General features: G+C 40.9%; 1 protein-coding gene and 1 long non-coding RNA gene across 2 annotated transcripts; one reads left to right on the top strand and one right to left on the bottom strand.

The window, feature by feature from the left end:
- The first annotated feature begins 1,319 nt into the window (after window positions 1-1,319).
- LOC105012073 lies at window positions 1,320-18,945 on the top strand. The gene is made up of 13 exons (XM_029120410.2): window positions 1,320-1,362; window positions 1,443-1,475; window positions 2,371-2,428; window positions 7,670-7,812; window positions 8,013-8,147; window positions 9,085-9,275; window positions 9,366-9,394; window positions 11,208-11,317; window positions 12,640-12,734; window positions 15,090-15,313; window positions 16,311-16,639; window positions 16,819-16,872; window positions 17,022-18,945. Exons 1-13 carry the CDS (start codon window positions 1,338-1,340, stop codon window positions 17,300-17,302), a joined length of 1,707 nt encoding a protein of 568 aa, XP_028976243.2. The 5' UTR covers window positions 1,320-1,337; the 3' UTR covers window positions 17,303-18,945.
- Window positions 16,565-29,517, bottom strand: LOC114839423. Its single transcript, XR_003781884.1, has 3 exons — window positions 29,440-29,517; window positions 16,800-16,898; window positions 16,565-16,655 (listed from the first exon to the last, which is right to left on the bottom strand). It is a non-coding gene; the product is annotated as an uncharacterized LOC114839423 (long non-coding RNA).
- Window positions 29,518-60,948: the final 31,431 nt, after the last annotated feature.

Genomic DNA, 60,948 nt, shown 5'->3' with positions numbered 1-60,948 from the left:
AGAAACATTGTACATGACCCTTTCAAGACAGCCGGCCACATACCTGAAGAACAAAGAACAGACACACTGACGGTTTAGGCAGATTAACAAATTGTCAGTGTACCCAACTTGTAAGAATGAGTGCCACAACAATTGAAAAAAGACCTCTCCTCACACCTGGCATTCCAAATCTAGTCTAAATACAGAGCGTGTACTTTCAAACCAGCTTAATACTTAAAATAGCAATGCCTTAGAATTCACTAATACACCAGTTCAACAAATTTCTGTAACAGTTACCAATCCATTCCCAAGGAATTCCATGTGCATTATTTTGCTGTCTGGCAATTTACATTGGACAGGTCATCCCACAGAACTTAGGACACAAGCTGAGTGTAAGCGGCTGACAGAAGTCTCCAAAAAAAAAAAATACAGGGTAACAGGTAAACAATTATGGGAAAATGCATTAGATCCTAAGTAAAATTGTAGGCATGAGCAAGAATGATGTCATAAATGTTTGTGGGATTGTATGCATGTATCTATTTAGAGTCTAATGTTTGTCAATGTTTGTTGAAATTGATATTTTGGATGTAAGTGTAATGTTAAGTTGATGTTTGCCTTTACAATCCTAATAAAAGAAAGTAAACTGTCATAAACTTGACCTACAAGGGAGTTAAGGATGGAAGATATCTCTGCTTTCAAAATGTTCATATCAGGACACTAATTTTGTTTTCCAGACAACACCTTGGTAAAGGCTAGAACTAATACAACTATGAGCTCTGGACGGATGAGTCAATGGTGTAGTTGTTTGGTTGTAATTCTTGACGCCATGTTTGTCAAAATCCCATACGACAAACCCCATCCATTGTTCTAACCAAAACGTTATTCCCATTTTCCCCAACTTCTAACCTTAACTCCAAAAAGCCTAATCCTAGTTCCTCCCCCTAACCTGAATTGTAACATTTACCCCCAACATAGAAAATATACTTTTTCTTCATGGGAAGCAGTGAAGTTCACATTTTCCTTTTTCAAACTTTCCTTGACAGGATTTCTGGTCAAAACCAGCAGAGCAGAAAACAACAGCATGGTCCAAATCAAAGTAACCCAATCAGATCAGCCGATGTCAGGATGCCCAAAGTACTTTGTAACACGTTCACCAAACTGAAGCTGGAATGGCTTTTCCTGGAAAAACAATGACTCACACAAACTGGGATTGTTGTACTACAGGATCTTTTGAGATGGCTAGCCAATTGGATAGTTTTGTCAGGGGTGGAGCTTGTAGGTGTGGCTGAAATGTACTGGTACTTATCTGAGTGCATCCCAGTCTCTCATCTATGAATGATAATGCAAAAGACTTCACCATGATAACCACATTATTTATGTTTGGTAAGTGGGCATCACTATCAAACATGTTTCTAATTTGATTTGGACATCCTTTTTTACATTTCTTTGTTCTATTTGTGCAGTTTGGTTGTCTCTACCCAGTTACAGTGAACCTGGTAAGTAAAAAGCATTATCACCACTTGTTGTTTTAGAATGAATGAAAGTATGATGGGGATTCAGATTATGTTGTACAGCTGTATATGACTCATCGCCTCTTCGGTTAATTTGGGTGCAAACATGCTGAAGAAGCAGGGTTTTAATGTGAGCTCCTATTATTCATTTCTTGTGGTTTGGAATTTGAGCTTCATCTATTGTGTGCCTACTTAAAAAAAATATCACAGACGTTCTTGTATAGAAACAACAGTCCTGTTGGTGGAATTAGTTGAGTAAACTGTAAACAATAAAGCCTTTGCAAACATACTATTGGATATATGATGTATAGATTCGTAAAAATGTATAGCTGTTATTTCATTCAGTTAGATTCAGTTTGGTCCGAAGTGTACAATATTTGAATGTTTGTTACAGGATAGCAATTTTATTTTGAAGTTATGTTTTAATCAGAGGCTGACAGGATGAGTTTTTGCTAATCAGTCTGGCTTTTGAGTCTCCCATGTTCCAAATTTCATTAATCTACATGTATTGAGGTTTCACAGGTTTTCCTCTGTGCCATATTTGGTGCTTGTATCCAAAAAGGCACTATCAAGTCAACATTTTCAACAATGTAGAAATTATATATTCCTTTTCATTTCTATTTGTTAACACAGGAAAAATGTTGACTGGTTTTTTGTTGATCATTAGTTGCTTGATAGTCTTATAATGGATTGCTGTTAAGTTGTCCACTATGGCACAATATCTGCAGGATTCAATGCTTTAGTTTTACAGGTTTTCCCAGTTACATTTTCAAGATAAAATGCCACACCTGTTGAATAGCTAGACAATCAAAATATGTCCCAAAACACATAACCAGGAGAATGGTCTTGATATTGGAGTGTTCCTGTGATCCTGTTTCAGTGCAGATTATTCCTTCTGGACTGCCAGTCTCTGTCCATGCTAAGAGGTTCTATAACATGTGAGTACATCAAGTACTGTAATAGTAGAAGATGCCCCTAGGAAACAATCTTTAAGGCTATTACGTCAAAGTGAAATATAAATTTAGTTTTTTAATTTTGTTTTTTTAAAGTATAAAGTGACATCATGACTTATAGAAGCACTGCATGTCTAATATGTGCCAATCTATTGTAGTGTGTTAAAGAATTCTCCCGGGTGCTTACATTTAGAATCACTTTCTGGTCCTGACAAAAAATTATCACTGTTCAACCAGTTGACCAAACGTGGAGGATTTACAGTATAGTGAGTACACCCCTCACATTTTTGTAAATATTTGATTATATCTTTTCATGTGACAACACTGAAGAAATGACACTTTGCTACAATGTAAAGTAGTGAGTGTTCAGCTTGTATAACAGTCTAAACTGCTGGCAACAAACGTGAGTACACCCCTAAGTGAAAATTTCCAAATTGGGCCCAAAGTGTCAATATTTTGTGTGGCCACCATTATTTTCCACCACTGCCTTAATCCTCTTGGGCATGGAGTTCACCAGAGCTTCACAGGGTGCCACTGGAGTCCTCTTCCACTCCTCCATGACAACATCACAGAGCTGGTGGATGTTAGAGACCATTTGCTCCTCCATCTTCTGTTTGAGGATGCCCCACAGATGCTCAATAGCCCAGGCAATTTTTAGTGAGTTTGGTACACATCCGGAGGAAAGGGAGCGATTTATTATGGTCAGCATTGGCTGACCTAGCACAGGAAATACCTCCTGAAGTAATTTTGTTGGAATCGGGTCTAGCTGACAGTTTGTAGGTTTAGAACTCATTACACATTTTTTGAATGTGTCGAGCGATAAGGTATCAAAAAATGCAAGTGTCCCCATTGACACCTGGTCAGGGTGGTTCAGGACATTTTTAGGTACACTTACCTAACCACATTGCATTATGGGATTTTTGACGTGCTGTATGCTGCCTGCTGTTACCTACCTGGCTACCTGCCAAACTTTTGAGTATACTCTACAGGTGCTGGTCATAAAATTAGAATATCATCAAAAAGTTGATTTATTTCAGTAATTCCATTCAAAAAGTGGAACAAAAAGTGGAACTAGATTATATTCATTCATTACACACAAACTGATATATTTCAAATGTTTATTTCTTTTAATTGTGATGATTATAACTGACAACTAATGAAAATCCCAAAATCAGTATCTCAGAAAATTTTAATATTACTTAAGACCAATACAAAACATTTATTTTTTAAATGTTGGCCAACTGAAAAGTATGAACATGAAAAGTATGAGCACTCAATACTTAGTTGGGGCACCTTTTGCCTGAATTACTGCAGCAATGCGGCGTGGCATGGAGTCGATCAGTCTGTGGCACTGCTCAGGTAATATGAGAGCCCAGATTGCTCTGATAGTGGCCTTCAGCTCTACTGCATTGTTGGGTCTGGCGTATCGCATCTTCCTCTTCAAAATACCCCATAGATTTTCTATAGGGTTAAGGTCAGGCAAGTTTGCTGGCCAATTAAGAACAGGGATACCATGGTCCTTAAACCAGGTACTGGTAGCTTTAGCACTGTGTGCAGGTGCCAAGTCCTGTTGGAAAATGAAATCTGCATCTCCATAAAGTTGGTCAGTAGCAGGAAGCATGAAGTGCTCGAAAACTTCCTGGTAGATGGCTGCGTTGACCTTGGACCTCAGAAAACACAGTGGACCAACATCAGCAGATGACATGGCACCCCAAACCATCACTGACTGTGGAAACATTACACTGGACTTCAAGCAACGTGAATTCTGTGACTCTCTTCTCTTCCTCCAGACTCTGGGACATTGATTTCCAAAGGAAATGCAAAATGTACATTCATCAGAGAACATAACTCAGCAGCAGTCCAGTTCTTTTTGTCTTTAGCCCAGGCGAGACGCTTCTGACACTGTCTTGTACATGCGACAGCTGAAACCCATGTCTTGCATACGTCTGTGTGTGGTGGTTCTTAAAGCACTGACTCCAGCTGCAGCCCACTCTTTGTGAATCTCCACCACATTTTTTGAATGGGTTTTGTTTCACAATTCTCTCCAGGGTGCGGTTATCCCTATTGCTTGTACACTTTCTTCTACCACATCTTTTCCTTCCCTTCGCCTCTCTAATTATGTGCTTGGACACAGAGCTCTGTGAACAGCCAGCCTCTTTAGCAATGACCTTTTGTGTCTTGCCCTCCTTGTGCAAGGTGTCAATGGTCGTCTTTTGGACAGCTGTCAAGTCAGCAGTCTTCCCCATGATTATGTTGCCTACAGATCTAGACTGAGAGACCATTTAAAAGACCTTTGCAGGTGTTTTGGGTTAATTAGCTGATTAGAGTGTGGCACCAGGTGTCTTCAATATGGAACCTTTTCACAATATTCAAATTCTGAGATAGTGAATTTGGGGTTTTCATTAGTTGTCAGTTATATATCAGTCTGTGTGGAATTAATGTATACATTATACAAGTTTCACTTTTTGAATGGAATTACTGAAATAAATCAACTTTTTGATGATATTCACATTTTACTACCAGCACCTGTATATTAACTAATTGGTCCAAATTCTACTTTAAGAGTTTTACCAAGGCAATCTTTTTTATCTGTTGACCTCTAACCCAACTTTACTACATCTGGACTCTTTTTGGACATAATTTATGGAACTACTCACCCCTGAACACCCGACGCTATAAGTATCATTAAAATGCCTTACCACTGTAATTGTTGTAGCAACAACACGGAGGAGAACTATCGTCTTCAGTTAAAGATTGCAGAGTTAGAGCCTCGGCTTCTGACGCAAATGTCAGGTAAGGATAATGTTAGTGAAGAAATAGAAAAAACTACGTCAGTGGTAGAGCCACCGATATAGCCGCAAATCTGGGGCTGGTGCTAGCGAAGTCTAAAACTGGCAAGTATAGTACAGAGATATTGTTATTCACGTTGACACCAACGACATTAGGATGAAACAGTCAGAGGTTACGAAGCAGAACATAGCATCAGCGTGTAAACTAGATAGAAAGATGTGTCAGCATCGAGTAATTGTCTCCCAGCTAGGGGTAGTGACGAGCTCTACGGCAGACTTGCGCTACTCAATCGCTGGCTGAAAACAGAGTTCTGCCCGTCGCAGGAGGTAGAGTTTGTAGATAACTAGCTTTCTTTTCGGGACTCCCCCAGAAATAGGGCCAAGCCTGATCTGCTGTGGAGCGACGGACTCCATCCTAGCTGGGGTGGTGCTCTTCTTTTATCTAGGAACATTGACAGGAGTCTCACTCCTATAGCTTTAACATGAGATAGGGTGCAGGTCAGGCTGCAGGCTGTTAGGCAGCCTGCTAGCATAGTGGTGTCTGTCGATGGCATAGCCAGAGTAGTTAGTACAGCTTTACCTATTGCCACTGTGACTCGTTCCAGGCTGTGAAAAGTTAAACAAGGTAGTGCTAACAAAAACAACCTTATTAAGATAAAGCCTTCCTCCACCTCGGTCACAAATAAAAATGACTGTATCACCTCGCATCTCAAAATGGGACTCCTAAATGTTAGATCCCTTCCTCCAAAGGCAGTTGCAGTGAATGAATTCATCTCTGATCATAAACTAGATGTTATTGGTTTATGTGAAACGTGGCTAAAGCCTGATTAATTAGTTGCCTTAAATGAGGCATCTCCTCCTGGCTATAGTGATCATATCCCTCGTGCATCCCGAAAAGGAAGGGGTGTTGCTAATATTTATGACAGTAAATATAAATTTACTCTCAAACATATCACATTCATTCTTTGGAAGTTTTACTCATGAAAGTTAACCAGGCAGAATAAATAATTTTACATACCTACTATTTATAGGCCACCCGGGCCATACACAATGTTCCTCAATGAGTTTCCAGAATTCCTGTCTAACCTTGTAGTCATGGCAGATAGTATTCTAATTTTTGGCAATTTCAATATTCATATGGAAAAGTCCAATGATCCTCTTCAAAAAGCCTTTGAAGCCATAATTGACTCAATGGGTTTTATCCAACATGTCTCAGGTCCAACACACTGCCACAATCACACCGTAGATTTTGTCCTGTCACGAGAAATAGATATTGTAGATCTAATAATTTCCCCCCCAAAATCCTGGATTATCGGATCACTGTCTTATTACATTTACCGTTAAAACAAGAACTCCACTTTCTCTGCAAACAATGAGTTTCAAAAGCCGTACTATAAATTCTCAGACTACAAATAAATTCCTTGATATTCTTACAAGTTCGCTCATTAACGACAGAGTAAATAGATCTGTAAACTATCAAATTGAGGATCTAAACTCAACACTGCGAAATACATTAGACACAGTTGCACCACTAAAAACAAAAGAAATAAGCAACAAAAAACTTGCTCCCTGGTACACAGACAATACTAGAGCACTTAAGCAAGCCTTCAGAAAATTGGAGCGAAAGTGGCGCTCCACCAAGTTGGAAGTGTTCAGACTAGCCTGGATAGACAGTACACTACAATACCGAAAATCACTCATGTATGCAAAATGAGCTTATTTCTCCAACCTGATTGAGGTGAACAAAAACAATCCCAAATTTCTTAGATACAGTTGCAAAGTTAACAAAAAAGCAAAGCTCAACAAGTGAAGTGGGTCTTCACTTTAGTTGTAATGAATACATGAACTACTTTGATGAAAAGATCATCACCATTAGAAAACAAATAACTGACTCCTCCTTAAATAGTTATGGTCCTCAAAATCTTAGTTGTCCTACCAGCAATTCTTTTTTCCAGATCCTCAGAGAGTTATTTGCCATGAGGTGCCATGTTGAACTTCCAGTGACCAGTGTGAGGGCGATAACAACAAATTTAACACACCTGCTCCCCATTCACACCTGAGACTTTGCAACACTAACGAGGACATTGGCTAATTCGGCCCAATTTTGACATTTTTACTTAGGGGTGTACTCACTTTTATAGCCAGGGGTTTAGACATTAATGGCTGTGTGTTGAGTTATTTTGAGGGGACAGCAAATGTACACTATTGTACAAGCTGTACACTCACTACTTTACATTGTAGCAAAGTGTCATTTCTTCAGTGTTTGTCAAATGAAAAGATATAATCAAATATTTACAAAAATGTGAGGGGTGTACTCACTTTTGTGTGGTACTGTAAGTACTGGGGTCACATTCTTGATGTCAAAATCGGACGTTGTGTCAAAACCTCTCTTCCGCTGATAACCTACATGACATGAATACTAGCCTCTGCTTTGCAGCTCACACCCACGTGACGTCTGTGGAGTCACGGGATATGATGTTCTGCAGTTCACCTGTTGTGATGGAATACTACATGAAGGGGCGAGGCTGTCCTGCTGCGGAAGCAATGCCTTCAGCATCACCCAGGCATCTTGTTGTCAAGGTGAGATAGAAATCTGGGTTTCATTCTCTCTCCAGGACGCATCAGCTCTGTGATACACACTGAAGTTAAGTCAGGCGGGTGAAAGAACAGGACTGCCCTTGGAAATATCTGCGCAGGAAGCATTATTTTCTTAACATCTTTCAACTTTGACTTATCATGCAGTATATGTGTTTTTGTTTGAAATTCTGTCATGTGTTTAGGTCAGCTGACTGCTAATGTGAGCCAGCTTGTGTCAGATTGCTGCGGGTACAAAGCCTACGACCCACTCAACTATCTGTGCTGTAACAAACGGATACTTAAAAGGACCAAACCCTATTCCAAGTGTTGTGGAAAAGGTACGTGAGTTCAGATCTCTGGACTTCTGTTGACGTCTTTGTCGCTTATAATTAATTACGTAGTTGTAGTTTGTTTTAGTCTTTCCAAAAGCATAAAGAGAGGTCCACGCATTGTGACCTCACCTACAGGGATGTCACTAGAAATTATTGGACGGGGGGGCTAAGCCTTCATTTTGGGGGGTCTGGGCATACTTCCAAAAACATAACAACTGGTGTAAAATCTATGAACATTGTTATTTTTGGCTAAAAGTATACCTGTCTCATAGTTTGTGATAGACACTGTTCTAATGACTTATTCTATCCAAATAAAGAAATTCCAATTAAAGTCCACTCTGTCGTCATCCATCCAACACCAACAAATGGCACAACAACGACTGTACTATGTAGCCAAAATACTTTTGTCAACTATAGTTTATAGTAAATTAACATCTACATACAGTGCGTTTCTAAACAAGATTTCCCTGAATCTTTCTGAATCATTTCAAAACAGATTTAGTCATTAGCCCATTCATCTCGGAAAGAAGTCATTCAAAAATGTATCATCATTAAAAAAATAATAATTTATAATTTATAATAGGTTAACTTAACAAACATGAATCAGTGAAACATGCACAGTTTTGCAACTAAATTATGTTCCTTTGAAACTAACAACTAATCTGGAATCCGCTATTATCAGAATATCTAACTGCAATTTTGAAAAACATCTTCGCATACCGAGTAATCATTTGATCAAGTCATCAATGTTTATGATGATTATTAGTGACATACAAATGTTAGCTAGCATGTCATGGGAAATGCACCATGACATGCACCTCACAGCTTTTCTGCTCACTCACTGCCCTTCAAAGATGATAAAACCTGTACCATGCCACTTGAACGTTTGCATGCTTTTACTGTACAAAGCCAATTTCATCAGTTGTTGTATTCCCCCATGCAGAGCTTTTTGACAGTCACCAGCTTTGCTGTGGAGTGGAAAAGATAGTCCTGACCAAAATCTCCAGTAACCATAAGTGCTGTGGGAACCAACAGTACGACAACAGAAGCCAATGCTGCTGCAATTATACTGTAGTAACCACAAGGACTCTGGATGGAAAATGCTGTGTATCAAATGACACAGTGATAACAAAAGTTTGTGTTATTGACTCATTTCAAAATAGATTTGTATTATTGTAATGAAACTTCACATTATGACTATGTTTATTTTTTCTTTTATTTCAGCCGGCCCAGACACATAGATCTAACAACTGGTAATGTTGTGTTTAGCCATAGTAATCTGCACCATTTCATTATATATATATATATGTATATATGTATGTTTATATCCATTGGCTCAAGCTAAAGAAAAGTTAGTATGGATGACCTATAGGGAACACTTAAATCACATATCGGGTCAAAATATATTCAAGATCAAAATCTTTACTGTACATTGTGTAATTATTTGAGAACAAAATGACATAACAAGGGTCAATGGAAACCAAAATCACCAACCGAATGAGGGCTGGATTCAAACTCAAAAAAATAAGTACAAAATAAAGTAATTAATAGAAATCACAGCCTGTTCCAACTTGCGCGAATTTCACAGCAATTCACAATGTGCTTCAGTAGTGTGTATGGTCCCCACATGCCTCTATGCACTCGCAACAATGTCTGGGCGTGCTCCTAATCAGATGGCGGGTGGTGTCCTGGGGGATATCCTCCCAGATCCTTGATCAGGGCATCAGTGACCTCCTGGACAGTCTGTGGCGCTACTTGGCAGCATCGGATGCACTGATACATAACGTCCCAGTGCTTCTCAGTTGGATTCATGTCTGGGGAATGTGAGGGCCAGTCAATGGCATCAATGCCATCGTCATCCAGGAACTGCCTACACATTCTGGCCACATGAGGTCAGGCATTGTCCGGCACCAGGAGGAACCCAGCGCCCACCAGTGTAAGGTCTGACGATGGGTCTGAGGATTTCATCCTGCTAACTAACAGCAATCAGGGAACCATTAGTTAGTGCAACCTTCCAAGGATATGTCTTCCCAGACCATCACTGACCCACCGCCAAACCGGTCATGCTGGATGATGTTACAGGCAGCATAACGTTCACCACATCATCTCCAGACTCTTTCATGTCTTTGCCGAGTCCCACTAGAGGATGTCGGGCTCTCATGCAGCCTGTTTCTGACAGTTTGGTCAGAGACATGCACACCAGTAGCCCACTGGAGGTGGGGCTCTGGCAGTTTTGTAGGGCTCTGGCAGTGTTCCTCTTGTTTCTCATTGCACAAAGGAGCTGCTACCGGTTCTGCTGCTGGGTTGATGCCCTTCTACGGCCCTGTCCAGCACTCCTCGTGTAATGGCCATCTCCTGGTATCTCCTCCATGCTCTTGAGACTGTACTAGGAGAAACGGCAAACCTTCTTGCAACAGCATGTATGCAGCTGGACGACCTGTACAACCTGAATGGGCTGCAGGTACCGCCTCATGCTACCAGTAGTGACAAGGACATTAGCAAAACGCAAAACTAGAGAAGAATCAGTCAGGAAGGATAAGGAGAGCAATTGTCTGCGGCCACCACCTGCAAAACCATTACCTTTTTTGGGGTTGTCTTGCTATTGCCTCTCCAGTGCACCTGTTGTCACTTTCATTTGCACCAAAACAGGTGACACAATCACTTATGCTTCCTAACAGGCGAGACTGATAACCCTGATGTTTAATTGACTTGGTGTTATACTGTGATGATTACGTGTTCCCTTAATTTTTTTGAGATGTGTATTTGGGTTCAGGTTATATAGTCTATCATATTATAAGGGAATAATTACTGTAACTTCTGGAATGCTTGTTTTATTTTTTTCTCCGATGAAGGCTTTGCCAAAACATTTCATGCTGGCCCACTTTGGGAACTCCCCGCCCCCACTCATGCCAAGTCAAATACACAGGACCAACCCTTGGCAAAAAATTTGCCTATGTGTTTATTATTTGGTTAGGTATGTCTCTATTATTTGGTTAGGTATGTCTCTATGCTCATGCATCTTATTCTTTGTGTGTTTCTGTATGTGTGTTCTCCACATCCTTTCAGTCCTTCTGGGGAGAAGTTCTGTGGTGAAGCCTGTTATGACCCGACAACAGAGCAGTGCTGTAATACCTCTTTCCAGGGGCCATATCCCTCTGGCCAGAAATGCTATCAAGGTAGACCCAGACACACCATATTACCACTGTTGTGAACTGTGGAAAATATATTTACTCACTTTTTCAGACTTGGTGTGTCTTTGTGTGTTTGGGTGATTATGAAAGATTTATGTTCCACAATTATTTTTAAGCGAGATTGATTTCAAAATGGACTACTCATTGGGCCACCTTCAGTCTGTAACATTTTATGAAAACAAATGAAGCAAGGATTTGCATGTTTGTCACATTTCTCTTCTAACAGATCATTTAGCGAGGCATAAATCACAACAACTCTCAGGAATCCCAACATAGGAAATTCCCTCCAACTGTGTAGCAAGCACTCTGTCAACCCTACAGTTAACAGATATGGTCTATAAGTCCTCAAGGCCTTAATGCAAGACAGCCTTGCTCCTAGCCAGAGGGCGGGTGGAGTCCTGGGGGATCTCCTCCCTGTTTTGCAACACAGACATGGATAATATCATCTGTTTCATCTGGTTGTGTTTTTGCCCTCAATTTATTTTATTCTGATGCACGAGTGTTCACAAGGAGTGGCAATGTTTCCTCTAGGCTGTTGTGTTTATTGTAATATCTGTTTTGAATCTTGGCAAGGTCTCCCTTGCAATAGAGATTGTGTCTCAATAGACTTTTTAAATATTTAATGTGTAACAGTAAAACATAAAAAAAAAACATGGTAACATTTAACAAAAGGTTGCATCCCTTCATTGTATAGTTACTTAAAATACTAAGAAAGAAGGTAAGAGCTATTCTGAAAATGTAATAATTGTCAGTAACCACTACTGCACAGTTATCAGAATAAATAGCATTTTAGCTGTTACATTACACCTGTTTCATATCAAGGCAGATGTGTATTCAAAAGATACAGAATCACTGTCTTCAAAAACAATATCAGTCCTAAAAGAATAGACAACACAACTTAGTCTACCCTTTAAGCCTCATGTCTGTCACAAACATAAAAACTCACTCATTCTCTTAGTACAATTGTCTAATATCTCTACATCCACCTGAACCCTAGATTGTATCTGTAGTACAGGTCCTACTTTAATCCTTCCTGGACCGTAGTCTATTGTTTCGTTTTTTTTCCAACAGATAAAATGTTCGGACCGCAGAAAGCATCTACTCATCCGGAATAGGTTGATTTATCAAGCTGTGTGGACTAAATAGTAGTGACAAGAAGTTTGAGTGTCTTGAACATTTGTTTAATTCAATAATAGTATTAATGTGCTTATTCAAATGCACAGTATTCGCTTCCAGGTTAGACAAACAATGTTCCAGTCTTGTTTCTTGAGTTATTCACCAGTACCACTCTTCATCTCACTGTCCAGGTCAGACTGCTGACTGTGGATCCTCACCTTACAATCCAGAAAAAGAGACGTGTTGTGCTGGGAGTGTGAAAAACAGGGTGCATGGAAACAATCTGGTAAGTCTTTTAGCCAACAGGGCTAAGGCAGGCAACTAAAGCACCGATCTCTGTACCGCCTTCGATTCACTTATATGAATGCTCATATCAGTCATAGTCATTTGAAACAGCTAAATAATCCATCTGACTGTTTTGTAGTAGACTCTTTAACACAGACTGTTTAGTAGTAGTTCTGTGCACTACAGTACAGGCATGCATCTGTGTATTTTAACATGTTTTATATAGTCACAATAACGTAAAGTTCTGTAAGAAATGACAGAACATAGACATTGTGGGAAGGGGGGTCTCAGGGCCAATTTTCTAATGCTGCATTGCTTCATTTCAAAGTATTTCAGGGTGAACATGTCTCTTAAAGTTTTCTGGTGAAGTAAATAGTGCACAGTTGATTCTATAAGCCACACCCTGTAACATATTCTTAGTAGGGGCTCTCCTCTTCTGTTTGAGAGTCAGTGAGCCTGGCGTTGGGAGCGTAACATCTTCTTGCTTCTCTTCTCTATTGTTTGGCACTGTTTCTAGATGATGTGTGCCCTGGTGCCCCGGTAAGAAAGTCAGACTTTTATCAAGGATGTGGACGGTTTTGTGACTGTGGTTGAATTTGGCATATATGCTTGGTACAGTGGTTGGGTGCATAGAACTTTTTATTTGTATAACTGTTTGTGAATGTGTGTATGAAGTGTATGTATGTTATTTGTGTTGTTTGTATGTCTGTACTTCATGATGGATGCCACACAATTGCATGCTGAATAAATGTAAATGCTGTCTCGTAAATAGATAATTGTAAAGTAATTCCCACTGGGAATCCAGCCAAGATAGACTATCCAACAATTGAAACGTTAAATCATGCACAACTTTTATAATTTCTGCCTGGTTAGGTATCATAGGTTAAAAACACCTGAACTGTTTCCCAAAAAACAGTGATGAACATGCGTGAGACATCCTCATTTGAGAATCGGGTTGCAAGAGGAACTGGAAAAACATTGCACATGGAACATAGAACAGTTACCAGAAAATGTGGTTAAACAAAATAAATGAATTCGTTTTTTCTTGATTTAATTGTGTTTCTAATTGTTTAACGGTTTAGGTTATGCTATTATTAACACATTTTTGACTGTAAAAAATATCAAGAACAAATCAGTAAATCAGACTGAGGGAAAATATAGATGATCATGTTATTTTCTACACAGAAAACCGTCTTCCCACTAAGCAAAGTAATCTTTCCAATGTTGTTTACTCAGTGGTAAGATATATATGCAATTAAGTAAACAGTGTTCAATGAAAACATCACTTTACTTAGATGAGGGGGTTGCAATAATATTAAAATAAGGGAACACCATGCCTAATAAAAGTTAAATAATTTTAAAAGGCTAATTGCTGTAAGCAATGAACAGGCTAAAATACTATATTGGTGTTAAAACAAATAATATATCACAAAGTGAAATATAAAATGGCTGGGCATTGTTTGGAGTAATATTATTTAACAAGTAAAATTCAGTTCAAATTCAGATAGCATAGTGTGTTGATGTCATTTAGAATTTTAAAGCAACCAGCTCCAATAGGATTGTGAGTTTGTTCAACATGGGGTACATAGCTAAGCTAGTGAAGATGTTGTATGCAGGGGGACAGCCATGCTGGAAAGGGCCTTCCCCAAACTGTTGCCACAAAGTGGAAGCACCCAATTGCCTAAAAAGCATTTGTTTCCTGTTGCATTACGATGATCCTTCGCTGGAACTAAGGGGCCTAGCCCAAACCCTGAAACAGCACACGACCATTTCCCCTTCCCCACCAATCTTTACAGTAGCCACTATGCATTCTGGAAGGTAATGTTCTCCTGGCAGCCGCCACATCTGGTTTTGTCCATCAGACTGCCAGATAGAGAAGCGTGATTCATCTGTCCAGAGAACACTTTTCATTGTTTAGAGTCCAGTTGCGGTGTGCTTTACAACTCTCCAGCCAATGCATTGCTCATGTTGATTTGAGGCTTAGTTACAGCTGCTAGGCCATGGAAACCCATTTCATGAAGCTCCCAACAGACAGTTATTGCGCTGATGTTGCTTCCAGAGGCAGTTTGGAACTCGGTGGTGAGTGATGCAACAGATGATGGGCAATTTTTAAGCGCAACACGCTTCAGCACTTAGCAGCCCTGCTCTGTGAGTTTGCGTGGTCTACCACTTTGTGGCTGGGCTGTTGTTGCTCCTAGACACTGGATATGGCTGGATTTTATGCACCAGTGAGCAATGGGTGTGGCTGAAACACCTGAACTGTCCACATACTATTTGTCATGTAGTGTATGTACGTGTGTGTCTGTTTGTGTTGATACCATGGTTACTGGTGTGTGTGTGTGTGTGTGTGTCCTAGTGTTGCGGTACAAATCCCTATAGTGTAGTGGATGAAGACAGTTTCTGCTGCAACCAGAGCTTGTCCCACGAGCGTAAGGAGGGAAAGCGCTGCTCCCGGTGTGGCCACTTGTATCAGCCTGACAGTCAGTTGGTGTGTGAGTCATATGTCAACAGACCTGGGAACCACTGCTGTGGAAAGACGACCTACGACCCCCAGACTGAGATCTGCTGCAACGGGCACAAGTGAGTTTCTGTGTACTGTTCAATGGTAACAGGATGTGAATGAGACCTGGCAGCTTATGCCAAATATGTTCTAAACGTCTTGGACTGTTTTTCTAGACACAGTGTCAAATGGCAATGCATATTTTACTGTCTGCAGCCGAGGCGATCCGGCCTTTAGAAGTATGTGATGGAATGTGTTTGGAAGACATAAGAGAATTTTTCCAGTCAGTGCTATTCACTGTCTGACAACCAAATTCTTTTATGGGGTGGGGAGGTATGTCTGTCTGTTTTGGATATCTGTCTGTGTACGAGGAAACTGGTGGAATGTTTTTAATGACTTTGGGAATGTCTGTATTGTCCTGTTTATTGGCAATACATTTAACAGCTGAGGTCATACAGTCACCCCTAAAATGTTTAGAACCCTTGATAAGAATCAGCAAGAATGACTGTCAAAATAACCAAAAACTTTGTTTTGTAAAGATTATGGTAAAACTGGATTTGTTCATTCCAATAAAATTGGCATAATCTGCTTTATTAGACAGGAAAGTGTGATATCATAGAAAGGAAAGTGGGATATCATAGGACATGAGGCAGACGGAGGCAGAAGTGCAGACCTTCATTGCTTCCTTTTTCACTGGGTTATAAAATGAGGAAACAGACAAACAAATCAGACTAGGATAAATGAGACAAGAATCTGACTATACAATTTTACAGCTATATAATTATCATTGCAGTGTGGATTGTAACACATTGCTTCAACAAATGTCATGTTTCTTACTAACTAATTATAACTCTGGAAGTATATTGCTGTCCAATGTTTGTACAATTTAACAATGTAAATAATAGCAATGTGTTGTTGTGCTTGTCATATAACTGTCAGTTTTCTTCCTTCAGCCTCGTTAGAAAAGTTAAACAATGTGTTTATATATTCCCCTTTCGGGTTATGTCAGAAAGTCAGATGTGTGCGGTGATGTAAGATCTTCTGGTAAAAGGGGGTCATTTATTTTTCTCTGTCCAGACACGGCAGGTCTGTGAATGTTTCCTGCTGTGGGAAGAAGGCCTACAACCGGAGCAGTGGAGGGAAGAAGTGCTGTGCAGGTACCCTGTACGATCTGCCCGTTCAGGGCCGGCACACAAATGAGTCCCAGTGCTGTGGAAGTGTCCTGATGGAGGCTGGCTCCACTCAAACCTGCTGCTTCGGGCCGGGACTTGCCCTGGTCTACACTACCCAACCAGGCTTCAGCTGCTGTGGCCACCTCTACCCTAACGCCTCCCTCTGGTCCTGCTGCGCCGGGACACTGCAACCACGGACCGAGCTGCACACCAGGAACCCCAACAAGAATCCAGGTCAGTGGGTCCAGTCCTAAATGGTTTACCACACAGCCTGTTAGTTTGAAATGGCAACCTAGCAGTGACGTGAACTGAACAGCTTATCTGTACTATGAAGAGGGGGTGTCGTTGTATGGGCACCCCCAGATTTTGTCCCAATCTTATTCAGTTGAATTACCTTTGTCCGTTGTCCTCAGGTCCCAGTCTTCTTCAGCTGGAGGATCTGTATGAAGATGTGTGTCATAACAATGGTGAGTCTTCTGCAGTCGCAAACATGCTGTGAAAGGAAACATGACTTAACTCTCTGGCGGTTGAAAACAAAAGTGGGAAGTGTTTCTGTGTGGGGGGGGGGCAGTAGCCTCTGTCCAGAACATTAATAGTGTATTTATTGTGTGTCCAGTTTACATAGGGACTGTGGAGACTGTGTCTGTGATGAAAAACCAGATGTCCGTTGTGATGAAGAATGCCGTGTTCTTGATGCTCTTGAAGAACCAGGTCCGGGCCCTATCTAACCCTGAATATCTGAGGTTGTCTGACCATTGCGGTTCCCCTGAGCTGGTGCCAGGAAACACTTACATCTGGATGAAACCAAATTGTACCCTGAAGGACATACGCTTCATCTCTGACATCAGTGATCACCCGTCCCCTATATACTCTATTCTTTCCATGTGCAACATGTGAATATAACCAAAAGGTCAGAACAATGGTTACACGCTTTAAAACGCTATGTGAATTCGGGATAATTTTTTTCATATGCTATTTTAGAGAAACCTGGTATTTTTTATTCATTTTATTTGACCAGGTGAAGAGCTGATTCTCATTTATAATGACAAACGGGCCACTTCTCATATTTAATGCCGTCCTGGCCACAGGCATCACATTGCAAGTATGTTAACTAAGTTAAAAACCAGCATGCTTATTTTATCTCAGGAGCCATATCTCAGGAAAGGTTTGATGTTAAACTGTCACATTACTAAGATTACATGTATATTTCATTTAATTACATTTCATTGTCTACATTTTGTTGCCTGTCATACTTAAGCTATTTCTTTAAACAAGTGACAGTAAACACTGTAGGCATTAACCTGGTCACAAATCACATGTACGTAATTAACCCTTTTGAGCACAAAGAATGCACATAGAATGTTGTTTAGTGTTTCAGAACATTATGGGAAGTTCTCCTGAGTGATGATCTAATGCAATGTCTGCCAGTCAAGTTAATTTTGGCTGCATCAATGAGAAGAGAATGTTACTGTTGTTGAACTCTTGGTTACCCGCAACTGGCTCCAACTGGTAATGGAAAAGGGAGTGTCAGAAATGTATACAGACACTCCCTTAAGAACATTTTAAATTATCATACTTTTTTTATTTTAGAGGGTTTAGCATTATTTATTTTTTTATCTAGGCCAGGGGATGGTCGTATAATTAGTAATGGATGCCAGATTTCAATATTTGTGATTAGTGATTCAGAATGAAGTGCTTATTACATCGTTGTTCGTCCGATGTTGCCCGTTATCCTGTTTGCTCAGCTGGCTGCCTACAGTATACTGAGGTTATAATCCAATAATCTGCCGACATAGGCCTTGAGGTGTCAGGGTAACCAAGTGTTCAAGAGTGTTGTGTTCAATAAACAAAGGGTTGCTGATTTTAATCCCCATGCCAAGATGAAAAGCCCTGTGGTTCAGTCCCTGAGCCAGACAGTTAACCATGATTGCTCCTAGATCATGGCTGTAAATAATAATGTCTTCATAGCGTACATACCTGTTGACTTTCCATGTTTTTATAGAGAAAACAAAGTGTATGCTTGGAAAACTGAGGCAAATGTACTTGAAAGAAAAAATGAAAAATAACTTAATTCAGAAAACCAATATGCCTATCTTCGGGTGCTGTTGACAGGTTGAGCAAAAATATCATATTTTATAAAAAAAAACAAGCTATTTATCAATTATTCTTAATATATAATTATTATTGCTTCAGAATAAGCTAGAAGTAATGTCATTGTTGTGTGAGACATCTCACAGGAGTCTGCTCAGGATGGGCTGCAACAATGAAGACTCCAAATCAGAACTCACAGAACTAAAATGATAGAATGATATTCACAATACATTTTTATTTCCTTCTTTCCTCCATATTATATTATTAATGGCCACAATGCTAGACCATTGTAAATCCAGATCAAAGATTTTCAAAGAGCTGGAAAGATGATGTACTGTATGTAGAAATTATATCATGTCCCTGGATGGATGCGCAAAGTACTTAAAACATGGTTGCCAATAATTGTGAAATTGTATTATTTGAAAAGAAACATGTATAATCTGGTAAATGTGGCATTTTTATTCCTTTAAATAATTATATTCAAATTATATTAAAAATAAAAACTTATTACCAGTCTACATTTTTTTTTTTTACCATGTTTCATGTTCTTTCTGATCAAGGTGCCAATCATTTAGGAAGTGACAATCTCAGTAAGGAGAATGGGAAAATGAACAGGCCTCTGATTACAGACACACAGCACAAGATGACAGGTCTCAATGTTGAAAGTTGAGGTTACAGTGTATTGTCATCCTTTTAGAGAGCAGTGACAGATTGTTCCCAACACATTAGTTTGTAGCTGCACCGCATCACATGACTATTGCTTGGTCCGTGTGGCGCAACATTTCTATTTTCCTCACATTTTGGAGATATGAGCTATAAATATCACATATCCTGTCCTATTTATATCACATAACAATCACAAGCCATTACAGACCTGACCCCACCCCACGTATGGAAATCAAAACCTTTGTTCTAGTGCCAGACCAGGCGCTATGGGTATGTTCAGCATCAGAAGGGGACTGCATAAAAGGAAAACACCGGATACCCTCAGTACAATATGGGGGTGGATCATTTTTCCTTTGGGGTTGTTTTACTACTGGTGGTGCAGGGGTTTTTGTTAAGATCGATGTCATAGTGAATTCCGCTAAGTGTGTTGACTTTGATGTAAGATTTTGTAGCCCAAAACCATACATGGTCCTTTCAATAAGACAATGACCCTAACCATACTTCAAAGTCAACACATAAATGGTTACGGATTAGCAATTCAATGTTTCATAGTCTCATGAAACACTGGAACAATACTTAACGTGTGTTCATATTTTTGTGCCAGTGTAGATTGAATCCCAAAGCCGGCAAGGTAAAACTAATATTTGGTTCTGTCCCTGAGCGAGGCAGTTAGCTGTTTTTGCTTGCAGTCATAGTTATCCAAAATAAATGCACCTGAGCTATATGACAGATTTATCTCCCCCTGAGGTCTGACACCATCACATTCTGCTTGAGACAAGATGCTTTGGTATGGGAAAGGGAGGGAAACATATCTAAAATGCGATGACAGATTCTAAGATCCAAGACTTCCAATACATGATGAGCATATTGTGTTGCAATAGTTACCACAAAAGCCTGTAGAGCTTTATTATGCCGTGAGAACAAGTTGAAATGATAGGGAATTGGAAAGAGAAAGTAAGAGATTCATACACTGGGAAAAAGTCCTACTTTGCAAAAATAAACCAACATTCTGTGATTCTGGGGGGTAGAGACTCTTCTTGCATCCCAAAGATCAGGCCAGAGTAGGCCATGTGAGCCGCTACACAATGTTTTAGATTAAAATTTCCCCCATAGAAGGCCAGATCCAATAGACACAGTTCTCCCCTGATTTTAGACAGTAAAAAATAGAAAGATGCAAGTACAATGGCAATTCTAAATGTGCAATGAAGGCACACTGAAGGTGCAAGGTAGCATGTGCCACTGAGATGCAGGGACAGCAGCAAAGAGGTTTCAGAGGTAGACACGTACATGTAACAACTGAAACCTTGCAAGGCAGTGTTTGAGTCATGTAGTACAAAAAGAAAAGTGCAACAAGATCCCTGAGAGGCAGTATTAAGCGGTGGGTGGATGGGTATGGTTAGTGATATGTCGCCTAGTTCAGCAGGGTTACAGCCACACGGAAAACTCATGTAAAACATTAGTGCACATATATGTAGAAGAGTTCTCAACATTTACATGTGCCCTGAAAATGTTCATGACATTTCCGCTTCTCACAATATCATAATACTATCCGAGTCATGTTTTAATGGGTTAGGGTGAATATTATGTGTTAAAATAATGAAATATATGAATATGCAGTGCATTAAGCATCATGGAATTAACCTTCAAGACATTGGCTTCCAGAGAATCTCCTTATTAAAGTGAGTTTAACTAATTATCGTTGGCAAAATGGGGAGCAAACCAACATAACCACCAGTCTAGGCCATATTGCATTATATTAATTACTGTGAATAAGACAATCGTTATCTTTTACAAGCAAGAATCAATTTGTAAATTGTAAAGTATGTATTTACCATAATTTCTATGAAATACATTTGTGAGAAAACGTGCCTTTTTAGAGAAATTATGTGCTTTTTAGTTCTATACTTTTGTTAGAGAACCCAACACAGAGGAATGTTGCATTGCAATATGTTCTGTTTTCCTTCCGTTCTTGGAAACTGCAGAAAGGGCAATGCAATGCTCACTACCATATGTAGGTTTGGCACAATTAAATGTTAAAGATGCACAGAGAATGTGAAGGAGAGAAATACAGGCCAATCGTTAATTCTACACCTTGACCCAATTAAATGCACAGCCACAACATTTTATATTCAACTATATTTGAACAAGGCTGTGATGAATGCTGCCTCATTACAATTATGCAGCCTTTTGTTTAGGCTACTGGTTATTGTTAGTAGAATAAGTCTTGTCATTGGTGTCGAGGCACTGGCAGAAATATGTAGCTGGTTGGGCCTGCAGAAATTTGGTGGGCAGAAAGCCCTCAAATCATAGAAAGCCAAATAATTGTGAACATGTATTGCTCCTGCATTTCACAACCAACTGATGACAATTTAAGAAATATTTTGTTGATGTTACATATAGCTATATTCATGCTTAGACTATATTTAACTTGTCTTCAAATTGACACTATTTAATAGGGTGTTATCCCTATTAAAGAGGTTATTACTCTTAACAATTGGAGTTGGGACATAAAAACGTGTTTTGACAAAATCAGTAGCTTTTTACCAGTTTGCAACTAAGCAGTGACCAGAGTAAAAATATATAGGAGCTGTTGGAAATTTTGTAACATAGGGGATCTATAGCCCAGTGGCCACATGCCAGATTAGGCCCTGACTAATGCAATGTGTTTTTTTCCATCATGTTGTTAAGTAGGCTGCCATTACAAAGTTTAAATCCAATTTTAAAAATGTTTACAAATCAACTGAAATAGTTTGCTTAAGATTTTTTTTTTAACTAAACAACACAAACAATATGTCTTATGCCTAGAGGCACTCCAACCAGGACCTGAGTATAAAAATGAAATATTACCTTCCCTAGAAGACTGCTGTTTTTAAACCTGTGTTTTTTTTCTCATGTCTCGTTATATGCTAATCGCAACTGTCCACAATAAGATTTTTCTGTCTACAATCTCAGGATCTTAGACATGAGCCAACCATTGTTGTCTGTATTTCTTGTCTACATATTTTATAGGGAGACTGGTAGCAGTCATAACCAGACGTACCCAGTCATACCCAGATGAGTTTAACATAACCCATTACAGCAAGTGTTTCCTGTATAAAATGGCATAGGCATATATACATAGAAAAATAACTATTGTTTAATCATGAGACTCCTGAAGGATATTTTGCGGTATCATTTGGAGGTACAGCAGGTTTTGAAATGTATTATCACCTTATAATGTGATCAAGTTCTCTATGTTTTTTATTGTTGGTGACATAAAATGTTTGGTAGCTTACTGAAAGTCAAAGCCTATTCTGGATGTTCTAGGTACATTCATAACGTTCCCTTAAGGTCTTTCAGAGGTACTGAATGTCACAGCCTTTTCAGGACGTTACAGGTACATTCATAACATTCCCTTATGGTCTTTCAGAGGTACTGAATGTCACAGCCTTTTCAGGACGTTACAGGTACATTCATAACATTCCCCTAAGGTCTTTCAGAGGTACTGAATGTCACAGCCTTTTCAGGACGTTACAGGTACATTCATAACATTCCCTTATGGTCTTTCAGAGGTACTGAATGTCACAGCCTTTTCAGGACGTTACAGGTACATTCATAACATTCCCTTATGGTCTTTCAGAGGTACTGAATGTCACAGCCTTTTCAGGACGTTACAGGTACATTCATAACATTCCCTTATGGTCTTTCAGAGGTTCTGAATGTCACAGCCTTTTCAGGACGTTACAGGTACATTCATAACATTCCCCTAAGGTCTTTCAGAGGTACTGAATGTCACAGCCTTTTCAGGACGTTACAGGTACATTCATAACATTCCCCTAAGGTCTTTCAGAGATACTGAATGTCACAGCCTTTTCGGGATGAAAATGTAGAACAACGTAATTTTAGTGAGGGTACTCCCCTACAGATTTAGTTTTCTGAAGGGCAGTAGTTCCGCTATATTTGCTGTCAAAATGTCCGGCGTCATTGTAATTTGTCAGACATTTCAGTTCTGAACACGCAATGAATTAAATGCAAAATCATTGTTTTAATAGCAATAACTATATTGGATATCCACTCAGAATAGGCTTTGCCATGGTCGACCAAAGAAGTTGAGTGTACGTGCTCAGTGTCATATCCAGATGTTTTCTTTGGGAGTATGAGTGCTGCCAGCATGGCTGCAAATTGGTTGAAGGGTGGGGGGGTCAGCCTGTCAGTGCTCAGATCATACGCCGCACACTGCATCAGATTGGTCTGCATGGCTGTTGTCCCAGAAGGAAGCCTCTTCTAAAGATGATTCACAAGAAAGCGTGCAAAAAGTTTACTGGAAGATTACTGGAACCATGTCCTGTGGTCTGATGAGATCAAGATAAACTTATTTGGTTCAGATGGTATCAAGCGTGTGTGGCGGCAACCAGGTGAGGAGTACAAAGACAAGTGTGTCTTGCCTATAGTCAAGCATTGTGGTGGGAGTGTCAAGGTCTTGAGCTGCATCAGTGCTGCCGGCACTGGGGAGCTATAGTTCATTGAGGGAACCATGAATGCCATCATGTACTGTGACATACTGAAGCAGAGCATGATCCCCAACATGATAACAATCCCAAACACACCTCCAAGACAACCACTGCCTTGCTAAAGAAACTGAGGGTATAGGTGATGGACAGGCCAAGCATGTCTCCAGACCTAAACCCTTTTGAGCATATGTGGGGCATCCTCAAACAGAACATGGAGGAGCGCAAGGTCTCTAACATCCACCAGCTCTTTGATGTCGCCATGGATGCGTGGAAGAGGACTCTAGTGGCAACCTGTGAAGCCCTGGTGAAAATGATGGTAGCCACACAAAATATTGACAATTTGGGCCCCAATTTGGACATTTTCACTTAGGGGTGTACTCACTTTTGTTGCCAGCAGTTTAGACATTAATGGCTGTGTGTTGTGTTATTTTGAGGGGACAGCAAATATACACTGTTATACAACCTGTACTTAACATTGTAGCAAAGTGTCATTTCTTCAGTGATGTCACATGAAAACAATCAAATATTTATAAAAATGTGAGGGGTGTACTCACTTTTGTGAGATACTGTATATTAGGTTAATGTTCATCATGGGCTGTCAACCTCTATTAGGCTAAAGTATTTTGACATATTTATGGATATGTTGTTAGGCCCAATAAAGTTGTGGGTCCACCAGCCCCGCAAACATTGGGTGACATGCATTTTATATACAGGTGCTGGTCATATAATTAGCATATCATCAAAAAGTTGATTTATTTCAGTAATTCCATTCAAAAAGTGAAACTTGTATAATATATAAATTTATTCCACACAGACTGATATATTTCGAGTGTTTATTTCTTTTAATTTTGATGATTATAACTGACAACTAATGAAAACCCCAAATTCAGTATTTTAGAAAATTAGAATATTGTGAATAGGTTCAATATTGAAGACATCTGGTGCCACACTCTATTCAGCTAATTAACTCAAAACACCTGCAAAGGCCTTTAAATGGTCTCTCAGTCTAGTTCTGTAGGCTACACAATCATGGGGAAGACTGCTGACTTGACAGCTGTCCAAAAGACGACCATTGACACCTTGCACAAGGAGGGCAAGACAAAAGGTCATTGATAAAGAGGCTGGCTGTTCACGGAGCTCTGTGTCCAAGCACATTAAGAGAGAGGCGAAAGGAAGGAAAAGATGCAGTAGAAAAAAAGTGTACAAGCAAAAGGGATAACCACACCCTGGAGAGCATTGTGAAACAAAACCCATTCAAAATTAAAGCTGCGAGCAGCATTTCAGCATGCCCAAGCAGGGCACAGGAAGCATATTACAGCATGCTCTCACTAGAGAAATGTTTCGCTATTTAAAAATGCCCAATGCCGCTAGTAATCAGGATGTCCAATCGAAGGAGAGGAAATCAAAACAAAACGACCTTGAAACCAGAAATTCTCCTAAACATATGAGAATCATGGTATTACAGAGGGGATATATATTGTTGTGTGAAGGCTGAAAAGCACCAAGTGGAGTATGGGTACCATGAGGAGCGCCACCATGAGAAGTATGGGTACCATGGTATACTACACCATGGTACCCATATACTACAAGGCAAAGTTTGGAGCATTTTGAACCAGAGGGGACCGAGCTATGGACCTCTGAAAATGGCCCTAGAGAAGAATAATAAATATAGCTGCAAGCAGCGATTAAGGGGACCAAGTAATGACAAAAGGAAACTTTGAAGACCCCTTGGAATGTATATGTTACTGTAACTAAGCAATTGTCTTTACATTTGCAACATCAATTAAAGCTGCAAGCAGCATTTAGTGGGTTTCAGCATTTAGTTAGCATGAAAATTATGCAGTATGGTATGTAGGGTAAAAAACTGCACACGTGTACAAACATTAAGCCAGTGTTGGATGTTTTTTCCTGTCCAATTGTGATCCCATGTAGTTTTTTTACATACTGGTCTGGTTTATACAACACTTGAAGATATTTATACATAGATGCCAAATGTCAAACTACATCAAGATTGGTCATTTGCAGCCATATGAGTAGTGTTTTAAGTGTTTTTCAAAATAACAAAGATGGCTGAAAATCCTTTACGGCGATTTTTGGGTGTCAGGGGCAAACATTTTCATAGTGAGGAGATACACCTATGGACTGATTTCCAAGACCAGGTCAAAAGGGATGGGTGCGGTGAACTTTCAAAAAGTCAAACTTCACAGGCTTGTGCCACCATGAGGCTGATTGGCATGTCCACTGCACCAGAAGTTGTGTTTCTTGACGCTTTACTATATTAATTTGGGCATTTTAACTCACAGGAATTTGCAGAAAGGACAGTTTTTGCCAGAAGAATAACAGCGAACTGGAACAAACAGAATAGGATTTTGGCATACTGTTGAAACCCTAATAACACATCGTCAATTGACTTTGTTTGCAGAATAGCTTAGATTATAACAACAAAACATTCTCAGCATCAGTGTAATAAAAGATAGATGAATGTCACACTCACAGAAATCTTATATAGTGAAAAGCTTAATTTTTCTAAGCTACACATTGAAAATGGAAAATACCATTTGAAAGGTTACAAATAATATTAAGACTAGCCAAGCTAGATAATGTGTCCTAGGTCTTCCCCGGGGTCTCCTCCAGGTGGGACGGGACCGGAATGCCTTCCCAGGAAGGCGTTCCGGAGGCATCCGAAACAGATGCCCAAGCCACCTCAGCTGACCCCTCTCGATGTGGAGGAGCAGCGGCTCTACTCTGAGCTCCTCCCGGGTGACCGAGCTCACCCTATCTCTAAGGGATCGCCCGGCCACCCTGCGGAGAAAGCTCATTTCGGCCGCCTGTATCCGGGATCTTGTCCTTTCGGTCATGACCCAAAGCTCATGACCATAGGTGAGAGTAGGAACGTAGATTGACTGGTAAATCGAGAGCTTCGCCTTGCGGCTCAGCTCTTTCTTCACCAAGACAGGCCGATACATTGACTGCATTACTGCAGAAGCTGCACCGATCCGTCTGTCAATCTCCCGTTCCATCCTTCCCTCACTCGTGAACAAGACCCCTAGATACTTAAACTCCTCCACTTGAGGCAGGCACTCTCCACCCCTCCAAGAACTGCCACCTTAACGTGGTGGAGGGGTTTGAGTACCCGAGTGACCCTTGGAGCTATGTTGTCTGGGGCTATATGCCCCTGGTAGGGTCTCCCAAGGCAAACAGGTCTTAGGCGACGGGTCAGACTAAGAGCGGTTCAAAACCCCCTTAATGATGTATAGGCGACGTGGGGCTGCCTTCCCGTGGGCTCACCACCCACAGGAGGGACCATAAGGGGCCGGTGCGAAGAGGATCGGGCGGCAGTCGAAGGCAGGGGCCTAGACAACCCGATCTCTGGACACGGAAACTGGCTCTAGGGACGTGGAATGTCACCTTGCTGGCGGGGAAGGAGCCTGAGTTAGTGCGTGAGGTTGAGAGGTTCCGATTAGAGGTAGTCGGGATCACCTCTACGCACGGCTTGGGCTCTGGAACCACACTTCTAATAAAGGAATCAATTTCCATTTCAGTTTTACTCCACTTTGAAGATTGTAAATAAAATCAACAGTGTTTACACACAAATCAAATGCATTAATATAAAATGTACGTACAAGTATACATCCTAGTCATTTAGTAGACACTCTTATCCAGGTACATTATCCTGGAATAAATTAGGGGGGAGTGCCATGCCCTAGGACACAACATTTGGCTCAGTTGGGAATCAAACAGAACTTAATTACAAATTTCACTCTAACTATAGAGCCACTTGAACACACAAGGACAGCCAAAGACACACACAAAACACTGCATAAATCCAGGTTTGTGTGGCATCTATAAAACAAATAATATTGTTAGTCAATTTGAAATACATTTTATGGAAATATTTTAGCCATGGGACTGATCTGAAATCTACCAGGACAATAAAAGTTATACACTGTGGTTCAAAAGTTTGAAATAATTTACAAATGTTGCTGTTTTGAAAGGACATTTTTACTTTCATTCACCAACGTGGTATTCAACTGATCAAAGTATAGTCGGGATATAAATGATTAAAAAAACATGACTATTTAAGTATTTTTGATTAAATCTACACAGGCCTCATTTCCAACAACCATTACTCCAACACCTTATCATTGAGTGATCATGCCAAATTGCTAATGTGGTATTAGAACATCACTTAATTATATCAAAAAGCTAAAAGCTATTTTTTCTTTTGATAAATTAAGCTTTATATAGAGTTTTTGTATTGCCACAGTTTGCAGTAGACTGGGATGTGTTGAGGTCAATATTAGGTCAAAAAGTGCAAAAAAGGAACAGCTCACTGTAGAAACCAGCCAGTCAATCAATCAATGTTTTGAGGAATGAAAGATGTGGAAGGAGCAAATGTACAACTAAAAATAATAAGTACATCAGAATATCTAATTTCAGAAATAGACACTTCACATCTTTAGCTTCATTTAATTCCTTTCTGCCATTTGTAACCTAATACCTACCTTAACACATGCCAGTGCATTACATACTGTGACAACTCAATAACAGACAATGTTAAGTGTAATATAAATAAACCAAATAGTTTTCAGCTGGGTTTAATATAATGAAAACTTATTTTCTAATACCAAATAAGCATTTTAGAATTAAGGATGAATAACGTCCCTAGTGTCTTTCAGAATTCACCTAGCGAATGTACACATTGAAAAAGAAAACACTATTGCAATGATAATGTTAAAAATTATTTTAAAACTAGCCAAGCAACTTTGACATTTAAGTTAGTAAAATAACAGGATTGGAACTTTTTTTAAGTGATTTTTGTAAAGCTCCTTAATTCTAAAATTGTACACAACTGAACATCCTGCTGAGACATGGTGCACCAAGTCATGTAGGCTGAATTACCATGACAGTTAAACATGTAAAACATCATTACAGCGTGACAGAATGTTTTATTATTAAAGAATTTGGTAGATATCTGAAAGACCCTCTGATAACTCTCCTAATATCGGTCGTCAATCTCTTAGATTATTTAATCTTTACTGATGCTAGATGAGTGATATATAGCCGGTCTTAAAACAGCTTTGTTAGTTGTCTATAGCGTGGCTCTCCTGCACAGCACTAATCAACTAGCTAGCAAACTTCTTGTAGCTCAATTAGTAAATTAGCTATAGCTACAATAACGCATACAAAATAGTTAGATATTTGGTCGTTATCTGCCATCAGCCTTGTTTGAAACAGGAACTAGCTCGCTATATCAATGAGAGAGAGGGCAATGTATGCCTTAACTGCTTATGCACAACATTGTGAGAAATTAGGTTGCTAACTAGCTCAATCAAACGCACCTTACTATGCGATATAATGCTTCGCTTCAGGAAAACACACGCGCAAGCAGCTTCTGTCGGAAAGAAGTCTAGCTGCAAATACCAGAACCAGAAACGATTATGAAACAAAGAGCCGAGATGTCAGAGTTTGAGTATTTTTTTGTTCCCTTGGCCTGCTTGCCACTCTGAAATTACTGCAGGTGCTAAAGCACGTCGTCCTAATTTGGAAGAGGCGACAATAAAGTCCCTAGTGAAATGTCTGCCTTCGTAAGATACCACTTTCAAAAATGTGGCTTTCCAATAGCTTTCCAATAGCCATTTCCAGTGTACAGGCTACATTAGATCACTTTTGACAGGAAATATTGCAACAATTAAGTCTACTATATTTATAAACATTTCCAAAATATACAACAACAATTTACCAAATAGGCTAATATCCCCATTACAAGCTTCATTTTAAACTTACCCACAAATCCAACAGGCCTACTTACGATTTGAATACACAGTGTTGTGTACTCTTGGAACGCTCATAATCTTACGAAATACTACCACCTTGTACAAGGGAGCAGGTGTGACCTAACGAACAATTTAAGCTGTCAATGGGATTGGACGTGACAAGGTCATTGATTATTAATTGACAGGAAGTCACATGGCAAAAAACCAGACCGGCTGCAAAAGTGAAGTCTTACCCAGGGAAATTAGAAAAAAGATCTGCTAAAAACATATATCTACACTCACCTAAAGGATTATTAGGAACACCATACTAATACTGTGTTTGACCCCCTTTCACCTTCAGAACTGCCTTTATTCTACGTGGCATTGACTCAACAAGATGCTGAAAGCATTCTTAAGAAATATTGGCCCATATTGATAGGATAGTATCTTGCAGTTGATGGAAGCTCCCCAGGGCACGAAGCTCCCGTTCCACCACATCCCAAAGATGCTCTATTGGGTTGAGATCTGGTGACTGTGGGGGCCATTTCAGTACAGTGAACTCATTGTCATGTTCAAGAAACCAATTTGAAATGATTCGAGCTTTGTGACATGGTGCATTATCCTGCTGGAAGTAGCCATCAGAGGATGGGTACATGGTGGTCATAAAGGGATGGACATGGTCAGAAACAATGCTGTGGCATTTAAACGATGCCCAATTGGCACTAAGGGGCCTAAAGTGTGCCAAGAAAACATCCCCCACACCATTACACCACCACCACCAGCCTGCACAGTAATAACAAGGCATGATGGATCCATGTTCTCATTCTGTTTACGCCAAATTCTGACTCTACCATCTGAATGTCTCAACAGAAATCGAGACTCATCAGACCAGGCAACATTCTTCCAGTCTTCAACTGTCCAATTTTGGTGAGCTCGTGCAAATTATAGCCTCTTTTTCCTATTTGTAGTGGAGATGAGTGGTACCCGGTGGGGTCTTCTGCTGTTGTAGCCCATCCGCCTCAAGGTTGTGCGTGTTGTGGCTTCACAAATGCTTTGCTGCATACCTCGGTTGTAACAAGTGGTTATTTCAGTCAAAGTTGCTCTTCTATCAGCTTGAATCAGTCGGCCCATTCTCCTCTGACCTCTGGCATCAACAAGGCATTTTCGCCCACAGGACTGCCGCATACTGGATGTTTTTCCCTTTTCACACCATTCTTTGTAAACCCTAGAAATGGTTGTGCGTGAAAATCCCAGTAACTGAGCAGATTGTGAAATATTCAGATCGGCCCGTCTGGCACCAACAACCATGCCACGCTCAAAATTGCTTAAATCACCTTTCTTTCCCATTCTGACATTCAGTTTGGAGTTAAGGAGATTGTCTTGACCAGGACAACACCCCTAAATGCATTGAAGCAACTGCCATGTTATTGGTTGATTAGATAATTGCATTAATGAAAAATTGAACAGGTGTTCCTAATAATCCTTTAGGTGAGTGTATGTGTACAATAATATATGATTTGTGTAACATTTAACAAGAAACTAACCTCACTGGACACAGACCTTTTTTTTTTTAAACAGAAACAAATGCTTTTAGTCAAACATATTACCCCGAATACCCTCAAATATTAGTGTTTTATTTAACAAAATTGACAAATATTAAAATAAAGGTCTTCTTTACAAGGGGAAAATAAAATGAAAAAATTGACTTATTTTGAATAATAATTTCAATAGGGTTAGAATTTACACAGACATTTATCATCCATAGCCTAAACCTTAAGATGGTTTGCACTGGAATCTAGCTTATGGCAGCTGCAATTTCCACTGCCAAGACAAACTTACTGTTCAAGGAGATTTATGCTGTTCAACATTTAAATCATTGTCCAAAGAACCTTCACAAGCAAACAGCATGCTTGGATGCTCATCTGTTCAGTTATATCAGAGTAGGTGGTGTTAAGGTGATTTAACTTAATTCACTTATTGCGTTCAAATCAATTGAGATATCAAAATTCCAAAGAATTGAATTGAAGAGACTGGTCCCAGGGTCCATCTCAGCGAACGGTGTGCAAATCCGTTCAGAAGTTTCCGAGGAGATGTCGTTAACAAGTTTTTCACAAAAGTTAAAATGGAGGCCATATTGTTTGAGAAATCAACTTTTCTTATATAACTTTTAAAGACAATGATCCAGTGGCCCTTTACACTGATTGTCAACCAACTCTGTTCAGCGGTTTCGGAGGAGATGTTGTTTAAGTGTGTTTTTGTTAACAGCAAAATCGTGAGAAACATCGGTGATGGTTATAGCGCCCCCAAGAGGTATTTTCTGTCCATTCCGGACAGACACATTGACGAGAATATAACTTTTTTTTATATAACTTTTAAAGATAATGGTTCAAAGGTCCTTCACACCAAACGGCATGCAAATCCGTTAAGCGGGCTTGGAAGAGATGTTGTTAACGTGTTATTCACCAAATTCAAAATGGAGGAAAATCCAATGGGCAAATTTGAAAGACCCCAGAGACTTATTTGGTCAACATGAGAAGGGGCATGTATGGAACTTGGCTGCATGACTCTGCGACATACGGGTCATGAGATATGCATGCTCAAACCTTCAACAGTTGACTAAGTGCTACAGCGCCACCATGGGGTGTATAGGTATAGTAATGGCTGAGGCCCTTAGGACCTCTCATGGCAACAAGTATGCAAAGTTTCATGCAAATTGAGCCACATATGGCCGAGTTACGAGCCTCTGAAAATGGGCCCGGAGAAAAAGAATAATAATAATAATAAAACCAACAAAAACAATAGGGTACCGTACCTACGGTACTTGGTCCCCTAATAATAATAATAAAACGTACAAACATAAAAGGGTTCCAGCAACTTCGTTGCTTGGCCCCCTAAATATGGGGGAGATTCACAAAGAGTGGACTGCAGCTGGAGTCAGTGCTTCAAGAACAACCACTCACAGACGTATGCAAGACATGGGTTTCAGCTGTCGCATTCCTTGTGTCAAGCCACTCTTGAACAAGACACAGTGTCAGAAGCGTCTCGCCTGGGCTAAAGACAAAAAGGACTGGACTGCTGCTGAGTGGTCCAAAGTTATGTTCTCTGATGAAAGTAAATGTTGCATTTCCTTTGGAAATCAAGGTCCCAGAGTCTGGAGGAAGAGAAGAGAGGTACAGAATCCACGTTGCTTGAAGTCCAGTGTAAAGTTTCCACAGTCAGTGATGTTTGGGGTGCCATGTCATCTGCTGATGTTGGTCCACTGTGTTTTCTGAGGTCCGAGGTCAACGCAGCCGTCAACCAGGAAGTTTTAGAGCGCTTCATGCTTCTTGCTGCTGACCAACTTTATGGAGATGCAGATTTCATTTTCCAACAGGACTTGGCACCTGCACACAGTGCCAAAGCTGCCAGTACCTGGTTTAAGGACCATGGTATCCCTGTTCTTAATTGGCCAGCAAACTCGCCTGACCTTAACCCTATAGAAAATCTATGGGGTATTGTGAAGAGGAAGATGCGATACGCCAGACCCAACAATGCAGAAGAGCTGAAGGCCACTACCAGAGCAACCTGGACTCTCATATTACCTGAGCAGTGCCACAGACTGATCGACTCCATGCCACGCCGCATTGCTGCAGTAATTCAGGCATAAGGAGCCCCAACTAAGTATTGAGTGCTGTAAATGCTCATACTTTTCATGTTCATACTTTTCAGTTGGCCAACATTTCTAAAAATATTTTTTCGGTATTAGTCTTAAGTAATATTCACACTTTCTGAGATACTGAATTTGGGATTTTCATTAGTTGTCAGTTATAATCATCACAATTAAAATAAATAAACATTTGAAATATATCAGTCTGTGTGTAATGAATGAATATAATATACAAGTTTCAGTTTTTGAATAGAATAACTGAAATAAATCAACTTTTTGATGATATTCTAATTATATGACCAGCACCTGTATATATGTCTTTCTTTGAGTTGCCTTGTGTATGAAAATGTGCTATACAAATACATTTGACTTGAACTGACTAACTAAAATATTAACACCATGCAAGGGTTAAATATCACGTCACTATTCAGATATCCAGTGAACTTCTTTGAAACCTGCGTGGAAAATGTGGAAATAACTCCAAGCAGATGGTTAAGATATGAATACAACGACCCTGGACGTTTGTAGTAAAAGTAAGGTATTCTGAATTTATCCAGAAAGATCAAGAAGTGGGCGTGGCTAGAATGATTCTGCGCAGTAAAAATTTGTATGAATTATTTACGTGTCTAATAATTTGCAGAAGGTTCAGGCAAAGAAACAAATGTGGTTTAACCTGAAACAATTAACACAGTAAACGTAAGCTCTCAGGTAAAAAATATGTATTTAGGAGCGAAGGGCCAAACCCATAGTCTAGACTGTAGCTAACGCTACACTAGAGGTTGTTGAAGTCTAACACTTCCCCGCGTTGGTTTGTTGGAAAGGAGAATAAAACACCAGGAGTCAGGTCAATTACCGTACCGCATATTCCGTTTTATTACAAAAGCTTTTGGAGACAAGTGTCGCCGCACAATGTCTAAACATGTATCGTCATAACAGCATTATTTATACTTCAAACACGCCTAATAATGGGGAGGTTGAGGTAGCCTAAGCAAGTGTGCCATTGGTCCAATTTATGTTCTATACCTTATATGTGTACATGCAGCACAAGTGTCATATTTGCCCTTATGTCTTCAGGTTTGAAGTTCCTCAATATGTGTGTGCGTTGTCAATTTGTTTCCTGTTTGTCAAAGACACACAAGCTAAATCTACTTCCTCTTCCTAGCAACCGTCTAAATAAGATTTCCTATTTTCCTACTTGCAACTTTGGGTTTCAGCATTTTGCTACAGACATTCAACATTTGGCCTCAATGCTCACAACAGTTTAACAGCTTAAACATTCAGTGTATCCACAAGGTACAGTACACTATTCGTTCTAAGTTTAGCAGTAAGCCATGAGTAGTTAGCTATTTTTGAGTGGTCTGCATGTGTCGCTTTGCCAGTGTTGTCTACGTGTTAGAAGTGGAAACACGTGTTAGAAGTGGAAACACGTGTTAGAAGTGGAAACACGTGTTAGAAGTGGAAACACGTGTTAGAAGTGGAAACACGTGTTAGAAGTGGAAACACGTGTTAGAAGTGGAAACACGTGTTAGAAGTGGAAACACTTCTAACATGTGTCATTCAGATCTAGATAAACTATGACCCACAAACCACGATACACACCGAACCGTGGGCCCACTGTACCATTGCATCCATAATTCCCATATAACTATGTAACATTGAATGTATTTTTTTCAATTCATGGCTTTTTAAATAAGATTACCATTTTGAACAATATAGGTGCTGCCCTGAAAGCCTACCCAAAGGCCACCTACCTAGAGGTAGATGAAAAGATTGCAGACAGCCTCAAGCGTGCACCTGCTCAGCTGAAGAGTAAGAGAAAGGTATGACTGTAAATTGCAATCATTATTTTTGAATGGCTCATTGAGTGGTTTTACCAAAAGGTAGGTTCTAAAGCAGTGGTCAGAAACCTATATTATTGTCTTTTTTAAGAATTGCATTTCTCATGCTTAGTACTTGGTGCGCCTGTATAAACCATCAGAATCAGCCCGGAAGACTGCAATACGCAATAACCAAGTGCAACCAAGAGCAGATGGAGCAAGATGTTGAGGAGGGCACAGGTGAAGAACCAGCACCTGAATAAATTAGACATTTTAGTAGTACCTACTTTAGTGTGGTAAGATAAGGTACTTTAGGTATTGTTTAAATAAAATGCTCAAGCAGTACCAACAAGTTCAACGATTCAAGTCTTTATTCACTGAGGTCATGGGAGGTTCCAATACATTGTATACCAAACCATACATGCAGAGGACTCCAAATCACTAGCTATAGTTTAACATCCATTCTCATACCATTTCTAGACATTTGTTATAACATGATTGGATACAAATATTTTGTAAACTCCGATGATTGTGACACCAAAAGAAAAAAGATTAGTAATAGAATTTCCATCATCGCAGTACTAACTTTTAGTATGTTTAGCAATTAGCATTTGTCTCTGCTTATTTCTAAGATTTGTTTTAGGTTTACAGTTAAAGTATATTTGAACATGTAAAGATAGGTAACCGTGACTTCGCGTAGACTAAAATAACATTGAGGTCAGATTGAGGAACGTAATTGACAACATAACGTACAAACGACGTTTCACAAGTATGTAACCGTGACTTTGTGGAGACTAAAATAACGTCCATCACTTCATACTCCTTGAAAAAACAGGTGTCCGATTTGTTGTCTGATCACTGTACCTTATTCCATTCGTCTCAACATAAGCTGTACATCCTGAGCTTGAGCTATGAGCAGCCTTCTTGTGGGGGTCAGTGGGTTTTCTGAAACACTGAACTAACTCAGGAGTGGTTTTCTGAACAATGGGCCATTGTCAAAAACCTTCCATGCCCGTCCCAATGACCAGAATCTGAACATCACTGAACTTATACGGGAGGTTCTGGAGGGAGTTCTGAACCTCTCTCATCCCTGATGGAACTGGGGACTTTTCTTTGTGAAGAATGGTGGCAATATCCCACTCCACGCAGTTCAAGACTTGTATGATAGAGTTCTAAGAAGGAGTGTAGCTGTTCTGAATGCAAAGAGGTGGCCTTACTTCTTATTAGGTCCTTGATATTAATATATTATTAAGTGTTTCAATTATTTATTTCCACCCACAGTATATATTTATATACAGTATACAGTGAATACACCTCATCTCTTTGTATATAAGAATCACCACATTTGGTGTCATTTATCTCTGTATATGGTTATTTGTGAAACATTAGTTTGAAGCCATTTGTTTGAGCAGTGGGTGTTGAGGGGTTCATGAAAAAACACTATGTGAATAAAGAATGTATTCTGTGTGACCTCCCTTATAATGCAAAACTAAATAAATGTCCTTGGATAGACTCATCATTTCTAGTAGTCTGTATGCTGTAACTGGTCTGTAATTTATTTCTAAATTTGGCTGTTTTTGTTTCTTTTCCCAGTCCAAGGAATTTCAAACAGTTTCAGTTATGCTGAGGTTAGGGCCCTTATGGCATTATATCTGGGGTCTATAAACAGTTCAGTTGCCAATCACATGTTCTGGGCAACCAACCATTGTCTCCCGGATTTCTTGTGTGGTTATAAACACAGGTAATTACTTCCTATGCTAAGTCAAATGTAATGCATCACAACATAGTTATTTGCTTCAGTTTTTCTCTCCTTAAGGAAGATATGGCTGATGCATAACATACGTGCTACGAATGGATTAAGGGGTTAGATCTGAATTGCATCATATTAACCAAGCCTGTGAGTCTGAACAAAACATGTTTTGTTATTGTTTAAATTTTTTGAATGCCTGAGGTCTGTGATCCCTATTAAACTAGACTCTGAGTATACACTGATGAGCCAAAACATTATGACTGCCTGCCTAATAGGCTGCTATTCCTCCAGGTGCCAGCAAAACTGCACCGACCCACTGGGGGCATGGACTCTCCAAGACCCCTGAAGGTGTCCTGTGATATCTGGCCCCACAATATTAGCAGCAGATCCTTCAAGTCCTGTAAGTTGCGAGGTGGAGCCACCGTGGATCAGACTTGTTGGTCAAAAGCATCCCAAAGATGCTCAATAGGATTGAGATCTGGGGAATTTGGAGGCCAGGGCATCACCTTGAACTCTTCATCATGTTCCTCAAACCATTCCTGAACAATGTGTGCAGTGTAGCAGGGTGCATTCTCTTGCAGTAAGAGGCCACTGCCATCAGGGAATACCATTGCCATGATGGGGTGTACAATGTTTAGATAGGTGTCAAGTCTGAAACACAGTAACATCTTTTCCACGACCACAGGATGTGTCTTCTGACGTAGTTATTTAAGAAACGGGAAGCAACTCACTGCATCCGTTAGGGTAAAATAAATTGTTGCCAGTTGAAACATATTAATCACTGCAGTAATGATTATTATTATTGGCTCTTAGGTATTTGATTTTTTAAACCCAAATGTAAACTTTTTTTTGCTAGGAAGTGCACAATTAGAGACAATTATAGATAAGGATAAAGACTGAATGCACTGTGTTGAATCACCTCTTCTTTTAACAAAACTCTGTTATCTTTTGGGAACGGAAGAGACTAATTGCTGTAAATTTGAAAGTGAAAGTAAAATCTTCCTATTCTTGCTCGATATAGAATTTCAGCTGCTGAACAGTTCAGTGTTGTTATATTTTTCATAATGCGCCAAATGTTATCAATGGGTGACAGACCTGGACTGCAGACAGGCCAGATTAGCACTTGGACTATTTTACTATGGAGCCGTGCTGTTGAAATTCGTGCAGAATGTGGTTTGGCATTGTCTTGCTGAAATAAGCAAGGCCTTTCCCGAAAAAGATCTATCTGGATGGCAGCATATGTTACTCCAAACCTGTATATATTGTTCAGATGTGCAAGTCACCCATGCAATGTGCACTAACACACCCCCTTACCAACACGGATGCAGGCTTTTGTTCTGTGTGCTGATAAGAAGCCAGATTGTTCCACTCCTCTTTAGCCTGGAGGAAGCGGCATCCATGATTCCCAAAAATAATAAAACATTTTGATTAGACCACAATAGAATTTTCCACTTCGCCTCAGTCCATCTTAAATGAGCTCGGACCCAGAGAAGGCAGCAGTGTTTCTGGTTCTTGTTTTACACATGTTTTCTTCTTTGCATGGTAGAGTTTTAACTTGCATTTGTGGATGCAGTGATGAACTGTGTTCACAGACCAATGGCATTCGGAAGAGTTTGTGCCCATGCAGTGATTTCCCCTACAAAATCTTGTTTTTAATCAAGGCCATCTGTAACAGCTTCGTTTCTATGTTCTGTCTAGTTCCACATAGTTTATTGTCCAATGTGGTCTCAGGGGACTACGTAGACTATTTTTCGTAAATCCATGGCACCCAGTTTCGTATGATATGTTACGTTATGTTAGGTTACATTGCAATGCGCTACCAAAACGTATAATACATTATGAATTGGCTAAAACGTAACATCTTACAAACGCTACTACAACATATAATATGTCACGAATGCTGTTACAACATATAATATGATACAAACGCCCTACAAACATACACTCACCTAAAGGATTATTAGGAACACCATACTAATAATGTGTTTGACCCCCTTTTGCCTTCAGGACTGCCTTTATTCTACGTGGCATTGATTCAAGGTGCTGAAAGCATTCTTTAGAAATGTTGGCCCATATTGATAGGATAACATCTTACAGTTGATGGAGATTTGTGGGATGCACATCCAGGGCACGAAGCTCGCGTTCCACTACATCCCAAAGATGCTCTATTGGGTTGAGATCTGGTGACTGTGGGGGCCATTTCAGTACAGCGAACTCATTGTCATGTTCAAGAAACCAATTTGAAATGATTCGAGCTTTGTGACATGGTGCATTATCCTGCTGGAAGTAACCATCAGAGGATGGGTACATGGTGGTCATAAAGGGATGGACATGGTCAGAAACAATGCTCAGGTAGGCCGTGGCATTTAAACAATGCCCAATTGGCACTAAGGGGCTTAAAGTGTGCCAAGAAAACATCCCCCACACAATTACACCACCACCACCAGCCTGCACAGTGGTAACAAGGCATGATAGATACATGTTCTCATTCTGTTTACGCCAAATTCTGACTCTACCATTTGAATGTCTCAACAGAAATCGAGACTCATCAGACCAGGCAACATTCTTCCAGTCTTCAACGGTCCAATTTTGGTGAGCTCGTGCAAATTGTAGCCTCTTTTTCCTATTTGTAGTGGAGATGAGTGGTACCCGGTGGGGTCTTCTGCTGTTGTAGCCCATCCGCCTCAAGGTTGTGCGTGTTGTGGCTTCACAAATGCTTTGTTGCATACCTCGGTTGTAACGAGTGTTTATTTCAGTCAAAGTTGCTCTTCTATCAGCTTGAATCAGTCGGCCCATTCTCCTCTGACCTCTGGCATCAACAAGGCATTTTCGCCCACAGGACTGCCGCATACTGGATGCTTTATGATTATATCAATATGCATGCATAATCACTCACTTTATGAAATATATTAATGTGCAATCCAGACACACAGACAATGAGTTCTTGAATGATGTAATCCACACACACACACACACACACAGACAATGAGCTCTCAGAGAGTGTATGATCATCATGATGTGTGTATCTTGTCCTGAGAGCCATTTTGAGTGCATGATCAGCAGGGCTCCTTATCAGAGCATCATCCTGTGTCCAGACATTTATGACCCTGAAATTTATGGCCTTTTTTAATTCACTGGAAGTGTGACCTGAATATGAACAATGAGGTTGTCATGAGTTACTGCTCTGAACTAAGGACACTCAGGAAGAGACAGGGGGACAAGAGGTAAACCCCGCTTTAGGGGACTTCCAAAAAGGATGGTCAGATGGCGTGATGTGTGAAAGTTTTGTGCAAAAAGCCAGGGTCCGGGCTTAGAACTTGGGGGTGTATCTGCAGAAGGACCTGGCTTTGATGTCTGTCATTGTTTTATGATTTTCATTCAATTCTGTTGTATTCACCAGTTCCTGAGTCTTCTTCTGAATTCTTATCTTGATGGTCCCAGAGATATAGCAAAGCATAATTTTGTTTGATAAAATCTATTTTTATAATCGAAAATGATTCATGTTCTTCACAGCGTTGTAGAACAGAATCCAACTTGGAACAAACCTATTCATGATATTCAAAACCCTTACTAGGTTTTAACACAGCAATAATTGGTATTTCTGGAAAGAAGAGAGTCTCGAGCATGTAACCAGACATAGTTTATCCTTCTAGGTTATCTATATGCTTCGCACCACGTCAGCAAAGACATGCAGTCTGGCACCGGTTATGCACAACCTCATGTCTTTGATAGCCATTATCTTCCTCAAATGGCGACCAATGTATTTCAGACAAGCAAGGTTGAGAGCACACAAGCCACACTTTACGGCAATTGTTGAACTATCACCGTCTGACACACACACAGGACACACCAACAGTGCGCACCACCCCTACCAAATCTTCAACCAAACTTGACTACTGCGCAAGACGCATAGCTATTGCTGCTCACAAAACTATACTCTGCATTTACAGTTTAAATGGCTACTCCTAAGCGGACCAATTTGGACTAGATTTTTGGAAGAAATCATGGACTGTGAGTCAAGCAACTTGGTCAGTACAATAAGATAGATTACCCAAGACATACAATATAATAGCATTAGCATATTAGGCTATGTTAGGCTGTGTCATATAGTTACTGAGCGTCTTACTGCCAATTGGGTCACATCATTATAGTAGATTTCAGTTCATAATGTCCTTATATGTAACCAATTTCCAATGTGATTTGGCTATGACATTTTGTGGCTGTTTCTTATGGCCTATTCATCTCCATATTTATCCCTGAATCCCCAAAAGTGATTCAGGAGGTCCCTCTGGCCCTTGACACCCACCCCACTGTGACGTCATCATCTGGCTGGCCATTTCAAAGAATTCCCAGAACTCAATATGACTCCCCCTTCTTTCTGCTATTCCCTTCTACACTTTTCCTTTTTACTCCTGCCAACTGTTTGCTTACCACTGAGAAAAGACAGTACAGAAAGACACGGCTGTGTGACTTGGAATCATTAGAACAATCTAAATAATGTAAATGGTGTCTAAATAGCATTGTTTCCACTTTGTGTGTTGACTGTGGTGTTTGTACATATGATGTTAGATCAGTGTTGGCTGCTTATTATAAAACGTTTATCTATGTGTAAGGAGGCATAGATACCACATTTATCACATATGATGTTGGATCACCACATATGTTGTTAGATCTCCACATATGATGTTGGATCACATATGATGCAAACACCATGTGTTGTTAGATCACCACATATGATGCAAACACCACATATGATGTTAGATCACCACATATGATGCAAACACCACATATGATGTTTGATCATTGGATCCACCTCCTTGTCGCGCCTCCTGTTAGAACCTTTATGAAGGAAAGAAAATGTTCCATAATGTACACTCACCTAAAGGATTATTAGGAACACCTGTTCAATTTCTCATTAATGCAATTATCTAATCAACCAATTACATGGCAGTTGCTTCAATGCATTTAGGGGTGTGGTCCTGGTCAAGACAATCTCCTGAACTCCAAACTGAATGTCAGAATGGGAAAGAAAGGTGATTTAAGCAATTTTGAGCGTGGCATGGTTGTTGGTGCCAGACGGGCCGATCTGAATATTTCACAATCTGCTCAGTTACTGGGATTTTCACACACAACCATTTCTAGGGTTTACAAAGAATGGTGTGAAAAGGGAAAAACATCCAGTATGCGGCAGTCCTGTGGGCGAAAATGCCTTGTTGATGCTAGAGGTCAGAGGAGAATGGGCCGACTGATTCAAGCTGATAGAAGAGCAACTTTGACTGAAATAACCACTCGTTACAACCGAGGTATGCAGCAAAGCATTTGTGAAGCCACAACACGCACAACCTTGAGGCGGATGGGCTACAACAGCAGAAGACCCCACCGGGTACCACTCATCTCCACTACAAATAGGAAAAAGAGGCTACAATTTGCACAAGCTCACCAAAATTGGACCGTTGAAGACTGGAAGAATGCCTGGTCTGATGAGTCTTGAATTCTGTTGAGACATTCAGATGGTAGAGTCAGAATTTGGCATAAAAAGAATGAGAACATGGATCCATCATGCCTTGTTACCACTGTGCAGGCTGGTGGTGGTGGTGTAATGGTGTGGGGGATGTTTTCTTGGCACACTTTAGGCCCCTTAGTGCCAATTGGGCATTGTTTAAATGCCACGGCCTACCTGAGCATTGTTTCTGACCATGTCCATCCCTTTATGACCACCATGTACCCATCCTCTGATGGTTACTTCCAGCAGGATAATGCACCATGTCACAAAGCTCGAATTTTCAAATTGGTTTCTTGAACATGACAATGAGTTCACTGTCCTGAAATGGCCCCCACAGTCACCAGATCTCAACCCAATAGAGCATCTTTGGGATGTGGTGGAACGGGAGCTTCGTGCCCTGGATGTGCATCCCACAAATCTCCATCAACTGCAAGATGCTATCCTATCAATATGGGCCAACATTTCTAAAGAATGCTTTCAGCACCTTGTTGAATCAATGCCACGTAGAAATAAAGCAGTTCTGAAGGCGAAAGGGGGTCAAACACAGTATTAGTATGGGTTTAAATTTTATATAAAATGGCCTGAAACTTTACCCAGATCCTGCTGACATCTAGTAGATCAAGTGGAAAATTGCTCCAGATTCCTAACCCATGTTTGGCCTTCCCCAGTGCAATTCAAACATGATGAGGATTATTTTTTACAAAAAACCCATGTCTTTGTTTTTTTAAATCTTTTGCCAAATCTATTGTGTTATACTTTCCTACATTAATTTATAATTCCTACAAACTACAGAGTGTGTCCTTTCAAATATGTTTTTACTATATTCAGGTCATGAGTTACAAGCATTTAGATTTGGGTACATCATTTTAGGTGGAAATTGACTTTTGCCTGTTGACTAACATGTTAATTACTGGATTATACTGCCAATAAGCAATATGATTTCATTGTACTATAGAATAACAAAATATCTTACACACATTCTTGTCACCTCTTCCTCATACACCCATTGTTAAGTCCCTATTTCTGTTCCTGCTGCCCTAGTGTTGTCTGTCATGGTTCCAACATTGTTGAATGTTCCTGAGTTTGGCAATAAAATAACGTTTATTCCTGAACCTCTGTGCCTGTGTCCTGCAAACTCCAAAAACGTGACACCATCTAATATTGATGTTCGGCCTTGTCCCTTGTGTACAGAGATTTCTCCGGATTCTCTGATACTTTTAATGATATTATGTCCCTTAGATGATGAGATCCCCAAACTCACTGCAAACATTATTCTTGTACTGTTGCACAATTTGCCCACGCAGTCTTTCACTGAGTGGTGAACCCCTCCTCATCTTTAATCATCCTCTCTGGGATGCTCTTTTTATACCCAATACTTTTACTGACCTGTTGCCAATTAACCTAATTTGTTATGAGAGATGACGGTTTGCAGCCGAGTGTGAAGCGGTGGGGATGAAAATCAGTACCTCCAAATCCGAGGCTATGGTCCTCAGTCGGAAAAGGGTGGCTTGCCCACTTCAGGTTGGTGGAGAGTGCCTGCCTCAAGAGGAGGAGTTCAAGTATCTAGGGGTCTTGTTCACGAGTGAGGGAAGGATGGAACGAGAGATTGACAGACGGATCGGTGCAGCTTCTGCAGTAATGCGGTCGATGTATCAGTCTGTCGTGGTGAAGAATCTACCGGTCAATCTACGTTCATACTCTCACCTATGGTCATGAGCTTTGGGTCATGACCGAAAGGACAAGATCCCGGATACAGGCGGCCGAAATGAGCTTTCTCCGCAGGGTGGCTGGGTGATCCCTAAGAGATAGGGTGAGAAGCTGGGTCACCCAGGAGAAGCTCAGAGTAGAGCCGCTGCTCCTCCACATCGAGAGGGGTCAGCTGAGGTGGCTTGGGTATCTGTTTCGGATGCCTCCGGAACGCCTTCCTGGGAAGGTGTTCCGGTCCCGTCCCACCGGGAGGAGACCTCGGGGAAGACCTAGGACACACTGGAGGGACTATGTCTCCCGGCTGGCCTGGGAACGCCTCGGTGTCCCCCCGGAAGAGCTGGAGGAAGTGTCTGGGGAGAGGGAAATCTGGGCATCCCTGCTTAGACTGCTGCCCCCGCGACCCGGCCCCGGATAAGCGGAAGATGATGGATAGATGGATGTTATGAGATGTTCCACCAGGTTTTATTTCTTTGCATTACACAGCTTTTACAATCTTTTTTGAAACATGTTTCTTGCATCAAATTCAAATTGGGCATATATTTTTCAAGAAACAATATCATTTTCCCAGTTTCAACATTTGATTTATTGTCTTTGTACTATTTTCTAATGAACATAGGTTTAAGTGATTTGCACATCATTGCGTTCTGGTTTTCTTTACATTGTGCACAGCGTCCCAACGTTCTTGGAAACGGGAGAACCAACGTTCTTGTTTATTAGTACAGTCATTCAGACTGTTATTGTCATGTACAGTTGATATAATATGTACAAACCCGATTCCAAAAAAGTTGCGACACTGTACAATTGTGAGTAAAAACAGAATGCAATGATGTGGAAGTTTCAAATTTCAATATTTCATTCAGAATACAACATAGATGACATATCAAATGTTCAAACTGAGAAAATGTATCACTTTAAGGGAAAAATAAGTTGATTTTAAATTTCATGGCATTAACACATCTCAAAGAAGTTGGGACAAGGCCATGTTTACCACTGTGTGGCATCCTCTCTTCTTATTATAACAGACTGCAAACGTCTGGTTGACTGAGGAGACCAGTTGCTCAAGTGTGGAATGTTGTCCCATTCTTGCCTAATACAGGCTTCCAGTTGCTCAACTGTCTTAGGTCTTCTTTGTCGCACCTTCCTCTTTATGATGCGCCAAATGTTTTCTATGGGTGAAAGATCTGGACTGCAGGCTGGCCATTTCAGTACCCGGATCCTTCTTCTATGCAGCCATGAGATTGTAATTGATGCAGTATGTGGTCTGGCATTGTCATGTTGGAAAATGCAAGGTCTTCCCTGAAAGAGACAACGTCTGGATGGAAGCATATGTTGTTCTAGAACTTGGATATAACTGTCAGCATTGATGTGTAGGCTGCCCATGCCACACGCACTCATGCAACCCCATACCATCAGAGATGCAGGCTTCTGAACTGAGCGCTGATAACAACTTGGGTTGTCCTTGTCCTCTTTAGTCCGGATGACATGGCTCCCAGTTTTCCAAAATGAACTTCTAATTTTGATTTGTCTGACCACAGAACACTTTTCCACTTTGCCACAGTCCATTTTAAATGATCCTTGGCCCAGAGAAAACGCCTGAGCTTCTGGATCCTGTTTAGATACGGCTTCTTTTTTGACCTATAGAGTTTTGGCCGGCAACGGCGAATGGCACGGTGGATTGTGTTCACTGATAAGGTTTTCCGGAAGTATTCCTGAGCCCATGTTGTGATTTCCATTTCAGTATCATTCCTGTATGTGATGCAGTGCCGTCTGAGGGCCTGAAAATCACGGGCATCCAGTATGGTTTTCGGCCTTGACCCTTACGCACAGAGATTGTTCCAGATTCTCTGGAAATTTGGATGAAATAAAAAATAGAAGCAAAGACATGCAGTCTGGCACCGATTATGCACAACCTCATGTCTTTGATAGAAAACTCCTTTCTGATATTGCTCCACTATTTTTCGCTGCAGCATTGGTGTAATTGGTGATCCTCTGCCCATCTTGACTTCTGAGAGACACTGCCACTCTGAGAGGCTCTTTTTATACCCAATCATGTTGCCAATTGACATAATAAGTTGCAAATTGGTCCTCCAGCTGTTCCTTATCTGTACATTTAACTTTTCCGGCCTCTTATTGCTACCTGTCCCAACTTTTTTGGAATGTGTAGCTCTCATGAAATCCAAAATTAGACAATATTTGGCATGACATTACAAAATGTCTCACTTTCAACATTCGATATGTTATCTATATTCTATTGTGAATTGAATATACGTTTATTAGATTGTAAATTATTCCATTCCTTTTTTACTCACAATTTGTACAGTGTCCCAACTTTTTTGGAATCGGGTTTGTACAAGGCTGGGCTTCGGCTGTATTAACTGCCTACTGGCATCTAGGTCATAGGTCTTCAACCCTCTCCTGGTTGTATCCCCAGCCATCTCACAGTTTGGTTTTAGCCCCAAAATAGCTCACCTGATTCAACAAGTAGTACTTAAGTGTGATTAGACACAGTTTTTATTCACAACTGTGGCTGTTCTTCACTCTATTTTCTACCCATGATGATGCTGACCAAATGGGCTCTTTCCTACCAAACTTCATGCTTTGGCTTTTCACTCCATTGTCATATTTTACTTCCAACATTCACTATATTACCCAAAGTATGTGGACACACCTACTAATTACTGAGCATACACATCGGCTATCATCTGTTGCATCACTCACCGCAAATGTACAAACTGCCTCTAGAAGCAACATCAGCGCAAGAACTGTGCGTCAGGAGCTTCACAAAATGGGTTTCCATGGCTGAGCAGGTGTATGCAAGCCCCACATCAACATACGCAATGCCAAGTGTTGGTGGAGTGGTGTAAAGCACGCCACCTCTGGACTCTGGAGCAGTGGAAAAGTGTTCTCTGGAATAATTAATCAGTCTGATGGATGAATCTGGGTGCAGCGGATGGCAGAATACATACTGTAAAGTTTGGAGGAGGGGGATAATGGTCTGGGGGTGTGTTTCAGGGTTTGGACTACGGTCTACACAGTACCAGTGAAGGGTCATCTAAATGCTAAAGAATACAAAGACATTTTGTATGTGGGGGGGGGGACCTCCATGTTAATGCCCATGGTTTTGGAATGGGATGTCCAACAAGTATGGGTGTGATGGTTGGGTGTTCACATACCTTTGGTCATAAGGAGTATGTCAAAGTCAATTTAATGGTTTGGTCTTTCATATTTCATAGCCCTCGATAACACCTTATTTAGTTTTCCCAGTTCTCTCAGCCCTTTGTCAAGTTATTGAGTCTTTTTGTGTACGTGTTCCAGCCTGCTTGCTTTATACCTGACCTAGTTTATGTTAATAAATCTATCATTGTTGTCTGTTAAAAATGAGCCTGGCGTCCTGCTTACCCCAAAACGTGACATACACTCAATTGGCTCTATGAAACATGGGACTCCCCTGAAGTAGCTCAAGGGCATGTAAGAACATACTCTACTGTCAGCTGAGTTATTCATCCCTGAATGTAGTAGATTTGAAAAACCAATTGGGAATGTCCCCAGCACCCACAGTAACAAAAATGGAATGATGCATGAATATGATGTAATTCCAAAGTGGTTGAAGGAAGGAAGGAAGGAAGGACGGAAGAGGAAACATTGTGGTGGGAATTGATATATTTGAGAACTTGGCAAGAAATGTGCGGATATTGAGTAAGCAAATTAATTACTTTCATTTCCAGGTTATCTTTGTGGGCTTTCCTACAGTATGCTTTGAACAACTTCCCTGTTAACAACTGGTCTCAGGGGAACCACATAGCCTGTATGTGATTTCCTAAACTACTGATGGAGCCAGATGTTCTGTATATTTACAGTTTGGACAAAAATACCTTGTCTCATTCTCTTAAAACATGACATGCTAGAATGAGCCACAATTGCACAATTCCTTTTAAAACTAATGTACAACCTGTTTGAGAACCTAATTGCTTTTGTGTCAGAATCTTGTGCAGCGACATGTGCTCCTGACCCACTGCTCTCTACCATGTGTCCTAACCTGCTTGTGCAGAGATAGCAAACACTGCCCTTGTGTGCCCTCTAATATTTTGGGTTACTAAGCAACTGTCATGCCTGCTAGGCAGAAATGTTGATATAGTGAATATGTTTAGCATCTTCTGGCACGCAATTTCAGTGAACAATGAGGGTCTATTCACTTTAAGTTTCAGACAGTAGAGCCTTCATGTGAGGTTCAATGCAGACCTAGTTTAAATTAAAAACATTTGAGGAAATAAATAGGTAGGGCACTAAGTGTTAATCAAAGCATTGACCCAGAAGAAAAGAATAGCGACAACAAGTGTTTCAGATGTGGATTGACAACACAAAACAATGAATATGGAGCCAAAGACTCTGAGACCATGTGGAAGAAGATACTATGATTTGATTAGACCAAAAACAGAGCTTTGTAGCTTCATTGCTAAGCTCTGTTTGGCACAGGCCTAATGCAGGAGGTCATTCTGAGAGCACCATTCCAACAGTAAAGCATGATGGTGGAGGGAGGGCAAAATGAATGCAGAGAACTGGCATTAAATCAAAATGAATCTTCAGACTAAAGCAGATTGACATCTTTAGACATGTTATCACGGCAAAGGAATGAATCGAAAATCAAAGAAAGTATTTATTTTCACGCCTCGAATGTGGACACAGCCAACAACAAGTGTAGACAGTGGCGTTTTAATATGTAAAAAATGTGTGGGGCACAAACCATTTCAAAATATAGGATACATACCAATAAAGCTACAAAGCTCCCTCTTGATACTAATGTGTTTATTTAACACATCAAACAGCCTGGCTCCACAAAACACTTAAAGACAGAGCGGCTTGCTTCTGTAGTGTGAATGCTGCACTTACTGCTGGCTGGAGTACTCTATTCATCTTTATGGCTGTGGTAGCCTTATGAGATTAAATTAATGCACCTGTGGCATATTGGGGAGAGCTCTGACAGGACTCTGGGACTATAAAGCGCACAGCCGGGAAGGTAACAGATGGGAGAGATGGATTGGTTGTAACAGGACTGAATTCTGTATCAGATGAATTTCTGTTATCAGACGATAGTACAGGCCGTGCTAGTACTAATTTTAACGGGGGTAGGGAGTCTTTCGCTGCTGGCAGCCGGCGGCAAAGATACGGAGAAAGAGGGCCTGGACGCTAGTGAAGATTAATGGGTTGCTAGGAGAACGTTAGGGCCTGCTTCCCTGTCTAACATTCACTACCTATGCAACATGGACGCGTGTCCACTGCCGGTACGGTACCTGCTGCGCCGACCGGTCCAACATCCGTGCACATGCTCCGACCCCAGGGTGGGGTCTCATCGGCTCTGGGATCCAAGTACTTTTAAAATCCCTTACTGTAGTGTTTTGTAATGTTGGTTTTGTTTTTATGGGATTTTATAATAGATTGCCTTATAAACCCATGACACTAGCTGACAGGAGGGACATCGAGTGGGGTTAGGGCTTCTAAGAGGAGGAGGCTATTTATTCCGTAGTGTGCCGCGCTATTGATCTGACCGTGTGCTGTGTTATTTATTCTATGGTGTGTTGTGCTTCTTATTGTAGTCTTCGTCCATCTGGTTTAACCCATCCTGTTTAGCCCGTGTGATGAATTATAAAGTATTATAAGGTATCCCTATGTATTATTGTCAAAGGCTGATTTGTATATGTGGTCTTGCCTCGTTGTGTCCCAGCTTCTGACTTCCCGACCTTCCGGATGAAACAAGGTGGTGGCAGTGTCAACATTATCCTCTTAGACTCCATCCAGTGACAGCGCCACCTGAGGGTGGTCTGAGGTTTATTACACTTCCATACCAGGTGTTGTAGTACACATACTGGGGAGAGAGAGGGAGACCTTCTTGTGTAATTGCTCTCCTTCTCTCTCGCACACATGTATAATTAACACTGTCACATTTACAAACCTAAATTAGGAATGCAACCAAGCTCAGAACCAATGTGCCCACAGGGCCATACGCGAACAGCAATGAGCTCAACACCACTGAAGGCCACAACGAAGCGGAAAGGCACATTTTTAGGAATACAGGTCCATTCTATGACAACAACCTTAATAGATAAGCATGGACACTGACACTCGTCACCATCTATATCAATCGATCCAGCACAAAAATATGACAAATGCACCGACCAGTAACACAAAGGCAGGATGATAAAATATGCTTTCACTCACAAAGGCTGAGGGCTCGTTTGAAGAGAAAGGTCGCATGGTGGTTTTTCCTCTGGGCAAAGGAAATGACTTAATTTCCTTCCGGAATGAAGTCATTTAGCTGCTGAATCAGCTGGTTTTCGATGGACAACTTAGCCAATGCGTTGAGTCGCAGCTGTCCCATGGTATAGCGAGTGAAGGTTTTTACCCTCTTCAAGGTGGAAAAGTTCCTCTCTGACTCGAAAGTCATCATAGTAGTTGTTATGTAGGGAATGACAGGACAAATTGCCGGAAGAGTGAGCTGTCAACCAGCTTGGTAGCGATCAGGTGGTCAGTTTGTGAAAACCTCTGCTCCACCTGGAAGATGACTTTGTCGCATGCCTCCTTCATCACCGGTGCTGTGTTGGTTACTTGTCGGCCTGGCACGTCTGTTCCATCATGAACGGTGGCAGCCAATTCATCAGTTTGCTTCCGCATATTCTGGACATTCTCCTTGAAACGGGTGAGTGCACTGCTAATCCCAGATGCACCGATGCTCTGTTTGTTGTGTGTTGTATAAAACATCAACTTCTGGGATAAGGAAGAAGAAAAAAATCCAGCAGCTGCAGAAAGGCTCGGTCACAGAGTTTTTTTTGACATGCCGTATGCCTCACTTATGGTGGCCTCATCCCATCCTGGTTGTGTGTGTATGTCCTCCATACACAGGAGCAGCGCAGGGGGGTTTTCCCAAACTGCATTGTCAGTTCTACTTTTAAAGTTCCATCGTACAGCAGGTGGCCAGGTGGTCTCTGTGTTGCCTCAGCAAGTGCAGCAACACATTTTGGAGTACCAGAGAAAAAGGTGGCTAAATCTGAAAAAAAACACCTTCAGGATAATTATCCTTGCTGAATAAAGTTGCTGCAAGGTCAGGTTCAGATGGTGAGCATAGCAGTGAACAAACTGGGCATGTATGTATGTCTCTTTCATTAGCGTCTGTACCCCTCTGACGTTTCCACTCATTAAAGCCACACCATCATAAGTCTGAGCGATTAGCTTTTCTCCCAGCTTCAGTGGTTGCAGCACACCCTTGATTCTATTAGAGAGGCCGAGTCCAGTTATATCTTTGACTTCCACAAACTCCAAAAACCTCTCTGTCACTGTATTGTCAGGCAACATGTATCGCAACACAACCACCATTTGTGATTTACAGGAGACATCAGTTGTCTCATCTGCCTGTATGGCAACAAATGATGTCTCGTCCACTTGCTTGGCTATCTCCTCCCTGTATACTTCATACATACAGTCTAACAGTTCGTTTCGTACAGTGCTGGAAGTCCCTTTGAAGATGGGCTGAGGGTCATAGTGCCTCTGAAGTCTCGAATCGCCCTCACATTCTCAAATGCATCTGAATATTCCAGGATTCAGGATTCGTCACGCCCCTGCAATGCCGTTTCACATTTTCCACACAGTTTAATACATGTTATGATCCGACTGAGAACGTACCTGTTTTCTTCCACCTGTTTGTTATGCTGCTCAATGGAGCGCCTGTATGCACTGTCAACTTGGGCTGTGACCTTTACCCTTCCAAGAAGCCCAATTTCACAGCATTGTCCAGATGACTCCCGCTGCTCTCATGTTTTGCAATCCTTTCAAAGATGTTTCAAATCTTTGTAACCCATCCTCGACCAAGTACCATCTCCACCAAATAGCAGACATGGAAAACAGAAGAGTTCCTTCTTTTGTATGCTAACCATTAGCCACTTTTTCTTCAAAAACCACTCCACGTTAAACCCACGTTTACTTTTACCAGCAGTTTGAGTGATGACAATATCCCATGGCTGATGGGCAACACTTCGCTTTACTTCAAGTTTCTCCTCCAAATTAAGGCTTTCCAACCGGTGTTCGAGTATGAAATCCACTTCATTTGTTTTCTCAAGTTATCTGCTGTTTGTGAAGCTAACAAGCTAGCTAAGACAATGTTGGCGCCAGACAGACAGCCAATCAGGTCTGAAAATACGAAATTACGTGTGATCTACATTGATCACACTAACATTCTGAGCATGCATATTTATATTTTAACACATAAAATGTACATTGCATTGTGAGAGAGGGGCTAGGCCCATGTTCACGCTTAGCCTATGACCTACTACTGCAAACTCAAATCGGCAGAACGCAGTCTGAAGCAACAAAGCAGGGACCAATGAACATGAAATAAAATCCTAACAAATGATATGCAATTTAGGAAGATGCTGTATTCATATATAAATTGTAGGAAGTAATCTTAGAAAAATAAAAACAATTTTGTTGTAGTTCTTTTTGTTGACAACAGGTCAACAGAATGACCAGTCGCCCCTGAGTATAGAGTCTATAAAAAAAACTCAAGGAAGGACTCTCTGTGGATGTCGTTCTCTGCATCTGAGCCGGGAATGTCGCTCGTTTCCATCTACTGCAAGTGCTTATCGTCTTTGTTTTTGTATCGTCTTATTCAATCAGGAGCTGTTATCTTGGAGAGGCCAATGGGATGAAGACTCAACCACACTAGTACCAAAGGCTAAAGGCTAAAGTCAGCAGTGAGCATGAGGTGAGTTGTAAGGACCTGAGCAGTCTGCAACGTAAGAGGAGACCATCAAAGCAGGAACCTGTATGGATCGTCACCAGCTCCTTAGGACTTACCAGAAGTATTTTGTGGGCACAGAGTTCTCCACATCGGTAAGTCAAGTGGCTGGATCTGGTTCTGATCATGTTTCCCTACTGATTCAACAATCACTGTTTTCTAGTCAGGGATACCTGTTGATAATGTATTCTCCAAACGGTAAGGTCAGGTTTACTATAATGACTACAGGGTCTTGTCTGTGGGGTATCGGCATGACATATCAGGTGTAAACACAAATGTGTAATTACAACAAGGGCCTGGCCCGACACACAAGTAGACAAAAAAGGCAAAATGCAGAAGAAACCAGAAATGTGAAACCGGAGAATTGGTTTCCACAATGTGAATATGTACCACCAGTAACTGTTCACATCATACAAGGAGAGATGATGGTTTTATGCAAAGACATATTACCTGGTTAAACTTTGTGTCTTAGGTTAACTTTTTTGTTTATTGACAAAATACAAACACCCAAGCTTGTAACTCTTTGATATCTGAACCCAACTATTGCGTCTAGGGAAACTGGAATAGGGTGGTTAGAGTTTCACCTGTTACATAACAATGAATATTAGACATGGCCTCTGTTATTACACATTTTCAGAAAGATTTTGATTATTTTTCAAAGACTTCTACATGCAAGGCAATAGCATTAAATTGAACACAAAGTTCATGTCTAATATTCACCTTTTAATTGTCTCCTCACCTGAGACCCAGTGGTTGTTAAATGGATTATTCTATAGGGACAGTCAAATAATAATTTTGGAACGCTTATTGTCTAAAAGTATCATATCAAATGTCATGTAATATTACATTACTCATAGATGGAACTTGTTTCTCTGACATTTTTTTAGAGAATATTGTCACCATCTTTGGCCTCTGGGTGGAGAGTAAAAAATACTTGTATGATGGGAGAGAAAGGTGAGTATGTGTACTCTGTTACCCCAATCCTTTTAGCTGCTGCCCTGTCGTTGCCATGTAGTGTTTCCACTCTCGACTCAGCCTCAGAGGGCTAGAGCTGCAATGAGTCCCTGCAGTATGGTGGGCTTCAGGGACTGGGTAAGCAGCCCTAAATCCCACGGAGCAGTCCCCAGCAGCCACCAGCTGGTAAACTGCCTTCTCTGGCTCCTGCACCTACTCCCTATTCACTGCCCTCACTCTAATCCCTAAACCATGTTTAAACTGGATCCTCCATCAGCTGATTTAACTGCGAAGCTGCCTGTCCCTGCCTTTAGAATGCCCGCTGTTGCCCATCTTCTTAACTCTCTGTGAAAGAACAGTATGGACATGTATGCACTCACTAGCGTAAAACAGTATGGACAAGTATGCACTCACTAGCGTAAGAACAGAACGGAAATGCATGCACTCACTAGTGTAAAAATAATATGGAAATATACACTCACTAGTGTAAGTCACTCTGGATAACAGTGCCTGCTGAATGACCTAAATGTAAATGAAAACTTGGCCGGAGGAACACTAGACACAACAGATCCATGGGGCCTGCATATACTGTTATTTTCCACAAGAGGGAGCTCAGTGACAAGGCATTGTGGATGTTTTTTGGTGAACTGCAGTCTACTTATCCCAATTTTCCCCAAACTGTTGCCCTGGTGTTTTGTATGCAATCAAACACGTATATACAATTCTTTACGCATTCATATCACACCCAATTGCAAATCCCTGAGACATCTGATGTATACTTCAATGCACAAAAACCCTACATGAAAGACCTTGAGGCTACTGCAATAGTTTACATATCAAATGAGTCAATGTCCACATGATCGATATTCAGATCCAATAATAGCTCACAGCGAACGATTTAGTCAAAATAAAGTATAAACTAATTGGTATTTGTTGAGCTCTAAAATAAATCAATTAAATTTTGCGCAATGCCGTTTACAAACAACCAATAACAAAACCCGGTACTTTCCGTTGCTCAGAGCCAATAAGGATCTGTGTTACATTCACTAAGACGATTTAATTACACCACTTTGTTCACATTTGATCTGCATACATTTCCATATTCCAGCTGTCAAAATGCCAGTGTGTATCATTTGAAATAGACTGTTGTCCATTGCTTGGACAGACTGAAATACTGTAACAGGCGCACCAGCAATGGAGAAATACTTGCCTGCACCAGTCTATTGATCAATGCACGGGCGTAGTGCAGGCTAGTGCATGTGTTTGTGAACAGAATATTGCAGTATCTCTATGCGGTTCTTGCAAATAGTGCAATTCCTTTCTTTTTGATGAGTAACAGTACGCATTCTGTGCCATTTCAGTGATTGCAGTGGTCAAAATAAGATGAATATATAATTATATTCTGGCACATTTGTGGTGTGCAGTTTTTAGATGGAACTTTATCTATGTACACAAAAGGCCTATTTCTCTCAAATATTGTTCACAAATCCATCTGTGTGTTAGTGAGCACTTCTCCTTTGCCGAGATAATCCATCCACCTCACAGGTGTGGTATATCAAGATGCTGATTAGACAGCATGATTATTGTACAGGTGTGCCTTAGGCTGGCCACAGTAAAAGGCCACTCTAAAATGTGCAGTTCCATCACACAGCACAATGCCACAGATGTCGTAAGTTTTGAGGGAGCGTGCAATTGGCATGCTGACCGCAGGAATGTCCACCAGAGCTGTTGCCCGTCAATTTAATGTTCATTTCTCTACCATAAGAGAATTTGGCAGTACATTCAACCAGCCTCACCCAACCGCAGACCATGTGTGACCACACCAGCCAAGGACCTCCACATCCAGCATATTCACCATATTCACATGCAGCATATTCAAACAATCAGTTTGCATGACCAAAGAATTTCTGCACAAACTGTCTCAGGGAAGCTCATCTGCATGCTCGTCGGGGTCTCAACCTGCCTGCAGTTCATCGTCGTAACCGAATGCTCACATTCGATGACACTTTGGAGAGGTGTTCTCTTTACGGATGAATCCTGGTTTTCACTCTATTGGGCAGATGGCAGACAGCATGTATGGCGTTGTGTGGGTGAGCGGTTTGCTGATGTCAACGTATTGGATCGAGTGGACCATGGTGGCGGTGGGGTTATGGTATGGGCAGGCGTGTGTTATGGACAACAAACACAGGTGCATTTTATTGATGACATTTTGAATGCACAGAGATACCGTGACGAGATCCTGAGGCCTATTGTTGTGCCATTCATTGCAGCATAATAATGCATGGCCCCATGTTGCAAGGATCTGTACACAATTCCTGGAAGCTGAAAACATCCCAGTTCTTGCATGGCCAGCATACTCACCGGACATGTCACCCATTGAGCATTTTTGGGATGCTCTGGATCAGCGTTTAAAACAGTGTGTTCCAGGTCCTGCCAATATCCAGCAACTTCGCACAGCCATTGAAGAGTGGACCAACATTCCACAGGCCACAATCAACAATCTGCAAAGGACTCCATGCAAAGGACATGTGTTTCACTGCGTGAGGCAAATGATGGTCACACCAGAAACTGACTGGTTTTTGGACCCCCCCAAAAAACAGTGAAACTGCACATTGGCCTTTTATTGTGGCCAGCCTAAGGCACACCTGTGCAATTATCATGCTGTCTAATGATCATCTTGATATGCCACACCTGTGAGGTGGATGGATTATCTCGGCAATGGGGAAGTGCTCACTAACACTGATTTAGACAGTTCTGTCTTTGTTATTATGTTAAATAACGGAAGAGGTATTCTCAGAGATTTGCAAATTTGTATTTAATATATTAAAGCTGTGTATTTTGTTTATTTATAAGGATTTGTTTATTTACATTTGATATTTGCAAAGCTGTGTATCTTGTTCACCAGGAAAGGATAACCTTTACGTTTACTTGTTCAGTCAGTCTGTCAAACTAGAGTTTTCAGTGGTGAAAGAGCAGGGAGAGATCTAAAACATGCAGGGCAGGGGGGCGTCCAGGAGAATGTAAAAAATGTTTTTCAATACATTCCATTGTATGGACGTTGTAATAATTATTAATTTTTTTAATAAATTATTTGATTACATTTAAGAAATCCACTTTGTGAGTATCTTTGTAGGCCGGTTTTAAGCACAATCCATAACGAAAGATATATTTTCTATTTAAGAAATTTAGAAAATCAGCAGATATAATCGGTTTCGGTAAATAGTCTGGTACAGAAATCCCATATTGGTCGGGCTCTATTAATAATGTTGTTTGGAATGACAGGTTCCATGTTATCCTGTTAATACATTACTTTCATAGAATTGGAACCAACTTACACACAAAGGTTTCCAATGCTTTTGTGCTGTAATAAGTGAAGCATTTTTCATATAATTCTAAGCACCACTAACATAAGCATATTTCTGCTCTTTTACCCTCTTATGTTTCTCATTTGAGACCACCTTTGCAGATGGCTACAAGTTATAAAGGCAGCAATGCTTTAAAAACCGACACGATTCTGTAGTGAAAATCACTTCATTGGCTCAGGAACACTTCCAAAATCAATTTTCTATTAACAAAGTATGTTGCTGCATCCACAAATGCAAGTTAAAACTCTACCATGCAAAATATAAATAAACAAGATCCAGAAACGCTAACAACTTCTCTGGGCAGAGCCCATTTAAGATGGACAGAGGCGAAGTGGAAAACTGTCCTCACAAATCAAAATTGGAAATTATTTTTGAGGGTCATGGATGCACTGTCCTCCGTGTTAAAGTGGAGAGGGACCATCCGGCTTCTTCTCAGGGGACAGTTTAAAAGCCGGCATCTGTGATGGTATGGTTTTGGAGCAACATATGCTGCCATCCAGATACTATCTTTTTTAGGGAATGCCTTGCTTATTTCAGCAAGATAATGCCTAACAACATTCTGCACATACAGTGGGGAGAACAAGTATTTGATACACTGCTGATTTTGCCGGTTTTCCCACTTACAAAGCATGTAGAAGTCTGTCACTTTTATCATAGGTACTCTTCAACTGTGAGAGATGGAATCTAAAACAAAAATCCAGAAAATCACATTGTATGATTTTTAAGTAATTAATTTGCATTTTATTGCATGACATAAGTATTTGATACATCAGAAAAGCAGAACTTAATATTTGGTACAGAAACCTTTGTTTGCAATTACACAGATCATATGTTTCCTGTAGTTCTTGACCAGGTTTGCAGACACTGCAGCAGGGATTTTGGCCCACTCCTCCATCCAGATCCTTCAGGTTTCGGGGCTGTCACTGGGCAATACGGACTTTCAGCTCCCTCCAAAGATTTTCTATTGGGTTCAGGTCTGGAGACTGGCTAGGCCACTCCAGGACCTTGAGAAGCTTCTTACGGAGCCACTCCTTAGTTGCCCTGGCTGTGTGTTTCGGGTCATTGTCATGCTGGAAGACCAAGCCATGACCCACCTTCAATGCTCTTACTGAGGGAAGGAGGTTGTTGGCGATACATGGCCCCATCCATCCTCCCCTCAATACGGTGCAGTCGTCCTGTCCCCTTTGCAGAATGATGTTTCCACCTCCATGCTTCAGGGTTGGGATGGTGTTCTTGGAGTTGTACTCATCCTTCTTCATCCAAACACGGCGAGTGGAGTTTAGACCAAATAGCTCTATTTTTGTCTCATCAGACCACATTACCTTCTCCCATTCCTCCTGTGGATCATCCAGATGGTCATTGGCAAACTTCAGACGGGCCTGGACATGCGCTGGCTTGAGCAGGGTGACCTTGCGTGCGCTGCAGGATTTGAATCCATGACGGCGTAGTGTGTTACTGATGGTTTTCTTTGAGACTGTGGTCCCAGCTCTCTTCAGGTCATTGGCCAGGTCCTGCCATGTAGTTCTGGGCTGATCCCTCACCTTCCTCATGATTATTGATGCCCCACGAGGTGAGATCTTGCATGGAGCCCCAGACCGAGGGAGACTGACCGTCATCTTGAACTTCTTCCATTTTCTAATAATCGCGCCAACAGTTGTTGCCTTCTCACCAAGCTGCTTGCCTATTGTCCTGTAGCCCATCCCAGCCTTATCCCTGATGTCCTTACACAGCTCTCTGGTCTTGGCCATTGTGGAGAGGTTGGAGTCTGTTTGACTGAGTGTGTGGACAGGTGTCTTTTATACAGATAACAAGTTCAAACAGGTGCAGTTAATACAGGTAATGAGCGGAGAACAGGAGGGCTTCTTAAAGAAAAACTAACAGGGCTGTGAGAGTGTCAGGGAAATTTCTTTAACAATGTATTTTTACTGATTAAACGACTGAGCCCCAACTTTTTAGATGAGAAATGGAATGTTGGTTGTGCTGTGGGAAAGGAAGTATGAGGTGTTGAGGTAAACATAAAGCTTCAGCAGGACGGGGGTATATGCAGATCAATGGGTTTTAGGACAGGATAGAGGAAGATACACAACAGGGGGCTGGATGGATAAGGAACATATGTTGTTTTATGGTACCATGCAGATTCCTACCCCCGCTCATTTCTCTGTAAGTATTGAATGTACTTCCCAATGATTTAGAGACTATTCACTGTTACTTTGTAACCTGCGTACTCTCTCTCCTTGCAAGTATATTAAACTGTTTATTGTGCAATTGATTTCTCCTGTCTTAACTATCTGATGGCAATTTTATCGATCAGAACTCTTTAAGAAGGAAGTACAGAGACGAAATACTCTCGGCACAATTAACAGTTTATTAATTATATAGACTGATCCGTGCAGAATGGCACGTATAATTGGGGTGCTGGTTCTCAATACAGGTTAACCATCATGGTGCTGTGTGGACGGATAGGTGCCTTTTTCCAGAGACGGATGAACTGGGAGAAAATTTCTTACTGCAAACAGAAGCCGGGGGTCACAGACTATCGTAATAGACTTGAGAAAGAATTAGAAATTCACAGCGGGATGGGCAGAAAACCAGACGGGGCTAATGATTCTCCCTGGGAACAGCAGTGTAAGATAAGACTGGTGGCTGGTCTGCCCCCAGATTTGCAGAAACATGTAAAGGAGCACTGCGTGGCCTTGGACGAAATTGTTTGGCCGTATATCAAGCACGCCAAAAAAGTCTGAGGGCTGAGAAGATTAGAAAAAAGACGAAAAAGGGAAGCGCGAAACGAAACCAGATGGCCCAACTAGGTTTCTATAGCGGCTATGACCAAAGAGGCAGAGGACGTGGTACATATTGATGTTATGCAGACACTTAATTCCCATGCCTTTGTCTGAACATTCTAGTGTGATCCCTAACTGTGTCATCAAGTCCCTGGCTAACAAATTAACTGGGCAACAATTGGAAAACAGAAATGAATGTCTTGGATAATGCTTGCCCTCGTCGTCTACAACCGACAGAGGGGTGGTAAATCGCTCAGTGGTCTGTCCTCCACTAGCCCCTACTGTAATTATAGTTCTACCACTTAATTTCAGAAGCGGGTCCCATTCTTGGGCTCTAAGGACAGAATATCCCGCTCCAGAATAAACCAAAAATCTGTTTACCATTAATTGTTAGAAACATTGTGGGTTTAACTTCGTACTCTACATTTTCTCTAAAAGCTTGTACATTAAACGTACTGTTTTGCAAGCAGTTCAAAATGGTGTTCAGCCTGTTGATTATTGTTAATCATGGGATTTAGAAAGAACAGGGCCTAGAGCTGTTTCACATGAGTTGGTAAATAAGGCAATGAATAGAGTAGAAACAGGTTCGGCTTTGTTTATGGATATGAGCAACTTTCGTTGCTCGGCAAAGGTTTCAGAAAGTCAGGATGTTGGTTTTGAGAAAGTGGGGTTCGACAATGGTAAAAGTGATTTTTTTTGGTGGGTGAATATGTATACTGGCCTTTGGAGGGTTTTTGTGCATGGTCTGTGCAGAATGTGAGAGAGCTGTCTCGCTTTTTTGATGTGGAGGGTTCTGACCCCATGCCCCCCTTGCTAAACCTGTGTTTGGCACGTGGGATAGCTTGGGTCCTTGGGTGAGGGGGTGCAATACAGTAGTGGACTGGGTCCCTTGTCACATGGTGGGAGTGTAATTTTCCGCGGCAGCCCAGGCCTATAGGGAGAGGTTTGGGTGCACCGTTTTGGGTAAACGGGAAGTACATCTTGTGCCGCATGATGACTGGGTCCGTCGGGTCTGTGCAGTCCAGGTGGCTGCTACAGATCCTAGGTTAGCGGAAGTTCCACCTTCCTTGTGGGCTCAGCATAAATATGATGTTGGGCTAATTAACAATGCTCAGCCTCTTGTAGTTACCTAGAGGACCCCATAGACCATGCCAGGCTCAATATCCACTGAAGGCAGAGGCTATTGAGGGGATAGCTCCCGTGTTTAAAGCATTGTTAGAAAAAGGGATCATCCAA

Source organism: Esox lucius, chromosome 1 (genome assembly GCF_011004845.1).
Source record: "Esox lucius isolate fEsoLuc1 chromosome 1, fEsoLuc1.pri, whole genome shotgun sequence".
Taxonomy (NCBI): domain Eukaryota; kingdom Metazoa; phylum Chordata; class Actinopteri; order Esociformes; family Esocidae; genus Esox; species Esox lucius.
The sequence above is the reverse complement of the archived record's forward strand: the minus strand, read 5'-3'. Positions and strand labels throughout refer to the sequence as shown.

Bases quoted from the DNA above. Each gene is read 5' to 3' on its own strand.
- LOC105012073 (XM_029120410.2), top strand. From the start codon at position 1,338: ATGATAACCACATTATTTATGTTTG. The intron at 1,476-2,370 runs GTAAGTAAAAAG...ATCCTGTTTCAG, and splicing joins ACCCAGTTACAGTGAACCTG to TGCAGATTATTCCTTCTGGA. The intron at 2,429-7,669 runs GTGAGTACATCA...TCTGCTTTGCAG, and splicing joins GCTAAGAGGTTCTATAACAT to CTCACACCCACGTGACGTCT.